Source organism: Vipera berus, assembly GCF_964194415.1.
Source record: "Vipera berus genome assembly, chromosome: 7".
In the NCBI taxonomy this organism is placed as follows: domain Eukaryota; kingdom Metazoa; phylum Chordata; class Lepidosauria; order Squamata; family Viperidae; genus Vipera; species Vipera berus.
In genome coordinates, this window is record NC_138209.1 from 8,407,821 (window position 1) to 8,479,909 (window position 72,089).

The following is a 72,089-nucleotide window of genomic DNA, read 5'->3' on the forward strand; positions in this document are numbered from 1 at the left end:
TGATCCAGCGGTGATGAAAGGCCTGGTTCTGATACTAATGCTTGCCTTAATAGCCAGCCACATCAATCAGATGGATGGTAAGTCTCTTTTCTTTAATTTCAGCTTGACTCCCATTGGGCTTAACTGCAGAACCCATTTCCTGATACGGAGCAGCAGAGTTGGAAGGGACCTTGGAGGTCATCTAGTCCAACCCCCTGCTCAAGCAGGAGACCCTATAATCATTTCAGACAAATGGTTGTCCAGTCTCTTCTTGAAAACTTCCAGGGTTGGAGCATTCACCACTTCTGGAGGCAGGTTGTTCCACTGGTTAATTGTTCTCACTGTGAGGAAATTTCTCCTTAATTCTAGATTGCTTCTCTCCTTGATTAGTTTCCATCCGTTGCTTCTTGAAACCAAGGTCGGAGAGCACCAAGGGCCCCACACTTCAATCCTGAGCTACAAATATTCACTTCTATTCATACTTGGAAATGTGTGCTACAGAATTAACTTAAAAAAAACCCCATAGAATCCCTAAGGATATGTTTATTACTTGAGAACTGAGGCAAGATATTAGGTTGAATTTCTTCCTTGCAGTTAAGGGACTCTAACTACTGTCTACCATTCTCAAAAAAATAATAATAATAAATTAGTATATAATTGGGCAGAGATTGGATTGGCCTCTGCTGTGCGTCAGGCAATTCATTGGCTGCATTCATACAATTACTTTCTGCATTTGTACACTGCCCAGAGTGACAATGTGTGAGTTGGGTGTTATATAAATTGTTTAGTAAATAAACATAATAATTATACTTGGTTTTTTTGGGATGTATGCAATTCAAGGTCCCAAAAGTTCCCAACTTGGTAAGCTAACAGAAAACCTAGGCTCACAGTAAACTTTTGTCTGTTGTGCAAATACAACAGTTTATGCAGTCACAACAGCTAAGGTCATGTATCACGCTAACCCATTGTTTGTTTCATCATTGGCTTGTAAAGAATCCTTAGTGGCTTGTTACATGCTTCAGTCATAAATCATGGGTTCCAAAACCCGTGCTTGGAGCTCATCCATGATGCTAAGCAACGCAACGCAATGAAACAAACACTCCATGACATTGTCTATTCTGTGAGCCCAGCTAATTGTGGTTTACCCATTAAATTGTAATTAAAACAATAACTTACAGCTATTCTTTCAGCCTGCGGTGCTTACAGCGTGATGGCGATTACCCAGAGAGGCAAAATAGTTATATTGTGTGTCGTTGAAAGCACTTTGGAGGAAAACCTAAGATCAAGATTGTTATGTATTGATGTAAATTACCGTTATTAATAGTTAACTGCTGTGTCTGTTTAAATTCCAGACTGCTTGTCTGCAGAATTGTTAGCTTGTGTTTTGGGCGGGAAATACTGCTTTAATTCCATGGGCCGCCGCCTACGGTGGTCCGTATAAGTAGAAGTTAAGCAGCAGTTAGGGCGGCTTCTGGGTTAACCTATTAAACGTGTTTGTTGCTTTCACCATCGCCTCGTCAATGCCTAACCCAGGGGTAGGCAACCCTGGCTCTTTTATGACTTGTGGACTTCAACTCCCAGAATTCCTGAGCCGGCCATGCTGAGGGGAAAAGTAGAGTTTCCAAGCTGAGCCATGCTGGCTCATGAATTCTGGGAGTTGAAGTCCACGAGTCATAAAAGAGCCAAGGTTGCCTACCCCTGGCCTAACCGATCCCAATACTTAACAAAGATGTTAAGAATAAACTAATAATAATTGCAGTATTATAAAATGTGTGCATTTGTTTGCAAACAGGTCTGGCAATGGAAGGGCATGTTGCCCACTTGGGAAGGTGCAAGTGCTTAAGGTACGGTTCGGGTTTTTTTAGTCCTAAACGAGTGAAATACGTCCAAGTCATCCCTGAAGGAATACACTGCCGAAGGACTGAGATTATGTAAGTGGGACTAAATCAGCTTCAGTCTGGATTAGGACAGCCTTAGAGGAAGCTTGTCATCTGGAAAACTAACCGCCTCTTTTCTCTTTCAGATTAACTCTGAGAAACAACGGGAGATATTGCGTCCATCCTGACACTCCTTGGGTGATTCCATTGCTTAAGAAGTTGACCAAGAGGTACAGTCTTGCGTATTTTTATTTATTTGTATTCTGCCTTTGTTTTTACAAATAAATCAAAGCGGCAATCATATGCCACACACCTTCCTCCTCCTGCTTTTCCCACAACAACCCTGTGAGGTGGGTTGGGCTGAGAGAGTGTGACTGGCTGGCTTTCATGGCTAAGGTGGGGCTAGAATTCACCGCTTCCTGGTGATTGGTCCAAAGTCACCCAACTGGTTTTCATGCCTAAGGCGGGACTAGAACTCACCGCCTCCTGGTGATTGGTCCAAAGTCACCCAACTGGCTTTCATGCCTAAGACAGGACTAAAACTCAGAACCTCTGGTGATTGGATCAAGGTCACCCAGCTGGCTTTCATGCCTAAGGCGGGACTAAAACTCAGAAGCTCTGGTGATTGGACCAAGGTCACCCAGCTGGATTTCCTGGCTAAGATGATACTTGAACTCAGTCTCCTGTTTCCTAGCCTGGTGCCTTAACCACTAGACCAAGGTTTCCGAGAGCAGTGACGAAGGAGCTGGCCTAGGGAGCAGGGAGACCCATGTGCCAATCCTCCCTTAGGTTATGGAGTCATCTGGGGGAACGTGGGCCAGTCATTCCCTCTCAACCTTGATCAGGTTCAGGGCATGTGAGAAGTGCACTGTATGGAGTAGGCAATCTTGGCTCTTTTATGACTCATGGACTTCAACTCCCAGAATTCCTGAGCCAGCATAGCATAGCTGGCTCAGGAATTCTGGGAGTTGAAGTCCATGAGTCATAAAAGAGCCAAGGTTGCCTACCCCTGGTATAGACCAAAACTCCTTTTTGCATCATGTATATTGGTGGCTTCATGGTGGGAACTAGACAGATACAGCACAAAACAAGGGGATTCTGAGACAAACACTAAGAAAGGGAACAAATCAGAGGATTTCACATAATCTTCAAGTGCTGTACAGGTAGTCCTTGACTTATAACCGGTTACTTAATTTTTAGGACCTCCCCAGGAATAACCGATGACCCAGGTTCGAAGTTCTGACAGCCTGTAATCACCTGATTGCAACTGGCCCACATTTATACCCTTTGGCAAAATCTGCCAAAAATCAGTCGGGATACTTGTAAGTAGCCGTAAACGCTGGCTGATTGCCAAGCACCCAAAATGGGAATCATGTGATTACAGAGGTGTGTGTGGCCATCATAACTAGGTTGTTGGTTTCTCTGGGGAAGTCCTGTTTTAACTTCAGCTGGTCACAGCGCTACCAGTCACTAAGTCAGGAGTAACTGTACTATTCGGAACTGGGCTGCAGAAGTGGGAAGCACACACACAGCCCCACTTGCCTTAGCAGCAGGCAAACACGTGTGCAAAGTTCCATTGTGTGCCCGCTGCTTGCGCAAATGCGTATTTGAGCAGAACCATCCCTCCCTTTGGTACACAAAGCTGGAATGATTGGGGATCGCTGCTGTACATTATCCTGTACAAATGTATGTCTTATTTTGTGAAACTGCTTAATCCACAGAAGAGTGTCCTCGGTCCAAAAATTCTTTTATCATCTTCATCCACTTGGCTAGCCCCATATAAAATAGGAGAATCACAATATTGGCCTATCCTATTAGTTGCTGGAAGGATTGGCAATATAAAATGTCTGAGGTAGTTTGGAATATTTTCAACAATAAGGAATATTTTCAACAATAAACAGTTATTATTTCTTGGCACTTGGGCAACCATACCAAAAATAGCATAGGCTTCAACTCACATAAAGGAGCAAGTTATGGATTCTAAGATTTCTAAGTTTTGCAATCCTTTCATTTAAGAGACACTTATGACCATTTCTAACATTTAAAATCATCAGGAATTGTAGGTTATGTAATAACAACAAATTTGCTTTGATTCCAGATAATTGCAAATGGATTTTCTTGGGGTGAACACATCATTAAAATATCTTGACAAAACAGCCCATCCTGCAAGCTTTAGATTTATCTTTCTATATGTATAAATTTAATTGAATCCATTCAAGTAGTAATTTCTGCATTCCTTGGAAAAAGCTGGTGGCAGAAGGCAAACACAAGAAAGTACTGACTGTTTGGGAATAAAATTCAAGATATTGTGCATTTGCTTAAAGGAAACTTAACAATTCTAGCAAAGAATATAGTATACTATTATACTATACAGCTACTCCACAACTCTATGATTTCAGAGTTTTGCTTCTAGTTAGTTTCTAATAATTATGACGTACTTAGTGTGATCTTTCCTCCCAGGACTTCATATAATCATAATCCTGTTCTTATCCTAAAGATAAAGGTAAAGGTTCCCCCGCACATGCGTGCTAGTCCTTTCCGACTCTAGGGGCCGGTGCTCATCTCCGTTTCAAAGCCGAAGAGCCAGCGCTTGTCTGAGGACGTCTCCGTGGTCATGTGGCTGGCATGACTAGACGCCAAAGGCGCACGGAGCGCTGTTACCTTCCCACCGTAGTGGTCCCTATTTTTCTACTTGCATTTTTACGTGCTTTCGAACTGCTAGGTTGGCAGAAGCTGGGAAGAGTAACAGGCGCTCACTCTGTTATGCAGCACTTGGGATTCGACCTGCCAAACTGCCGACCTTCTGATCGACAGGCTCAGCATCCTAACCCACTGAGCCACCGCGTCCCTAGATTCTTATCCTAGATTCCCTCAAATGCTTTTTCTGTCTTGTACTTTGCAAGAATGTCTGAGCAGTTTTGCTGAAAAAAGGGGAATTTTTTAAGCCATTCAGAAGCGTGGCAGTTGATAAAAGGTTATTTTTTATATGAAAGGCAGTATTCTGGCTGATGGGTAGCCAAGCCAGGCCTCCACTTTATGACTCAACATTGAACCACTATGCGTTGCTATATTTGTGGCGGGCATCCACAACGTATATGTTTTGCACATTTGCCACAAACTATAACAATGCCTAATGTTGCGCTGGCTATGTGATAAAAATGTATTCCTTTTGCAGAAAGTGCCACTAACCTTTTTCGACATGTAGATAAATGTGAAGTTTCAAAACAAGTCTCGGGATCTGTTGCAAAACAGTTCTCTATAATGGAGCCTGGTGAGAGGATTGCTTAATTTACAAAACAGGAGCCGCTGTGTCCATTAAAAAAATAAAAAAATAAAATTAGGCGCCTAATGGCACCTTTTCCAACTTAACAAATTTTATTAAAAGGCATAAACTTTGTTCAAAAGGCATAAACTATGCAGCCGCAGGCATTTGGAGACTATACAGTTCCTTTTTTTTTTTGTCTTCTTCTAGCACTGCCCGAAAACATCATTTTTGAGCAAACGGGGATTAAGCATTTGTCCATGCAGCTCAGAATTCCATTGGTAGTCTTGAGGCTTCCACCCACTTGCGTTTCTAAACCGTATTTTGCCTTTTGGATGGTTTAAAGGGATTAAAATGAGTTTTGCAGTTAAAAACCCATTTCTGCCCTTACGCTCCTCTCTCCCGAATCCTTGTGTTGGAAAACCTTCCACCCACATGCCATCATAACAACTTTGTTGGCTGTGTTGCCCATGACTGACAGGTGGGGACAATGTAACTACAGGACACTGCCCCAAAATGCCGGATTACAACCACCTACAATTTCTTGTATTACAGACGTGGAGTCTAGAGGCAAGCAGAGTTGCATGTAGATCAACCAGAAATGGATGTGGAATCCATCTGCAATTGTACTTGGACAGGAGACCACAAGGCATTTGCACTCAAGGTAGCTGAGCATTTGAGAAAGATCAGCCAACTGTAGAGGTTGTTTGCAATCTTCTGGGATAATTCTCAATTATGAACTTTTAAAATATGGGATACAATCGTGTTGCAAGATCAAATCTGAGTCGGTCATCGGGACCTCTTCTAAGCTTTCGGACTTGTACTGAGACCTATCCTCAGGGAACTTCTCTCTACTGGAGTATGTGCTTTGGGCTATTCTGTGAGTGTTATCTATGTGGTGCCTTCTTATTGTTGGTGTGTTGATGGCTGGCGATCGGCTATTGTTTCCTTGTGCTGCCATGCCCTCGGCTCCTAATTACCCAATAAATCAGCACTCCTCTTGACTGACAAAGGGGCCATTTCTCAGGCTTCAATCATTCCCCTGGCTATTTTTGTACCTGCTCGGCCAACAATCTTAGTACTTGCAAAATTGAATGTAAGTCCTTATTCATTGCAAAGTGAGGCTACCAATGAGTTCAGGTCCTTTCATCTGACCACTCACTTGTGTTCTTGCAATCTGGTGATTAGCTTCTTCCTTGTCTCTCCTATATAGTCACGGGGCAATCAAGGCAGGTGATCCAGTAGATTATTTTAGAAGTTTTCCAGGTTCCAATCACTTCCCTGGCTATAATCGCCAGAAAATCAACACAGCAATCAACCAGTAGGAAGGCACCACATAAATACAATTCACAGAATAGGCCAAAGCACATATTCCAGGAGAGAGAAGTTCCCTAAGGAAACTTCCGAAAGCTCAAAAGAGTAAACCTCTAGTCCCAGATTCAATCTTGCAACACTATTCTGGGACACGCATATTTGCCTTTATGTAGCAGTGTTTTTTTGTAAATAAAGATGTTATATAAGAGACGCATTGATTTTCAACATGCCAAGTCACTGCTTTGCTTTGTCTTCCATTATTGTAGTGTTATTATTATTACAGGTAGGCCTTGACTTACAACAGTTTTTTTAGTGACCGTTCAAAGTTACAACGGCACTGAAAAAAGTGACATGACCATTTTTCACACATATGACCATTGTAGCATCCCCATGGTCATGTGATCAAAATTTGGATGCTTGGCAACTGACTCATTATTTATGACGGTTGCAGTGTCCTGGGTTCATGTGATCACTTTGTGCCACCTTCTGACAATCAACAGAAGCCAGAGTCACTTAACAACTGTGTTACTATCTTAACTGCAATGATTCACTTAAGCACTGTGGCAAGGAAGGTCGTAAAATGGGGCAAACCTCACGACAAATGCCTCAGCAACAGAAATTTGGGGCTCAATTGCGGTCGTAAGTCAAGGACTATGTGTACTTATTATTCTGCTAATTTTGTATCGTGATCAGCGCTAGCAGGCTTTGTCCTTTAAGATTCAAACCCTATCCCCAAGATTAAGATTGGGAACCTTAAAGGTAAAAATAATAAAAGTTGGAAGGGACCTTGGAGGTCATCTAGTCCAACCCACTGCTCAGGCAGGAAACCCTATACCATTTCAGACAAATGTTCAGGTAATGTTTAATTATTCATGAATTGCCCAATAGTGCGGTTGTGTGTAGTTGGGCTGTCATAAGTTGTTTCATATTTAGGAAATCTAAATTCTTTCTTAGTCCTCAGGATGTTGCATTTAACACCTCAGTAAAAATTCATCCATTGTAGATGTCTACATTTCTGCCATATTTTTTTTTTGGGTGTAAATCTCAAGATTTGTCTTCAACGTTAACGGAATTACTGTAAATTATTTTTACATCAATATAATTACTATTTTATTAGAACAGAATTATAAAATGTTTGCATTAATAAAATTAAAATATGTATATATTCATCATCGTGTTAAAGATTGTACCTAGCAACCGAATCTTTTTTTTTTTACCAACACAGGAATAGTAGGAACCCATCAGGGTATGATGTCCTCAGATTTAAAACTACATTAAATTGACTTCTCAAAGAGGATTTTGTTTTTGACGTTGTAAGGAAAATGGCAGTAAAATGCTTCTGTTAAGCACCTCAATTTCCTGGCCCTTGTGGCTCGTAGATGGAAATAATAATGAGAGAGTATATTAAAAATAGATCTGAACTTTTTGTCCAGACAAAGAGACCAAGGGTGGGCTGCATTTAGTCCACAGGGACCTAGCACTATAATGGACTGAAGAAGGACATTCTCTGTTTCTTGTTCATCAAAGGACAAAAAATACCAAGTAAAAAGCTGAAATTACCTATTTTTCTCAGGAGAAAGCTGATCTTGGATGAGCAATTAAGACAATGGCTCTTTTTTTTAAGTGACTAGCTTTTTCTATAGATGACAATTTTCAATATATTTGGGAGGAAAACAACTGAATAAGCACAGAAGCCCTCCAAGTTTGGGTTTTTTTTGTACTTTTGAACTGGGCAGGAGTTTAAACTAGCCATTTGATTAATGCAATTATTCTCTTTCTGATTAACTATAGTGAAAGGGCAGTTAAAAAAAAGATGGGAGACGTATAAACCTTTGCAAACTCTCTGAGAGCTTACAAATCACTCAAAATGGAAAGTAAAGTGACTTTCCCCCCTAATAATGACCACTATCCTCTTGATTATGCCATTGAAGCAATGGTTTGCATCCAGATTTGGTCATCCTTAAGAGCACATCCAACGAAACCAGTAAGACTCTCAAGAGGCATAGATTTTGATGGGTCCATTCTAATTAAATTTGGATCCAATCCATTAAGTCGCTTTCTGAAAGCTTTAAGAGGTGGCTAGATGGCTTGGGGTAACAATGAGCTGCAAAGAATTTATTCTAATAAACATAGGGGAGAGAATAAATGGCTTATTTCCAGACAATATGACTATTACTGAGATGAATCCTGTTCTTTATTAAGAACTAAGAGCAAAGACAGAAAAGGAAAAAGAAAAAAAAAGAGAACAGGCTTCTAGACTAGAAATGCTCCATTATTACGAACGGTAAAGTTTTCATGATTCATTCTCATTGCAAATGCCCAGGTGCCCATTTGGAGTAGCCCTTCAAAGCCCATAATCCTCAGCTAGTACCTCCAATACCTCTGAAGGAAATGTTGCAAAGGAGGGCATTAGAACTGCTCTGTGATGCTATAAACCCCACTTGGAGCTGACTCTGCCCCATATTAATTTTGACCAATCTAGCTTTCTACTAAAGATATATTATGTCAACACTTAGCAGATATGGATTTTGTTTGCTTGCAAAGGATCCTAGGTCAAGGGTGGCTTGATGTTCATGAAAGGAACGCCTAGTGCAACATCTGGGCACAACTGGGGAGCCTCAGTGTGGTTTTCACAGAAGCAATGGCACCTGAGAGAAGTGTACATCAGCTATAATCTGTCATTTCCGTAACTATTCCAAATGTTCACATACAGAACCATTCTTTGATACGACCGTGCTGAACCAGAACTTCTGAATGAACTGAGGGTTACAAATAAAGTCAGTAACGCTCTATGTTTAAATTAGCTTATATCCAATCATCCTGGCAACTGAGGGTCCAGAAGCATTGTATTGCAAATCCAACAATACATTTCAACGTCCCGACAGCACCATTTACGGTTGCCTCACAGTCATAAATGTAATCCAATACTTTTGCAATCCTTATTTTAGAAAGAAAAGTATGGGCTCAGATACAACATCAGCAGCCTCAATTTGATGATCCTTTTTATTCACATGCGACAAAAGCTCTTTTGTATGTGTTAAATAGCAATGCCTTGGCACCCCGACTTATGATGCGCTTCCCCATCAGCTGTCCCCAAAGCTGCATTTGGTTCTGCTTGGGAAACAAGACGATCCTCCTCGTGTTTTCCTGGACTGAGACTAACGCAACGATTGCTTTGAAAAATACGAAAACCAAAAGCCTTGTGCAATTTCTTAAAAGCCACAAAGAAAACTGCAGAGCTCTTCCCTTCTACCTAAACTAAAACCAAACCCCAAAAGGAATTTAAGAGGTATACAAATGTTCCCAGGTTGTTTTTTGTTGTTTTTTTCCTGTCCCCTGCTTTTTATCCTCCCAACAACATTACAAAACATGTCGTGTTTTTTGTATTATTTAATAAACCGGCTCCTTTTGCAATTCATATACAATCACAGGTGATTTTTTTTTTAAACTCCATTTTATACAAACATCTCCAAAAAATAGTTGGGAGTGAAGTATGGTGGGAACTATTGCTCACTCTGCTAGTTAACATGCACGTATGAGAAGGAGGAAAATTGTTAGTGCATACCTCCAGAGCACAAAAGAAAAGTAAAAAAAAAGGAGGGGGGAAAAAAGCCTCCAAAATGATACAGTAGATGACTCAGGAACACAATCCGACTGGGAACTCTCTTTTTCCAGCCCTAGGGAAGCAAACAGAAGTTGGGACTCTTGTGTTCACTGCATCGAGGGCTGGGGCAAAGACCAATTCTCCAAAGGTTATGCCCTTACAAAAACCAAAACCAAAAGGGTTAATGCCCACAAAATTTAAGTTTTGTCATGCTAGTTGACTTCCCAGTACTGTATCGTAATTGGCTTTGTATGTGGATCTTTGGTCATTCGGGTTTTTTCCCCGCGTAGACTTGAAGGTGTAGGAGCAACGTTTCGACGGAATCCCATCCGTCATCCTCAGGCTGGTGGCTTCAGCGGAAGCTGAAGCCACCAGCCTGAGGATGACGGATGGGATTCCGTCGAAACGTTGCTCCTACACCTTCAAGTCTACGCGGGGAAAAAACCCGAATGACCAAAGATCCATATATAGAGAGACACCCCCCCTTTTTTTTGAGGTATGTAAGAGAAAATACCTGCACCGATGTGATCTCTAAAACGAGAGAAACCTTCTCGTGCTTCGTAATTTGATTTTAGCCTTTGGGTGGGAAATGAGGTTAAAACAGAGCTGCAAATGTCAGCTCTGTATGCAGTGTGTGAGATGCCTTCCCCACCACCAAAGGGAGCCAACTGTGTGTACGTGGGGGAGGGGGGGGGAAGAGGAGGCAGTGATCTGTTAAAAAAAAGAGGGGAAAAAAAGCACATTGAAAGGCCAGATGGATCTATCAAAGTCCTGCTCCAGATTACAGGAAGAGATCTGAAGTGGAACTGTCGTTCTGAGTTTGCTTACACCAGCGTTGCTTAGCTTCAACAAGGCTGAACTAACTGCAAATAAATGAACTGGCCTACACCGCTGGGGATTTGTTTTAACACACTGTGTGAATCTGAAACTCTAGCTTGTTTCTTCGGGAACCAGCCACAAAAAGAAACACAAAAAAACCCCAGCAGAATTCCTGGTTCACGTACCGCGTTAAAACAAACCACAGAGGGAGCAGCCTGAAAGCGTATTAGCTGCACCGACTTGCAAGAACAGCTCACCAAGCAAGCCACAGGGTAATTGGGCCTATAAAGGAATATTGCTCTGCTTAATATTTCTTTTCTTCTACATAATGCGGCGAGTTCCAATTGATGAAGACAAATTCCTTTGGAAAGTGGATTGCATTCTTCAGTAATTCATTCCGCTCCACCTCCACAAGCAGGAGGGAACAATCCGGAGCCCAATTCGATTTTCCCTTTGTTATTTCAGACAGTGAGCCGAACAGAAAGGAGGGGGGGGGAGGCTACCGTTCCTTGGGGTTTAAAATTAACTACTTGACTCTTTTTATTTTCCTTTTTTTGTTTTTTGTTTAAAGCGTATTCATGAGACAAATATAGCTCCTTTAAAAATTTTCATTCACATAATGGAAACCTCATTTATTAAAAAATATCACATTTTTTTTCCAGATTAGAAATAGTAAAGTGCATGAAAAGTTTAAAATATAAGCTCAAGGAATCTCGTATAGCAGCAAGCAGAAATACCCAAAACATAAAAAAAATAATTTGCCTTTGTTGCTGCTGTTGAAAGGTTTTAATTGTGACTCTATCCACTAAGGCAGGGGTAAGCAACCTTGGCTCTTTTATGACTCGTGGACTTCAACTCCCAGAATTCCTGAGCCAGACAAGCTGGCTCAGGAATTCTGGGAGTTGGAAGTCCACGAGTCATAAAAGAGCCAAGGTTGCCTTATTGCTGAGTGTTTTTCTTTCGCTGATTTTGGCTGGGCAGCGGCGACAGGTGCAAGGGATCAAAATAGGCCAGATGAAAAGATGTAGCATCTTCCAAGTCCATGCAGCCACCACTCTGCTTGCTCAGGTCCCTTTCTCTGTACTGGAAAAGACGAGGCATAATATTCTGCACAAGCCCATCACAATAATAGCAGTTGCCCCGAGTGGATAACAGCCTCATCTCTTCCTCTTAAAGAGATGACATTAAAAGAATATTTTTTCCACCCTCCAGAAGAAAGAAAGTTTTTAAAATGGCCACCAAAGCACACGTGCACGCGAGGATGCTTAAGATTTCGTAAAGAAAGAAAATTAACAGCTGGGAACAAATAATCGGGTTCCCTTTTTTAAAAAAACAAAAAAACCAACAAACCCAACTTGACAGGAAAAAAATAAAGGAAACAACAACAAAAAAAGAATTAAAAGCATGACATGGCTATTTGGCGACTAGGGTTCGGGAAAAAAAGGGGGGGGAGGAAAATGCTGAGGGAATGGTTAGGTTAATATTATTCTCACTTTCGTGTTGAAATAAAAAAAAAATTGCGCCGAGGGAAAAAAATTGCTTCTTTTGCCTGAAAGAGGCTGAAACTAAACATCTATCTCCCATTTTTTTAGTTTTATTAACCTTTCTTAACCAAATACTTTAAAAGGGACACGGAAGGCATTTATAATTTACAAGAGATAAAAAGAAGGGTTGTGTTTTGGTTGGAATCTCTTTGTACACGGTGGAGGATCTACTAGCAGGAGAATTCTCGTGGCTGATTTTAAATGTAGCAGGTCAGCATTTAACTGGGATGTCCTCAATTCTTGTTTTTCTCCTCCTGGTCACCTGTCCTGCTACCTGTGTTTCTCTGAAGTGATCCAGTTTGCAATTTGGGGTTTCCTTCAAGTAAAAGACAGATGCTATCTTACTCTTCTGGTAGACAACACGGCTTCAAGCCAGAAGTTCAGACTCATCCTTGCCCCTTTGTGCAACGGAGGCGACTCAAGTGAATTTCAAACCAGAGCATGCAAACCTTTTATAGTTCGGAAATGGAGGTGGTGCACCTGGGGACTTAGTGCCAGATGCAACCAGATGTTTACGAAAAAGCGCTCTCCTGCACAGAGCCACATTTTTTGTGGTTTTTTTTTGTTAATGGCAGGACGGCTAACGTCTCGCAACCTTGTTAGTTCAAATGAGGTGAACAAATTCGCACTCCGAATCAACACTGAAAACAGTTAAGTGCTATTTCCAATGATCTACAATTCCCTACAGCAATGCCTTCTCAACCTTGGGAATTTCTAAGACGCGTGGGCTTCAACTCCCAGCATTGAAAGCTGGCTGGAGAATTCTGGGAGTTGAAGTCCACACATCTTAAAAATCCCAAGCTTGAGAAACACTGAGCTACAGGGGCCATGCACGTTATCTAATCTAGTGCAGAGGGATTTTTTTTTATTTTTTTTAAAAAATGAGTGATTTGGGAGCAGGGGGAAGGATTCATCTGGCTGTGACTGAAAAAAAAAATGGGGAAAAAATACAAGACCTTTAGCTATGGATGTATACATGTAAGCAAACCCCTCCTTTCTGGTTTGACCGTTGATTAAGGCGGCTTTCTGTTAAAAACATGTAAAGCTTGCCGCCTTTTCTCTGTATGCACTCTGTGTCTGTACCTTCAAAACAACCGCCGCCCCCCCCCACCGGAAAAAAAAAAACCTGAAAAAGGGAACAAACAACAACTTTGGTTCCAGCCCTAGTGCCAAGTGGTACCAATATGCACCGAAAATTGTGCAAAATTGTACTGTCAAACGCAGGAAACGGAAAGGAGCATGAAGCAGCAGCTATTAAAAGGTTGGCCATACTTCACTCCTACAGACTTTGATTTACAACTGTACAAGTCCATAAACAAATGAACAGGTCCCTGCTCTCCAAACAGAGTAGCACTACCTCCTGTTTGGCAAATGGATGCCGTTGACCGGAGGCAGGAATGGAGGGTGCAGCTCAAGCTGAGTCAACAGTGAGAAGTGGTCAGAAGGGATGTGAGGGTGGGGGCACCCCGTGATGTTGTTCTCAACCAGCCAGTGAGGATCCAAAGGCCCCAGGACACCAAGCACATTCATGTGAGTGTTGGAATAAAAAATATAGTCAATTACACCCTAGAGGAGGAGAGAGAGAAAGGGGGGGGGGGAGAGAGAGAGAGAGAGAAGTATAAATACAGACAGAAAACACAAAGCTGTTAATAGATTTAGGTCAGTGATGGCGAACCTTTTAGAGACCGAGTGCCCAAACTACAACTCAAAACCCACTTATGTATCGTTGGGTGCCGGGGGGGGGGGGGGCGTGGCCCGCTGGGGGGGGGCATGGCTGCAGTGGTAATGGCAGACTGGGTGGGACTAAAAAGTTCAATCAATTCAATTCCAAATTTGCGAGATCTTTTTTTTCCCACGAGAAATTGATTGATTGAACCTTTTTTTTTTGCACATGGCGGCAGAAGCCCAAAGCGAAAAGGTTTTATAAAACCCAGCTGAAGGCCTAGGACTGGGGCGATGGTGCGCGTGCCCACAGAGAGGCCTCTGCGTGCCATCTGTGGCACGCGTGCCATAGGTTCGCCACCACGGATTAGGTTATGTTCCCCTTTAAAAAAAAAGGAAGAAATGTTCTTTTTTCGCCCTTAAATATTTAGGCATGTAAAATGGGTGGTTTCAAATTGAAAATCTGCCCTTTGATCAACTGATCAGGGAGGGATACAAAGCCTCCTCTGGCTTGATTTCATTTCCAGGGGCAAAAGGAGGATGCTTTGTTGGTACAGGCATGAAACACAAAGGTCACATTGACGTCTGCACAATTACTCCTCAATTTAGGATTGTAACTGAGCTCGGAATTACGGTTCTATGTCATGGCGGCTAAGTGGGTCACCATGTGAACGTACCCAATGCTATGACCTTTTTCGCAACAGTTGTTAAGTGAACCTGTTTTCTTCAGTGAGCATTTTTGTTAGAAACTGGAAGTAGATGTTGGAAACTGGCAGAAAACACACACACACACAAAATCAGTCATATGTTTTCCAGGGGCTGCAAATAGTTTGTCAATGCAAGCCGGTTGCCAAGCACCCAAAACGTGATCAAAACATGACCACGGTGTGTTTGTACGGCCATTGGAATTCTGGAACCTCGTTTTAAGTAGCTCTGGGTAGATCTGTTGTTATTTTTGAATGGTTGTTAAGCAACCGTTCATTAAGCAAAGAAACATGCGGAGGACTCCTCCAGTTAAATTAGACCAGGGGTCTTCAAACTTGGCAATTTTAAGACTTGTGGACTTCAACTCCCAGAATTCCTCAGCCAATCATGCTGGTGGGGAATTTTGGGAGTTGAAGTAGACAAGTCTTAAAGTTGCCAAGTTTGGAGATCCCTCAGTTAGACTGTAAGCTAATCAGAATCCTGTAAGCCAGGGGTCTTCAAACATGGCAACTTTAAGACTTGTGGACTTCAACTCCCAGAATTCCTCAGCCAATCATGCTGGTGGGGAATTTTGGGAGTTGAAGTAGACAAGTCTTAAAGTTGCCAAGTTTGGAGATCCCTCAGTTAGACTGTAAGCTAATCAGAATCCTGTAAGCCAGGGGTCTTCAAACATGGCAACTTTAAGACTTGTGGACTTCAACTCCCAGAATTCCTCAGCCAGCCAGGGCTGGCTGAGGAATTCTGGAAGTTGAAGTCCACAAGTCTTAAAGTTACCACATTTGAAGAACCCTGCTGTAAGCTAATCAGCGTTTGGGCACTAGAAATTTAGAAGCCCAGCTCTACTCATTATGAGCTTAACATGAAAAGAGAACTTGCAATAATGAACTGTTAAAATGGGTGAATTCCGGTGTACAGCACTAACTTACAAAACATCAGACTGAAGGTTCCAATCCAGAATTTGCATCTCCTTTTAAATATCATGGCAAATGGGGACTACCTCTACAGATTTATGGATAGTTATCCTTTTTCCACATGGGAGTTCACAAACCACCATGAATGGTGCAGTTTTTAGAGTTCTCTGGGGACTATGTTTTATCAAACTGTACTTACCTTGAAATCAAAAGTGTAATTAGTATAAGGCATCAAGTTGTTTTCATAGGCGCTCTTGAGTTGGAAAGCATGGGTGATTCTTCCTTCAGAAGCCCCATTCTTTCCACTGCCACTGAAGTTCATGAGACACTCATTATAACGCAGCTCCTTGAAGTCTTTGTGGTTGTCGGCCACTATTCCATTGCTTAAGTATTCCACAACACCTGGTTTGAATAACCAACAGTTGAAAGACTGAATTCACCATAACTCAACTCTTCAACATTTATTGCGCAATAGCAAGAGAACAACTTTTTTGTTAAGACAGTTATGAATATTTACAAAAACCAAAGAAAATCTATACAAAATGTTTTACAGATGGCACCTAACACCGGTGACGTTAGCAAAAATGTTTAAAAACATGTCTAAAAATTGTTGGAAATGTAGACAAAAAACAGGCACTTACTACCACTTTGGTAGACATACCTCAAAGCCAAAAGATTTTGGTCAAGAATTCACATATGGTTAGAGAAAATTACTAAAAAAAAATATAGATTTTAAGCCAGAATTATTTTTGTTAGACATAATTGCAGGAAACTATTTTAGATTGTGCAGAAATGGATAGACTGACATTGAAAATAAAAGAGAAAGAAGATTCAGTATACTTTAGAACACGGGATACCTTTTATCAATGGCTAGAAAAACAAGGTAGAGAGAAAGGAATTTAACACGTTTTAGTAAATTAAATGTTGGAACCAGACAATATGTTGCTGATAAAATACTAAGCATTTGTGACTATAAAAAATTAATAAAAATGTATACGAAAAAAAGTATTATTCAATAGTTACAGCCACAATTGTTATTGAAGACCCACTAACTGGGTTTACCGCACTGGAATTAGAAAGTTGCTTAATGTCCTAACGCATTCTGGTTTATGGCTAAAAATAACTTGTACCAACATTTTCTCCACAGCTGACCTGGTTCAGTTATAGGCTGCCTTTTTCCAATTACTTTTTTTATTATTTATTCAATTTAAACCTCATTTTTCTACTTCGGCAAAAGCCAGAGTGGCTAATAATCATGCAATCATTCTACAATTATTTTGGCAGAAATGCCTTTCCCTATTCTAAGCATTTTCTTAATAAAAATATCATAACAACCTTAATAATTTGTTATCAGATATTCTCTAGATATTAATTTTAATCTCAAAACCAATGCTTAAATTCATTTCTTCTATTCAAAATAACTGCATTCACTAATAAAACCCCTTTTTTCAAATTTAATCAACTTTAATCAGGTAGGAACACCTTTGTAAAAACTCTTGAGATAAGTAAAGGAAAGTAGATGCCATTATTGATCTGTTCTGTTCTTTATTACCTAAAGAACAGCTTCTAGCAGGAAAAAACAGAGTAGACGTATAATATATCTGATCTTCTAATTCCCTCTCACTCAAGTAATTAAAAAACGATCATAATTAAACATACTGTCTTGAACACTGAAAGTAGTCCTTCTAACGATATTTTAAGTTTTGCACAAAGATTAAAATTATTCTTAACAAATAAAAAGACATGGGTCAAACTCCCAAGTCAAAATCAGCTGGTGCCAAATACCTGAATCAGGCAGTGAATTGAGATCTGCACACAGCACCAGAGGAATGGAATTTGTGTCTGCTGTTGGGCTTCTAGGCCGATCAGAGGCTTTCTCAAGAATATTTTTGAGTTCGGAGACAAACATCATCGTCTGGACAAGCTTTACATCCGAATATTCAGGGTCCCAATGCATATGGGCATTTGCTATTATAAGCAGCTGGCTGTCCACTGTGTGAAGTGGCTTCATACCTAGGATCAAGGCATCGTTGACAAAATTAAACCAATTCATCCTGAGACATGGAATTGCATTTGGACATCTTTTGGGTGTCGTAACCTTTAGGGATGCCAGATTTGCAGTGAGCGTTGCCTTCCCAGCCAGTGAAGGGATGGGATGAGGCCCTTACAAATGGGAAGGAGTTTGTAACATAACGTTATTTCTCCCCTGCTGCCTATTTTGACACCACACACCCACCTCCATGAACGCAACCTGGTTACAAAGACGATGCAATGCACAGAGGCGTCAACTGGACCTGCTTTCCCCACTTGGTGCTCTGCAGGTGTAGGACCTGAGTTGGATGTAGCCCACCACCCAACATCATCGGGTCCCCAAAAGAAATGTATCCACCTGGCCTGAAGCAGAGAGGGGCCATCCATTTTGTGATAGCTCACCTGCCCCTCTCAGTGGCCATTTTAGCAACAGATTCAACAGGTGTCTTGGCATGAGCAGAGCAACTAGTCCTTTGCCTAGTGCTGGTGAGAATGAGACCAGGTCCATTATATAGCTAGCTTAGGAATTAAGAACTGTGTTAGAGCATTTAGCACTTAAAGGGTTAAAAGCTGTATCCTTAAAAGGACTGTATGTTAGAACATTTAGCATTTAAAGGGTTAAACGCTGTTTCCTTAAGAGATGGCCTCTGGGAAATGTAGTCTAGTTGTTAGTCAGTCCTCTATCTTTATCTAGTCAGTGGGAGGAGCTTCAAGGTTTATTACAGGATATCCTGCCTACATGCCAAAGTTGTAAAAGCCTTTGTTTTATCAAGCATCATGCACGCATCGATTGGCATCCGTAACCATGCCTACCTGAGAAGGGGAAATTATTCCTTTTTACTCTGCGAGAATGGACAGATATGATATTGACCAGATGTATCTACTGCAAGTAAGTCTCTGCTTAGAATTCCTGGATAATAAATATTTGTTTAAAACCGTTTTCGTGGAGTTTATGCTATCTGGACTGTGACTGTAGGGTAGACTTTGAATCCGGTGCAAAAGGTTGCCAAGTCCTGCTCTATTTCTCCCCTGCATTGCCTGCCCTATGACTCCAATTAACCATAATCATGGGCCCACCTAGATTATCAAGAAGGTAAATACCAAACTGATTCCCCATCGGAATTCTCCTGTCATTCATGTCACAGGAGATACCACCCCTCTTCTTCCAGGCCTTATTTAACCCACTCAAAGAATTCTGAAAAGATGCGGACGGATAATGATTTTTTCCTTCCCGGTTGTGATGAGCAGATCTCCTTCTCCGGAAGCTGCCTTAGCAAAGCCCTGTGTAAAGTCAATCTCACGCTTTGTCACCTTCACTGAAGCGAAGTAGTGCTGTTGCTACAAAAAGCGAGCCAGTCTGGTGTAGTACTTAAGGCACCAGGTTAGAAAACAAGAGACCACGATGCCCAGTCCTCCCTTAGCTGTGAAGTTATCGGTCCCTCTCTCTCAGCCCTAGGAGGAGGCGGCAACCGCAAAACACGCTTCTAAAATCTTGCAATGGAAACTGCAGGAACCTGTCCAGGCAGTCACCATGGGTTAAGACTGACTCACAGGTCCAGCAAACCCCCCCCCCCGCCCCGTCTCCAAAATTGCAAAGCTGGTTGTGTAATTTCCAGATTCTGGACTAGCCTTAAGACGTAGAAAGCCTAGAATGACTTTAGACCAGAGGTTCCCAACCTATGGGGCACCAGGGACCGGTTCCGTGGAGAGAGGTTTTTCCGTGTACCGGAGAGGGCGTGGTTTTGTGTGCTGCCTGCCTACCGCGAATGGGGCTTTGCTTGTTTGTGCAGCCCGGTTACTGGCATGCTGCGGCCCGGTACTGGTCCATGGACCAGGGGGTTGGAGACCCCTGATTTAAGCCAGTCACTCCCAGTCCAACCAATTCACAGGTTTGCTGTTCTAGTGATGTCAGGGATGGTGGGGGAGGAGGGGGAGGAATGGAGACCCACATGAAGCCAACTCAAAACTCTTGGAGAAAAGCTAAGCTATAAATAGAACAAATAAAACCCAGCCTGCAACCGTCCTCATTTGGGGGATGAAAACTCAAAAAACACCAACCTGCCCCAAACAGTTCCTTGTGCACCTCTAACAGAACTGCAACTCCGATGTTGTCCTTTGTCATAACTCGATTCAGCATCGCTTCGGACCCTTCTGAGTTGGCCATCGCCACTTGGTTGAACTCGACTGTGTGCTTCTGCACCAGTGTGAACCTGGAACCAAAACCAACATCCACACATAAATCACCAATTAAGAAGAGAAAGAAACAACTCTATTAAGGACGGTTCTTTGTAGGGAAAAGCACTGACTTGACTCTTTTTTGGTGCAGTAGAATAAGGTAATAATATACAACCTCAACTTTGTACTTTTATATTATAATTATAATAATAATATTATATATATTATATTATATTATATTATATTATATTATATTATATTATATTATATTATATTATATTATATTATATTATATTATATTATTATATTATATTATATTATATTATATTATTATATTATATTATTATATTATATACAGGGCTGTTTCCAAAGGAGGCAGAGGACGAGAGGTCCTGGAGCTTATGGAGTGAAGGAACTGGATGACGCTGTCGGCAGGCCCAGAGGAAGAGAGAGAGGCCTTTGGAGGAGTTGGTGGCAGCGTGCTCCAGGGGCGAAAAGAAGCAAGGCCTCTTTAAGGAAAAGGTGGAAGAGTCGGGATCAGAAAAAGGAAAGGAGGCGAGGTTTTCGTGCAGGAATACAAGCAAATTTGAGGGCTAATCCACATGGAGGCCCATTTCCATCTCTCCTGTTTGCCATCGTTCGCTCCCTAGAGACTAAAATGGACGATCTGAAACTTGAGCTGGCCACGAACAAGGAGTGTATATCGGAGGCGGTGAGCCTTTGAGAGCTGTATGCAACAAAATTTCATTTTGATATATGCAGATTGGTGTACATTCAAAGTGACAATAAAGTTGCTGTTGTTGTTATTATACCAGCCATTTCTGTAACAGCAAACCTAACAACAAACCAAATCCTCTTCTGTTTTCCCACTGCGGCTGCCACGCATGGCTAGAACAGATGCTGATTTGGGAACAAACAGGGCGGTCTGCCCACTTGAGCCCCAAGACGGAGGGGGGGGGGGTCGCTTACTTTTCTGTCTTGAAGAATATTGCACAACCGTCCACATGTTTTCGCTCCTGCTCAGACATGATTTTGGCACGTGACTTTGGAGAAAAAAATCCGTCGTATCCACGCTCTTTTAACGCTGGCAGAAAGAGGGTGAAGTATTGCTCGGTTTCCACTTCCTGGAAGTGAACGCGACATGGTTACTGGTGCGCAAGAGAAAAGCATTGCAAAAAAAACCACAAAAAAACAACAGCGACGTTGGCTTCTATTTGTTTCCCAAAGCCCTATGTTGGGAGCGCAGAGGATCCAGAAGGACTCCCTCGTGTCACTCACAGCAAGAAAGCAAGGAACCTTTCAAGGCGGATTCACTTAATGGATGCATGATAAAAACAGCCATAAAATCAAGTCTGGTCAGGGGTCAGTTAAGTTCTGCTTCCCTCTGTAGTTGAGGATTACCTGTAACACGGGGGTCTTCCAACTTGGCCCTTTTATGACCTGTGGGCTTCAACTCCCAGAATTCCTCAGCCAGGTAGGGCGGAACATTGCGTGGACAGCAGGGGGCAGACAAAAGCTGTATCTAGGGAGGGGGGAGGGATTTATACCCAACCACCAGGATGCTGGCTTGTTGGGAAGGGGAGGGTGGAGCTGGGTGGAGCTGCAGGGGTAGGATATTTAGAGCACTGGGAGCAAACCATTCCCAGTGCTAACTTGGTGGAGCAGTGGGCTAATGCCTCCTTAAGTAACACCAGCTGCCTGCAATTAGTGCAGGTTCGAGTCCCACCAGGCTCAAGGTTGACTCAGCCTTCCATCCTTCCCAGGTAGGTAAAATGAGGACCCAGACTGTTGGGGGCAATAAGCTGACTTTGTAATAATGCCGCTTAGGGGGGTGTGTGAAAGCCCTAATAAGCAGGCATATACATAGAATGAAGGCTACTGCTAAGCTTGTAAGCCGCCCTGAGTCTTCGGAGAAGGGCGGGATATAAATGGAATTAAAATAAAAAATAAATAAATAAAACTTTGTTCGCTTTTTCAGCTTCTGTTAAAACTTTGTTCCTGTTTCTCGGCTTCCTGAGTGTTTCTTTCCTGCGTTAGGTGTGGGGAGAGACCAGGACCGTTACGGACTTAACAGTTAAAGTTAGCCCTTTAAAAAATAACTGAGATACCTTGGGGCGAGATACCTTTCCTCCAAGAAATCATTTTGTAAAACAATTTTGTATTTGTAAACAGCTCTTAAGTTGTTCCCCGAGTCAGACCCCAGGGCTTTTTTTTCTCATAGAACGCTCAGAACGGAGTTCCGGCACCTTTTTGGGATGGAACCTTGTAGGGTAGGCAAGGCGGGTTGTATGACATGTGTGAGTTCCGGCACCTTTTTCTTTTACAAAAAAAGCACTGTCAGACCCTATTATTAAAATAGACTTAATTTAATTATAATTACCTGAAGACTAATGATATCTGCATCCCAGTTCACAATTTCTTCCATGATTCCCTTTTTTCTATATTCCCAGTTTAGCGCCCAGGAGGGACAGTAGCCATAGAGCTGTCGGGTAGCGTATTTATCACACAGTACGTTGTAGCACATGACAGTAAACGAAGCTGGAGAAAAAAAAGCCAACAATGAGAACAACGATGAACAATGACGTGTGAAGGATTATTATTTTTTTTGACAGAAGGCCCATCTTACTCAGCACTGCGGATAACATCAACCAAGTGGCAGGGAGCTGCCAATTTTCAAAGAAAGCAAGAGTACAAAATTCTTTAAAATAAAAACACATTTAAGTTTATTGAATTTATATACCGCCCTTTTCCCGTAGGACTCAGGGCGGTTTACAAAGTATTTAAAAACGTCAATACAACACAAAAGTTAAAAACAGTTAAAAATAATTAAATTTGATCCCTGAAAAATATAAAACCCCAATTAAAAACTCTCAGCCTGGGCCGGAAAGCTGGTGTGGTGGTGAAGGCGCCAGGCTAGAAACCAGCATATGGCGAGTTCCAGTCCCACCTTAGGCATGAAAGCCAGCTGAGTTAATTTTAGCCAGTCATACTCTCGGTCAGCCCAACTCAGCACACAGGGTGGTGGTTGTGGGGAAAATAAAAAGGAGAAAGGCCCATTAGGTATGTTAGCCTGACTTATTTATAAAAATAAATAAAGGGGAAATAAACAATAAAATGCAAATTTATTTAAGCATGGCAAATCCTCTTTTGTTTTTCTATTGCGGTGCTTTCTGGAGAATTTATTAAAGGCTGTACTAGGATGCAAAGTTTGATTGCTAAGGGCATTATAGCCTGGGGCCAACAGATAGTCTCTAATTTCTTCATGCACAGCCATTGCGCACTCTTCAGCAGCCTCGCCACACATCATGTCACTTTTGGTTTCTTAAATAAGCCATAAATCAAGCAGATCACATTATGGCTGCTTAGTGCCGTGGTGGCGAACCTATGGCACGCGTGCCAGAGGCGGCACTCAGAGACCTCTCTGTGGGCACATGCGCTGTTGCCCCATCCTAGACCTTTAGCTGGGTTTTATAAAACCCTTTTGCTTTAGGTCGCTGCCGCTATGTTGGGGAAAAAAAGGTTCAATCTATCAATCAATTTTAACTTCTCGTAGGAAAAAAAAAGATCTCGCAAAGTTGGAATTGATTGAACTTTTTAATCCCACCCAGTTTGCCGTTACCACCGCAGCGACGCCCACCCACACCCACCCAATGGGCCACGCCCACCCGGCACTCGACGATACAGAAGTGGGTTTTGGGTTGCAGTTTGGGCACTCGGTCTCTAAAAGGTTCGCCATCACTAGCTTAGTGTAATGCACAAAACCAAGCAGAGACATTAAACCTGATGCATAGAGACTTCCCCAAGTTACAACGGGCAGGGAGTCGCTGCTTAACGACTCTAAGTGGGAATGGAACTTCCATTGCTGAGTGATGCAGTTGTCGGGGGGAAACAACATGCGACACCACTTATCGACGTCAGCTTAGGTAGTCCTGGCTGCGGTCGTTAGGCAAGGACCTCATGCTTTTCCTGTCCTGCTGTGCTTGCTTCTGCTTCAAACCCACCCACCCATCTGATCCTCATCTCTGCTCTTTGGCCATCCTGTGCTCAGCCGCTGTCCTGCATTCAGGTCCACAGCCATGTTGGGTGCCATCTGGTCAGCAGTGGGAGGAAGATGGCAATGATCAGCTGGGGACATCAAGAGTGACAGAGCACCGGGCATTAGATAGATGTCTGATGTCTGAAATGGTATAGGGTTTCCTGCCTGAGCAGGGGGTTGGACTAGATGACCTCCAAGGTCCCTTCCAATTTTATTATTATTGATCATCGCACAGTCAGCCAGATGTTCAGACTGGATTTGGCATTTTTGTCTACCTATCAAGTGCTTACCAAGGACCTGGGATAGGCAGATGTGGATGTTTTATGGTATTGCAGATATCGTTGCAGGATGGAAGCAAGTCCTAGTAAGGCCGCCTTTTGCAATTGACTAATGGCGAATTTGTCAGTGCCGATGATGGTGTCCACGTGGTGCTCCAGTTGTTTTGGGATTGCACCCAAGGTGCCTATTACTATTGGCGCCACCCTTGCTTGCCTTTGCCCCAGTCTTTGTTATAATTTATAAGACTTTTATTCATAAAACACGAAACTCAGTCAACTGAACACTCAAATTGACTGGCACTAATGGCTGACACAGGTTGCTGCCAGCATCCTAGGTATCAACCAGGTATCTCCTTACAAATGTAAGATGTTCCGAGTAGCGCAGGTTTTTTTTGTAGCTTTGCTGGAGTTATTGCAGGAAGCTGCAGATTCTTGATGTATTTTGCAAAGTTTTTGGACATAGTTCCCAGTGCCCCGATGACAATAGGTATCACTGTTACACGTTTCATCCATAATCGCACAGTTTCGATTGCCAGGTTGCAGTATTATTATTTATTATTATTGATTGATTGATTGATTGATTGCAATCAAAAGGGCAGAGATGGGGAGAAAAGGCAAGTGGAGAGAACCAAAGTACACACTGCAATCATAAATGTGGGCAGGCTTATAAGCATCCGAACGTTTCACTGTGGAGATGCTGCAACGGCTGTAACTTTGAGGCGTAAGTACCCATTGTTCAGCACCCTTACAACTTCAAGCGGTTGCTGAACGATTGGTCATTCGCTCAGGACTACCTTAGCTTGCTCTGGAGAACGCTTCTCTCCACCTTCCCCTTTAGCTTTTTGTGCTGCTACAGCATAAACTCGAGATGCATCATTTGGCTTTCCTGGCGTCCCATTAAGCTCAAGCTCGCCCTGATTGGTGCTATCATCGTTTCAATACCAATCCTCTATTTAGCTTTTGACATAAAGCTTAAATGGAGGGCGGTCTGAGAATGTTCTTATTTTCACACCCTGATTCTTATTTCAGATGTTCAGTGACTTTCTGCAACCTAAGATACATTAAAAAAAGAAAAAAGCACAAGGGCCCTTCCGTAAACACAATGATGCCTCAAGTTAATTGGGATCAGAGAGAATAAAAAAGGTAAAGGTTCCCCTGCACATGCGTGCTAGTCGTTTCCGACTCTAGGGGCCGGTGCTCATCTCCGATTCAAAGCCGAAGAGCCAGCGTTTGTCCGAGGACGTCTCCGTGGTCATGTGGCCGGCATGACTAGACGCCAAAGGCACACAGAACGCTGTTACCTTCCCACCGCAGTGGTCCCTATTTTTCCACTTGCATTTTTACGTGCTTTCGAACTGCTAGGTTGGCAGAAGCTGGGACGAGTAACAGGCGCTCACTCTGTTACGCAGCACTCAGGATTCGACCCGCCAAACTGCCGACCTTCTGATCGACAAGCTCAGCGTCCTAACCCACTGAGCCACCGCGTCCCCCTTCAGAGAGAATACACCTTGCCAATCAAAGCAATACCTGAGGGCAGAATTTGGTCTCGCTCTTTTAATGTAATCCATGGCCTTGGAGGCAGCTGCTCTGGATGAACTGAAAGAAGGAAGAGACTGAATGTTAATGAGGGTTACAGTCTTAATTCAGGGGTGTCGAACTGCTGGCCCACGGGCCAGATGCGTCATGCCAAAACCGCGCCCACCCCAGCTCCGGCAATGGGAAAAAAGTCACGATGCATCCTGACACGTCACGTGATGAGTTTGACACCCCTGGTCTAATTCCTTGAAGTCCCTGGAATTTAGTGTCATAATCATGCATGATATAAACAGGGTAGCCACATGGCACCAAGTAGCCAGTTCTTCTTAGCAAGTGCATTCAGTATAAAATATAGCATGTGCAGAGAGCACACGCATCCTTTTAGGAGGACTCTTTTGAGTGTAAAATTCTTCCCCTAGCAAAGCTTACCGTATCATAAGTAGGACAGATTGCTAGGCTCATCATTTTTTAAAAAATAAAATAAAAAAAAATCTTACCTGCTAGATTGTCAAGCATGTAGTTCAACAATTTACGTGTCCCATCTGGGTCCTGGTACAGGCTGAGAATATCTTGTGATAAAGGATTGCCTGGAATCAAAGCGAGATTTTTTTTAAAAAAAGAAATGGCTTCCACAATAGTCTCAATTTGAATGAATTAGTATTTACTGAAACAATCCTTAATTATCCTTAATCCTTTATTTATCTTGGAAGGCAGGTTAACTTAGTAGCCTATCTTTCAGTTCTAGAACAAACCAGAAAACCTCGCAGCATTGTACTGCTAAGCTTGTAAGCCGCCCTGAGTCTTCAGAGAAGGGCGGGATACAAATGGAATTAAAATAAAAAAATACAAAAATTTTCATTCCTAGGGAAGATACTTCATAAAGACATCAGTGAACCAATAGAATAACAGATTTGGAAGGGACCTTAGAGGTCTTACAGTCCAGCCACTTGCTCAGGCAGGAAATCCTATACCATTTCAGACAAATTGTTATCCAATCTCTTCTTAAAAACCTGCAGTGTTGGAGCACCCACAAGTCTAGAGGCAGGTTGTTCCACTGGTTAATTGTTCTAACTGTCAGGAAATTTGTCCTTAGTTCCAGGTTGCTTCTCTGTTTGGTGAGTTTCCATCCGTTGCTTCTTGTCCTGCCTTCAGGGGCTTTGGAGAATAGGCTTGACTCCCTCTTCTTTGGGGCAGCCCGAGATATTGGAACACTGCTATCATGTCACCCCTCGTCCTTCTCTTCATTAAACTAGACACACCCAATTCCTGCAACCGTTCCTCATATGTTTTAGCCCCCAATCCCGTAATCATTTCTGTTGTTCTTCTCTGCACTCTTTCTGGAGTCTCAACGTCTTTTTAATATCGTGGTGACTAAAACTGGATGCAGTATTCCAAGTGTGGCCTTAGCAAGGCATTGTGAAGTGACACTAACAGGAAAGTGTGGAGTTATTGTGAAACCCATTTTGGTACACAATCAGGACAGTAGGAAACGATTTCGCCATCACCCCATCATACGAAGAGGCTTATCTCAAACTCTATTTATCTGGCTCTGTGTTCCAAAACAGAGCCTCTCTGCTTTATTTTCTTAATGTTTGGGACTTTTTTTTTTAATTGATGGGGCTGAAACTAAAACAATTTGGGCAGAAGTCATCTTTACTCGATAAATGAAAAGGGCAGGTTTCAACGTTCTCCTATCTTTATCTGCAACTGGAGTTTTCAAAGTATTATTCAAAGGCAATTATGTCCCTGAAGACGTTCCTCTTGGTTTAGATTCTTTTTTAGGGGCTGATAACAGGTCAAAAACTTTGTCAGCACAATAAAATACGTAACTAGGAAACATAAGCAAACTGTGTTTGTGGGCTTCAAAGAGGCATTCCATTTGCCAACAGAACTTGCTCTTTTAAGGAAAATCTACCTGGCTGATCTTGCTTGTAATAGGAGAACAAATTTCCCTGCCTGCTCTGCTACTCTATAACTGAGACTTAACTAAGTGTTTCTCCAGTTACACCTGGTTCCTGGAAACTATAGGGACACATGTTGAGGTTTTGGCAAGAATATAGATTTGTAGTGGTTAGTGCTACTCTATAGACTCATGGTGGTAAACCTATGGCACGCGTGCCAGAAGCGGCATTCAAGAGACCTCTCTGTGGGCACATGCGCTGTCGCCCCAGTCCTAGGCCTTTAGCTAGGTTTTATAAAACCCTTTTGCTTTAGGTCTCCGCTGCTGTATGGAAAAAAAAAGATTCAATCAATCAATTTCAACTTCTCACGGAAAAAAAAAGACCTCGCAAAGTTGGAATTGATTGAACTTTTTAGCCCCACCCAGTCTGCCATTACCACAGCAGCCATGTCCGCCCAATTGGCCACACCCATCCAATGGGCCACACCCACCCAGCACCCGACGATACATAAGTGGGTTTTGGGTTGCAGTTTGGGCACTCAGTCTCTGAAAGGTTTGCCATCACTGCTATAGACAGAGTAGCAAATTATTTTATAATTTATTTGTTTGGGGCTAAATTTAATTTAATCTATTTTAACTTTTGCATACTGTACTTTAATTGCCCTGTTACACCACCCTGAGTCCTTCGGGAGAAGGGCGGTATATAAATCTAATAAATAAATAAATAAATGAATTGGGTGTGCCCAATTGGGCGGGCATGGCTGCTGTGGTAATGGCAGACTGGGTAGGACTAAAAAGTTCAATCAATTCCAACTTTGCGAGGTCTTTTTTTTCCCCGTGAGAAGTTGAAATTGATTGATTGAACCTTTTTTTCCCCATACAGTGGCGGTGACCTAAAGCAAAAGGGTTTTATAAAACCTAGCTAAAGGCCTAGGACTGGGGCGACGGCGCATGTGCCCACAGAGAGGTCTCTGAGTGCCGCCTCTAGCACGTGTGCCATAGTTTCGCCAACACGGGAATATAATATATAAGTACCGGTATATATTACTGGTAGTCCTCGACTTACAACATATAAAGATAGTCCCAAGCAACCATTTGTTTAGCAACCAAAGTTACAAGGGCACCAGCAGGTATATATGATGATCACCTTTTGCAACCTTCTGTCCAGCAAAGCCAGATTCATTTGGCAACTCTGTTGCTAATTTAACAACTGCAGCGACTCACTTAACAACTGTGATGATAAAGGTCGTAAAATGGGACAAAAATCACTTAACAACTCTCTTGCTTAGCAATGGAAATTTTGGGCTCCATTGTGGTTGTAAGTCGAGGACAAGAGGTATTGCCTCCAAGAGGTTAACAGAGGAAAAGTCAGACAAAAGGGGAATCGGAGCGACTTAAGCACCCAAAAATATATTTCTTACTACCCTTTTACCTTTCAGTCCTAGGGTTTGTAGCTGGAAGAGCCGTCCAAGTTCATAAGGCAAAACTCGTAGCAAATTGTTGTTTAAAAGCAATTCCCTAAAACCAGAGTAAATTATTTAATAAAGGCAGTTTAAAAGAGGTTTACACATCTGCACTCATTGTGATACTTTTTCAAGTGGTGAGTTGGAAAACATGAAGAAAACATCAGAGCGTCTGCATTAGTATAATCGGCCCACTTCCAGATCAACCATTTCTGAGGATAACGGTATATCGCTGGTGCCGGATCATAATGTGTAGAGGCAAATTTACAATTTGTTTACAATTTGCTACCACAATGGGTCAACCAAAAACTGAAGGAAGTCCACAAACGTGGCCAAGACTGTGGGCTTCAGACTAACCTTTATTTCAGATTGAAATAAAGGATCAGATAAAGAAGGATAAAATATTAGAAGAATTCTTGTCTGGTTTTTAGAAGATTTTTTTTAAAAAATACCTTTGCCTCTGGAACAGTAGCAGAGCTTGTTTTTCAAGATCATAAACATCCTGACTTGGACGTTCAGAAATTATTAAAGCTTTTGAAAAAGTACTTTTACAGATATTAGGCTCATTCCAGAAGTACATAAAAATGCCAGAATGGCAGAGGAAAAACTATTATCCAAAATAAGAGTCCCAAGTTGAGTTTTCTACCATATGTGGTGACATTTATCCATAGCTTGAATCAACTTATTCCTCCTTCCCCAATGCTCTTGATCATATTATGCCAAGGAGCATAAATTTCAAAATATTACTACTCCACCCAAAAATTATGTAAAAAGAAAAGTGCAAAAATTCTTGCATCAATACAGTAGCCAAGACAACAGAAGCAAAAACTCTTTTTGAGATTACTGCTGAAGAGAATTCAACTCACCTGAGAGAAACCATGTTTCCTAGTTCTGCTGGTAAACTTCGGAGTTTGTTGGATGAGAGATCCAGGTAAAGTAGATTATGAAGCTTGGCAATATCAGGTGGAATGCGAGTCAAATAGTTGTCATTGAGGTGGAGAGCAGTCAAGTGGGTTAATGACCAAAGTGATGTACTTAAATTGCGCACTCTACCTAAAATCAGAAACAGGTAGAGAGAGTTAAGAGGTTTTTTCCTACAAGCTCAACAAATATACTTAATTTTGCAATTGCAACAAAACATACCAATCATGTACCAAATAATGATTTCAAGCTCCTATTCAGTATGAAAATAACATATATCTCTATCTCTATCTCTATCTGTCTGTCTGTCTGTCTGTCTGTCTGTCTGTCTGTCTATCTATCTATCTATCTATCTATCTATCTATCTATCTATCTATCTATCTATCTATCTATCTATAATCATAAGTTGGTGCAGGTATGTAGGTCTTGGTGTATTCGGGTCTTTTCCCGTGTAGGATTGAAGGTGTCTTGGTGACGTTTCGGCAAGGTCACACTCGTCATCTTCAGGCTGGTGTCTTCGGCTTTGTGCCAAAGCCGAAGACACCAGCCTGAAGATGACGAGTGTGACCTCGCCGAAACGTCGCCAAGACACCTTCAATCCTACACGGGAAAAGACCCGAATACACACACACACACACACACCCCTTTGTGAAAGAGTGTCAAACTAGCTAAACAAAGAATTATCTTGAATCAAAAAATTTTATTGGTTAGCTGAAGAGGCAAAATTTGTATTTCTTCCAGGCGGAGATGTCAAGACCAAAGAATTAAATATTAACAATTGCCTTTTTTACAAAAACACGTAATTTTTTAAAAAAAATATTCTCTGCGCATTTGGATTAAAATTAAGTATTTAAGAAGGATGCATTTAAAGTTACGCATCTGAGTAGGAAAAATGAAAGTTACAAATGCAGGATAAGCGAAACCCAGCTTGGCAATACAGGAAGACTTTGACTTACAACTAGTTGCTTTGAAATTGTGATGGACCAAAGAAAAGGTACTTACAACCTGGAATCGAAGTTCTGGCGGCCACCACCATCACCCCAGTCACATGACTGCATTTTGAATGCTTGGCTACCATCCCACATTAACGGCCATCTGTAGTATCCCATAGTCACATGACTGTTTACTTCGCTTCAAACAAAACAATGTGCATTGTGGACAATGGGTTCGCTTAACAACCGCAGCATTTGCTTAATGACTGTGGCAAGTCACTTAATGACCACCACCAAAAAAATAAAAATCCAGTCAATCACAAGGCCACCTGCATGTCTTTTGACATAACTCCCAATTCAATTATGGTTGTAAGTTGCGGACTACCTGTATAAAAAGGATCTGCTAAAAACACACATGATCCCTCAAAAAGCTTTTTAATAAAAGCATAGAGTGCAGATCACAGGGAGTTAATTGTTCTACTTTCCTTTGATCCGGTCGTTTATCGGATTCCTTACCCGAGATTTCCAACTCTGCCCAGTGGGACTTCTTCCCATTGGCTACCTCTTCTGCTGACATGATGGTATATATTCTGCGAGGATCTGGAGGGTCATATTTTTCCTTTGGCATCCCTGTTAGTCTGAAAGAGGTGGCAGGACATTATTACAGTGTGCAAGCAATAATAAACAATTTTTTCATTGTTAAATGACTCATAAGCATGACAGTTAACTGGAGTACAATATGGAATAAAAAGTTTGTTTGCTACAAAATGCTGCCCTGAAAATTAAGCTAGACATAATGGGAGCCACTCCCTCGTCTTAAAAAGTTGTACTTATTACTACAGGTAGTCCTCGACCGTTCATTTAATGACCAAAGTTGTAGCAGCACTGAAAAAAGTGACTTATGATCGTTTTTTAAACATTTATGACCGTTACAGCAACAGGCCACGTGATCAAAATTCAGACATTTGGCAACCGACTCATATTTATCACGGTTGCAGTGTTATGAAGTCACCTTTTGCCACCTTCAATAGAGAAGCCAGATTCATTTAACCACTGTGTTACTGACTTAACAGCTGCCGTGATTCACTTAACCATGGGGCAAGAAATGCCCCGCATAGCAAAATGTGGCAAAACTCACTTAACATCTGTCTCACTTAGCGACAGAAATTTTGGGCTCAACTGTGGTCGTAAGAGGAGGATTACCTTTACTACGCTATCCATTCTGGACAGGCTTGGAAAAGCTTACAAAACAGAGACTGCATGAAAAACAGTTATGCTGTAGTAAAAGAATCGGTCCAGCTCAACCTAACAAAACCCTGAAGGTCTTATCAATTACCCAGGTTTTTAATGGCTCTTTTGAAACCCAACAGGCATGAAGAAATCTTTTATGTGAAAGCAAACCGATCCATTAAAGCAGGGGTCCCCCACCCGCCAGTCCGTGGACCAGTACTGGGCCGTGGAATGCCAGCAACTGGTCCGCACAAACAAGCAAAGCCCCGTCCGCGGGATGCAGGCAGCACACAAAACCACGCCCACTCCGGTCCATGGAAAAACCTCTCTCCACGTAACCGGTCCCTGGTGCCCAAACGGTTGGGGACCTCTGCATTAAAGAGAGGGCTGCCACTGAGAAAGTCCTATTCTGGGTACCAGCAGACAAAACTCCCTTTGGTAGCAAGACCGTCAACAAGCTGTAATCTCGACGTTTCGTTGTCAGACAGATTTTTATTCATTTACCAAATTCATTTGCCGCCCATCTTGCAGTTCAAGGCAAGGTTCATTTTGGAGCGGATAGGTCTGAAGATATGGAGAAATACCCCAATGGTAAAGAATATACCTAGACGGATGGTGGGCCTATCAACAAAAAGGGGACATTGGTGACCAGTTCAAAACAGTATTTTGGAAAAGAGACCATTGCAATCGGATGGCCTATCTGGATTGTTTTGTTTAAAATATTTTCCCTTAATTTCGTTATGATATCACCGTGTGCGATCTTCTGTGGGATATTGCTGTTATTGCATTTTAAAAACAGTATATCACTTTGAAGCTTAAGTGCACGGAAAAAATGATACAGAAACAATTTTAATAAATAATGCATGGGTATAATTTTATACTCTTTAGCTATCCAATGGATTTGATTTTTAAGGCCATCTTCACATGGAAATACTACTATCATATCTAACTAAGTAAATACTTCTGAAGTAAAAATAGAACAAGCAAAAGTTTGGTCAATACCTTCCTCTAAGTCTAAGTATATATTATGGTACTGTATATCTAACCATCCACCTACAAACAAATTAAAAGGCTTGATAGTATTATCTCATGCCTAAAAGATGAGTAACATGAAGCAAAAATGATAAATCTATTGCAAGTAACTTTTATGGGTAATTTACTTTTTCAAAAATCTGCTATCTCTATAGAAATGCTATTCTGTGGCAATTTAATTAGAGTCATTAAGGTTTTTTTCCCTCAAAATAGAAGCATTAATTTCCTAAAAATACTAACCGCTTTTTCCTTAGAGATTTTTATTTTTATTTTGCCACCCAGAAGTGTTCTAAATTAATACTTAGGGTAAATTAAGGCTTTCAATTATGAAATATAGCACATAATTAATTACACATAACAATGACAAAAGCTGGTATGAAGTATTTATGTTTAGAACAGCAATGTGGACTTTTAGAAGAGGAGAAGTCTATTTTTCTGCATTTAAGTTGGAAAAGAAATAAAGTAGGAACATGAAATAAACTTGAAATGAGGAATTTCAAAATCAGGAATCCTTTGCTTGGTTTTACAAATCCAGATAATCCTCAATTTATGACCACAACTGAGCCCAAAATGTCAGTTGCTAAGTGAGACATTTGTTAAGTGAATGTTACCTCATTCTACGACCTTTTTTGCCACAGCTGTTAAGTGAATCACTGCAATTGTTCAGTTAGTAACACAGTTGTTAAGTGAATCTGGTTTCCCCATTGACTTTGCTTGTCAGAAGGTTGCAAAAGGTGATTGCATGTTCCTGGGATATCTGACAAGCAACCGTCATAAAAATGAGTCAGTTGCCAAGCATCTGAATTTTGATCATGTGACTATGGGGATGCTGTAATGGTTGTAAGTGTGAAAAATAGTCATAAGTCACTATTTTCAATGCTGCTGTAACTTCTAATGGTCACTAAAGGAACTGTTGTAAATCGAGGACTACCTTTATAGTCATGTGAGACCAGACTGTGGCCACAGATTCCCTTAAGCAAATTAAATAGGAGAAATTAAATATAATTTCTATAACTGAAGAGCTGGGTTAAGTTGATGTAAATTCTTCTGTTCCAAACAGCTGTACATTGTGAGGCTAGATTCAGAATTAGGATATGCTGCTATGTTTGTTTTTTTTAAAAAAATATTTCTAAGGGTTAATGCTCTTTGCCCTAGTCAACAATACATGCTTACTACATTCCAACACAAACTTTTCAAAGAATTTTATGCACAGTGGCCCTATTTAGCTGACACACAAAACTACATGAGCACAATATATACCTTAGCAACTGGCATTTGTACACAGTGAAGACAAAGCTACACCCCAGGCTATAGATTTACAAGCGCATCCTTCAAAACACAAGCTGCCAAAAGAGTTGCATTTCAGTATGAAGCAAATTGTATCAAGGACAAAAGGAGTGGGTGGATTGTTTTCTTAAAATAGCCAAACCTTCTGGATCTAACCATTACCGCTACAGTCAAATCCTCTTTTCCATACCACTTCAGAGGAACAACAATTCCACCCAAATGCGAACTTTACAAAAGGTTTAAGAAATGGAACACATAAAAATCCAGTCCTGTAACCAAACTTAGCATTATTACCTTATGCAATCCACCCTTTAATGCTTGGCACAAGTAACACTGGGTGTGTGTGCTTTAATCCATGAGCTGGTAACATTTTACAGGTAGTCCTTGGCTTATGACTACAATTGAGCCTACAATTGAATGACCCTGATTGCATGACCCTGGGACACTGCAACTGTCACAAATATGAGCCAGTTGCCAAGCATCCAAATTTTGATCACCTGAACATGGAGATGCTGCAACGGTCGTAAATGTGAAAAATGTCATAAGTCACTTTTTTCAGCGCTGTTGTAATTTTGAACAGTCACTGAATGAACTGTTGTTAAGTAGAAGACTACCTATACCAGACATGTCAAAACAAGGCCCGGGGGCCAGATCCGGCCCGCGAAGTGGTTTCATGCGGCCCGCGAAGCCATCCTGGAAACAGTGAAGGAACGGCCCCCACTGCCTTGGCCCTGGCCCAGAGACCCTCAGATCTGTCCCACTCCTACCCAGGCCCCCATAGGCACCCTTGATGCGAATGATGTAGAGCTGGCCACGCCCACCCAGTAGGCCATACACACTCTAGCCACGCCCACCCAGTAGGCCACGCCCACCCAGGCCATATCCACCCAGCCCCCTGAGGGCAACCGCAATGCTGATGCGGCCCTCAATGAAATTGAGTTTGACACCCCTGACCTATACTATTTATTATATTATATACAAGTAATCCTCCATTTACAATCAGTTGCTTACCAACCATATGACAGATCTCCAAAAAGGTGGTCACAGCCTGGATTTGAAGTTCCGATGGCCACGCCCCCTCCATGGTCATGTGTCCACATTTTGGGCACTTGGCAACCAATCTGCATTTTATGACCATTTATAGCAGTCACATGACCATGATTTGCAACTTTCCCCCCCCCCAGGAAACCAGCATTTACCCACTGTGGATGATAGTTACGCTTAATGACTATGGCACTTAACAACTGCCACAAAAAAAAAAGATGTACAATTGAATGTGGTCATGTCTGAACAACTTAATGACTAGCACAACTTAGATAACTGAGTTCTGAATTATGGTCATAAATCGAGGACTACCTGTACCATTCTAATTTGATTTTTGATGGCTTAGAGCAGAGGTCCCCAACCTTTTGGGCACCAGGGACCAGTTACGTGGAGAGATGTTTTTCCACGGACCGGAGGGGGCGTGGTTTTGTGTGCTGCCTGCATCCCGTGGATGGGGCTTTGTGTGTGGACCGGTTGCTGGCATGCCACGGACCGGTACTGGTCCATGGACCGGGGGTTGGGGACCCCGGGCTTAAAGAAAACAAACACCATCTCAATGTGAAATGCATCTATTCTGCATGAAAAAAAATGTTTAAGTCAATCCAAATCTTTCAACTTAAATGACGTTAGGTAGAAGGTCAAAGAAAGCTTTCCACCTCACACAGCCTGGAGAACTGTCATCTCTGAAACGATATTTCTATTAAATTCAGATGCACAAGCATTTGGATCTCACGTTTTACCATCTTAAGAGCTCCACCTGATAATTCAATCTATTTTTTCATCTTGCTCTCAACGAGTTATTGCAAGGCACAAAGACATCTTGCCTTTCAAGACAGCTTGGAAATTTCCAACTGCTATAGCATGCAACCATTGGAACTATTGCAGTCTTAGATCCCCAGTTGTTATTAGACTACAACTTTCCTCACCCTAAGAACTGGGGTGAAGGGGGTTGATGTCTAAAGTGACATGGAGACCTGAAGCTACAAAGATTTAAGCCGGACAGTAAATACGTATTTCATTAGCTTTATATAGGCCAAGCTCAAAATTGCATATTTCCAGGGACATAATCTTCTAAAGAGTAGCTCCAATGCTTGCTTATCAGAAATCTGGATCCTCTGGGAAAAGCTTTTTCCACAAGGCACGGGGCAGTTATGAAAAGAAGCTGCCAAAAAAACCTGAATTATTTTCTTAAGGACTTTAAAGAATTTCTTCCTAAGGTTTCCTCTTGCAAGTTTCAAACAAGCTCTGACTACTGTAATACCTTTTTTAGTAATTTTATGCTAGGCCAAGTATTAATTTTTATTTTCTACTCTTGATGCACACTTTTAAAATTGTTATGGCACAGTGGTATCTCTTCCAAATAAAACAGTGGTGCAGGAGCTTCTATTTGTAGATTTCAAATTGAATGTATAAATGGAGATGTCCTAGGCTGTGCTTAGCAGCCATACATTTGACATTGACCTAAAGGATTGAATTTGTAATGTAAGCAGACTTTGCCACTTCATTTTACATTAGAAAATTAAAGTGGTGCAAAACCTTGTAACTGAAATATTAATAAAATATGTGGGAAACTGGCTTGGTAGCCAGTTTGTTCCTACATTATAAGGTAAAGGTAAAGGTTCCCCTGCACATGCGTGCTAGTCGTTTCCAACTCTAGGGGCCGGTGCTCATCTCCGTTTCAAAGCCGAAGAGCTAGCGCTTGTCCGAGGACATCTCCGTGGTCATGTGGCCGGCATGACTAGACACCAAAGGCGCACGGAACGCTGTTACCTTCCCACTGTAGTGGTCCCTATTTTTCTACTTGCATTTTTACGTGCTTTTGAACTGCTAGGTTGGCAGAAGCTGGGACGAGTAACAGGCGCTCACTCTGTTACGCAGCACTCAGGATTCGACCCACCAAACTGCCAACCTTCTGATTGACAAGCTCAGCGTCCTAACCCACTGAGCCACATTATACATAGCCATAAATACATTGCAATGACTAAAACTCTTTCTCCCTCCTTCTTTGATACTGTTCCCATCGATGTTTTTTTTTAAATTGGATTTATATACCGCCCTTTCCCAAAGGACTCAGGGCGATGTTTGTGAAAAGCCCACCTTGAACAATTTATAGCAAATATAATAAACAATAAATAGTTCTTTGGGGGGGGGGGGGAAGCCCTTGTAGCCTGTTGGATCAGAGTTATATTACCTTCCAGTAAACAGTCAGAAGTGGATATGAGCTATTCTGGGACATAACTTCTTAATTGACAGGACTCAATGGAAGAGAAGAAATATACGATAATTACTTCTCAGCGAAGAATAAATTTCATCAAAAAGCAACTTGAAAACTGAAAGACCAAATTTATTAGATAGCTAACCTTAGTTTTGCCAGTTTGGAGACCAACCTGAGTTTTAGAGCTAGCTTTAATTATTTATCTTAAAGAAATATGCTGTGTATTGTACTGGCCTTGAGATGCCTCTAGCACAACTCTTAGGTCAGTAAGATAGAGAGAATATGAACTTCAGCCCACAATCCTGTTTATGTTTTATGCAATCTTCAGCCAGAGGTATTATCAGCATGTGTGGGGTCCTTGATGCTCTCAGCTTGGTTATCTTGCAGATGTTCTGCTGAGAGCACCAAGGATACAATATCGGTACAATATCAGCATGTGGTTTGCATTCACTGAAAAATTCTGGAGAGCACTGTTTTCAATCTACAAACTGTAATTAATCGTGCTTATGCTATAATGACAGAATATGAAAAAAAAAATCTCAATAACGATGCCTAGTTACTGAGATGCCTAGGACTAGTCAACTTGTAGCATTTTTATATCAGTTGGTATTTTCCTTAAAAGCTTTTGGTACTTCCTTGGAGAAAACAATGTACCTAGAAGCTTGATTATAATTATAATAAAACTTTATTGTCAAAGTACAACATGTGTACATTGAGATTAGCTGAGCCTCCCCCCCCCCCCGGTGCTCTCTCCCCCCAACACACAGTGACAACAAACCCTCCATCCTACCACACCATGTGAACCAACTACACCACACACCGGCCTCCCAGGTCAATTCTGCATAAGATTATGTCCCATTTAAAAGCCTAACAGCCCACGGATAAAAGCTATTTATCAGCCTGTTGGTACGGCTGGATACATTCCTATATCTCCTACCAGATGATTATGATAGAATCAGGCTTATTCTCCATTTATTCTTTATTATCTATATGGGACTGCCCTTGAAGGCCACACAGAAGCTTCAACTGATCCAGAATGAAGCAGTGCATGCACTGATGGACATACCCTCCAAATGCCTATGTAACATCTCTGCTTCGCAAGCTGCATTGGTTGCCAGGTAGAATCAAGGTGCTGGTTGTTACCTATAATATTCTACGTGGCATTGGTCCTGGCTATTTGCAGGAACTCTCATTTCCTTTAGTATCTGCCTGGCCAATTTGATCAAACATCAAACCTATAAGGAATGCAGTGTAGTAACTGCATAGTTGCATATATATTTTTGCAAGAAATATGTATAATTATGTATGGTAATATATGTGCCTGTGTAAGAAGAGGAATTTGTGACTATCTACTTGCTTTGGAGCTAGAATCCCAAGCAATCCTAAACAGCATAGTACATGACAAAGAATAGCAGAAAATACAGTTCAACGACATCCAAAAAGCCAGAGTGAACTTAACTAATCTAAGCAAACAGACTACAGAAAAGATTTTTCTTGTCATGTACTTCTATACGGAGCTATTCCAATTAATAAATCTGGTATGCATTAATTCTATGTTGTGGCCATTTAGTTCTATCCTGTTTATTTTGGTCTGTGAGAGGAAAAAGGCATTCATAAACCCCCGGGACTTTTCACAGACATCAAATTTCCCCACTTTTTTTTTTTTTTACTCTCAGTACTTTGAAAGGACTGCTGCAACTTTAAGTGAGAGCTTCAATGATCTGATTTTTCATAACATAAAATCTGGATGGGATTACAAAAAAGATCATAAAGTGATTTGTATATCCGCATTATCAGACTGAGAGAGCCAAAGCAATAGGGGTGATTAGCTGGCAGTTAGTTGGCTGGTCTATAAATCAAGGTTTTGTGCCCATAAAAGCTTGCATGTGAAATGACTTCTGTTCCAAAGACATTAAATATTTCTGTAAATTCAGTGTCAGGTCACCAAGTTATTGCAAGGCTGTTCCTGGGGTCAAAACAAGCTCCTCAGCTACAAACTGTTCTTTAAAAGCACAGATTAGATAACTATTTTAATATATTATAGAATAGACTGTTTCTACAATATATCTATGGGACGCGGTGTGGCTCAGTGGGTTAGGATGTTGAGCTTGTCGATCAGAAGGTCGGCAGTTTGACGGGTCGAATCCCGAGTGCCGCGTAACAGAGTGAGCGCCTGTTACTCGTCCCGGCTTCTGCCAACCTAGCAGTTCGAAAGCACGTAAAAATGCAAGTAGACAAATAGGGGCCACTACGGTGGGAAGGTAACAGCGTTCCGTGCGCCTTTGGCGTCTAGTTATGCCGGCCACATGACCACGGAGACGTCCTCGGACAAGTGCTGGCTCTTCGGCTTTGAAACGGAGATGAGCACCGGCCCCTAGAGTCGGAAACGACTAGCACGCATGTGCGGGGGAACCTTTACCTTTACCTTACAATATATCTGTCATGTTGACTTTATTAAATATAGACAGATTTAGGCTGCTACATGAATTGATGCCTATAATACAGTCTTACACACAATTGCTCAACAACCTATTCATCAGATACCTTCATAAGCTACTGAATCTGCGTATCAACAAAACTGAATGGCTCTTTCATTTGTTTTTCATTTGCTCAGATTTCTTGGAATGAACAGGACTTTGAAACCGGAGCAGCTTATTGCAAGAAACAAAACGATGTGCACACAAACAAGTCTTCATTCAGTTATTTGCCATAGTGAAAATCTGTAAAATACACCATTTCAATTTTCCTTCCTCTTTAAAAAGATTATAGGACAAAAAAAATTCAAGAAATGTAATTTTATTACACTCTAAAGCAGATGGCAAAGGAACTTATGGCAGGATCATATGATACTTTCACACAAGTGTGTAATAATAATTCATTCTACACTGTCATAGATCCACACAGAATTTGGAACAGATCCAAGGAGCCTTCATATAAACAGGTTTTGACTTGCCTTGCAAACTCTTTCTCCAACATTCCCAAATCTCACACTGCCAAACATTTCAGCTATGTTGAGAAAAGCAATACGTAAGTATATTCAAGCAAGCTTTTAAAGCTATTTCTGAACAAGGAAAGAGCCCTCTATTTTATACCTGCAGTCACAAGACAGAAAGCTCTCATCGTAACAAACTCTTAATACATTTCCTTAATCAAAATTTCTTTAAAATATTGCCAATTAACAACTATTGCCATTGCTAATCAGGCTACTGGAAGGTATTCTGTCACCTGTGAATAATGCTGTCTCTGAGAAAATGTTTTTCATCCCAAGTTCTGCCAGGCCTCAGAAACTCAGTTTTAGAATTATACATAACAGCAATGATCAGACACAAATTTATAATTCAAAACTCCTTTTGACATCCAGTCAGAATAAGAAATTTCTATTGCATTATAGAATAAATAACCTCTAGCTTAAAAACAACAGATACTAAGAAATTCATCTGATGAGCTGAAAACGTTTAAAAGTGTACATACATGACAAAGAAAAATGCCTCGAAATGAGATGGGCAGCAAACAAATGTAATACACAAAGGATCTCTTTAACAAGACTCAAGCATTCTGAAATGTGTGTCTAAATTAAAAAACTTCATACGTATGGCATAATCAATTCTGGCTCCTAAAATTAATCTAGTTTTCCTTTACAAAACTCTAATCTTCTGTAAGTATTTTATAAAGATGAGAGAATAAATACAAAACCCACAAAAGGATTTCAAATAGCCATATTGTGCCGCCTATAATTTTCATCATCTTGAAGCTCCTACACAGCAAAGGATAATTGTCCAAACTAACCTCTGTGCCATACCAACTCAGTTGAAAAGTACCGGTCACTTGAAGATGAAGCCAACAGGAAAGGGTTGCTTCTACTAGAAAAAAGTAGAATCAAAAGTAGAAAAGGCAGGACTTAAAAGCTTCTTCTTGTCCTATCAAACAAAACTCCTCCCTTTAGCCCAATGTGCTTTAATTCCTACTAATCTGCATTGTAGTACACCTATCAAAACTTGCAACTTGTAGAACTGATGGGAGGAGCTAACACGCTTCTATGAAATTGTCTCCCATCTCAAATTTTGGGCATCTTGGATCTTCTCTTTAGTCTACATTAAGGTGTTGTTGTTGAATCCATCTTCTAGTGATACTTCATAATAAATCCAACCATCTTTCTCGGTCACGATAGAGCTGGGATGTCAAACTGCCGGCCCGTGGGCCAGATGCATCACGCCAAAACCACGCCCACCCCATTGTCGGCAATGGGAAAAAAGTTGCGATACATCGTGACACGTCACGTGATGTCACGAGTTTGACACCCGTGCAATAGAGGAAGTCAAGAAGAAAGGGATATACTAACTAATGCATTATTGCCATGGTAGGTCAACATAAAGAGTTAATAGCACCCAATATAATTTTTTACAGCTCTACTCTTGAAGATCCCCAGATGCTGCAAATGGCTATAAATGCAGGACGGTTGCAAAGCATCAAAAAATGCAGTCATGTGTGTGACAATCAGAACTGGTTCGTAAGTACCCTTCGGACAGTCCATTATAACGTCAAACGGTAGCTAAGTGACCAGTCACAAGTTGAGGACTACCTGTATTACTTACAGAAAAAATAGTTTCTGAAAAATTTGTATTGATTGTCTATGGAGATTCTCATTCATCCAGGTCATGGTTTTCCCAAAGGTGCTTTTTCAAATGTCAACTGGACTTTGTTTTTCCTTGAAGACGTTTCGCTTCTCATCCAAGAAAGTTCAGAACTGAGAAGCTTCTTGGATGTGAAGTGAGACATCTTCAAGGAAAAACAAAGTCCAGTTGCCTTTTGAAAAAGTATCTTTGGACTTTTTATTGATTCTTCTATTGCATATTAGATCTAGCTTAAAGTAATTATCTCAAAACAATCTAACTCACATGAGCTCAAAATGAAATGTGCTTCAATAAAACACAAATACTGATCTAAAATCAATGAGGAATGACATGGACTATAAAAACCTAGATTTCAAATATACAACAGAATACATTTATTCTGCCCATTAGAAATACAATTTTAAGTAAGATTTTAATGTTTTTCCCGATAAAAGTTTTTATTTTACAAAGTTGCACACTTCTGTCCTTGTGTTCTTTGCTATATAGATTAAAATAAAATCACTTTTATCTAAATTTAAATAAATTATTAATTTTATTCCAGGGGTTTGAGAATCACATAAATTCATTATCAAAAAATTGGCTTTTGTTAACTCCAAATAGCATTTGTGCCAATCTGCATCCTTTAAAAAAAAAGTCATGCAATTGATTACAGTATACAGAAATAAAAACCTTACACATTTAACATTTCTTATCTCTTATAAAAAGCATTTCTAATAATCCTGATGTTGCAACGCAACTATGCTATATCTGAAGTGGGAAGTGATGTGATACCTTTATTTATAGTAAGACTGTTCCATTAAAGATATTTCCTGCTAAGAACATAAGAACAGCTCTTCTAGATCTGGCAAAAACCCATCCTAGAGTAGGATTTGTGTCTTATGGTGGAAAATCAGATATAGGTAGTCCTCAACTTACAACAGATTCCTTAGTGACTGTTATTTATTTATTTATTTATTTTAATCCCATTTATATCCCGCCCTTCTCCGAAGACTCAGGGCGGCTTACAATTTAAAGCACAAACCAATGTGCTTAGCAATAGCCTTCATTCTATGTATATGCCTGCTTATTAGGGCTTTCGCACCCCCCCAAGCGGCATTATTAGAAAGTCAGCTTATTGCCCCCAACAATCTGGGTCCTGTTAGAAGTTACAACAGCATTGAAAAAAGTGGTTTATGACCATTTTTCTGTTCTGTCCATTGCAGCAACCCCATGGTCATGTGATTTACATCTGGATGTTTGACAACTGACTCACATTTATGACAGTTGCAGTGTCCAGGGATCATGCGATCACCTTTTGCGACCTTCTGACAAGCAAAGTCAACGGGGAAAACCAGATTCACTTAACCGTGTTACGAATTTAACAACTGCAACAAATGTGGCCAGAAGTCGTAAAGTGGGACAAAACTCAACAATTTTCTCAAATTAGCAAGATAAATTTTGGGCTTAATTGTAGTCCTAAATTGAGGACTACCTGCAGTTATGGTGTGTACACAATCACTAGAAGGATGCAGATTCTTTTCTGCTAACTAAGTTTCCTGCATGGGATATTCGGTAGCTGTCTGCACAACCCAGTGGAAACACTGAATTCTGAAGGCTAATATTCCTTGATGGATATCCTCTCCATAATGTAAATCATCCACAGCAGTTGCCATTACCATGTCCTGGGATAACAAATTCCACATCTCTGTAAAGAGATGCTTTACATCAAGGGTGTGCAACTTTGAAGACTTGTGGTCTTCACATCTCAGAATACCACAGCCAACCATGTTGTTGGTTTTTTAAAACTTCTTCCAATCACTTTCATTATGTTACTTCCGATCCTAGTATTTTCACAATAAGAAAAACTACTGTTTGACCACTTTCTCTATACGGTACATGATTTTATACACTTTGATCATTTCTTCCCCTTTTTTTCAACCTAGATACTCTTAAATATTCTAACCTTTTCTCAGATGGAAAGTGTTTGAGCCCCATGATTACTTAAGTTGAACTTTTTGGTACTTTTCCAGCACAAATGTTTTTCAAATGTTGCTACCACAACTAGATGAACAATATTCCAGATGAAGACATGGCAATCAATTGGTACAAAGGGATAACTGTTGGTAGTTTTCAGTCCTTTTCCTAGTGATTAAATCAAATCATTTTTTACGTTAAATCTTTACTATTACCTTTGACCAGCCTTTGCAGTAAGAAAGAGAAATAGTTTCACAATAATTTGTTTATTAGGAAAGGAAAAAACAGGGCAATAGCAACAATTGAAGTTGTGTGCAAGTATATGACTTGGTGAAGGCGGCACAGGTGATATTTTGACAATGTCCCCGATTCTCTTTGTACTATTGATTTGGCATTCTCCAGTATTAACTAGACTAAATATCCAAGATTGCAAAATTATATAGACATGATGCCAGTGGTTAGAGGCATTTCAGACCCCAATCAGCGTATTTTTTTTTATTGATTGTCTTTTGTTCAGGAGCTCAAGGTAGAACACACAGCATCCTTCTTCCTACTTTTCCTCACAATAGCAATCCTGTGAGATACAATACATTGAATTGACAAGCAGCAATTGGCCCAAAGCCACCTAATGATTTCTCATGGCTAAAAACAGATTGAACCTGAATTTCTCCAATGCCAGTGCAATGTTTTAACTGTTATGTGTAAAGTTAATGGGTTTTCTCCCCTGAAAGTGCACAATATTATATTTAAACTGAACTGCATTTGGCTCAGTGGGTTAGGATGCTGAGCTTGTCGATCAGAAGGTCGGCAGTTTGGCGGGTCGAATCCCGAGTGCCGCGTAACAGTCAGCGCCTGTTACTCGTCCCAGCTTCTGCCCACCTAGCAGTTCGAAAGCACGTAAAAATGCAAGTAGAAAAATATGGACCATTATGGTGGGAAGGTAACAGCGTTCCATGCGCCTTTGGCGTCTAGTCATGCCGGCCACATGACCACGGAGACGTCCTCGGACAAGCGCTGGCTCTTCGGCTTTGAAACGGAGATGAGCACCGGCCCCTAGAGTCGGAAACGACTAGCACGCATGTGCGGGGGAACCTTTACCTTTACCTAATATTCATCCAGTTGCAAGAAACTTTTACTAGAGTTCTTTAACATCGTTTCTGGTTTTCATCCCAAACTCACTGCTTATTCCAAATCAAGACAGTTTATGAACAAGTTGAAAGTCCCTGGTTTCAATATTGAAATTTGAGAGATTCCAGCTTTTTCTTCCCAGTCTGGGGCAACTACCAACTTATTCCCTTCTAGTTATTAAACAGTTAGCAATCCATATAATTCTGTATAAAGTATTTGTGCCCTTTTGGAATTTCTATTTTTTTAAAATCTTTGCCATTGAATGTAGGCTCCACTAAATACATAAAGAAAGTCTGGGGAAATAAAGTTCCAGGTTGCATATTTTACAGCGACACTAACAAAGTGGACTGGGTTCAAAGGAAAACAATCAAGATAGTAAGGGGTCAAAAGAAAAAAAAATATGAATGCTAATGGATGGGTTAGGTATATTTAACCTGTAGGAAGACATGATAGTTGTCTGAAAAGGTGTGATGTGGAAGGTGGGACAAAACACCTCAGGATTGTTCCAGAAGACAAGATAAGAAATCCAGATTTCAAATTTATCTTGGAGGAACATAAAGGAGATTTCCTAACAATAAAAACTATTTTTTTAAAAAATGAAAGAGTTTGCCTCAGGAGATATTAGCATTTCCATCAATGGAGTGTTTCCATCAATTCAACACAGGCTAAATCTGTTGACAACACTGTACTATGGTCACTATAGGATTGAGCTAGATAATCTATGCACTTGGTACTTGCTGCATACATTATATAAACATAACTAAAAATATACTGTGAGATATGCTAATGTGAAAAATTTACCGTCCCCCCTAGCTCGATCAATTTTATTAAACGAAAAACTTATTTTAGCCTAACAATCAAACTCCATGAATTTCACAAACGTTTACTCTCCTCTTGTAAATTTCTTAAGATTGTAGTAGAGCACTATTTCCCCACTTCAGCCATTTCTAGGTATAGGAACTTCAAACTCCAAAATTCCATGCACAAGTTCATACACAAAGAGAAATTGCCAAGGTTGGGGAATACAGTTCCAAAGGTACCGTTTTGAAAGCCTCTGTTAGAAAGTAAATTCATGCTTTTGAGCCTGAATTATAAGATCATTTGTGAAGCTCTGAGTCTTCACTGATTTACATTTAGAGATCCAGCCATGAAATGGAGATTTGGGACAACATTGAAACATGAGTGCTGCCCTGTCAAAATCACTTAAGGGCGCAGCATGAAATTATTCAGTAAGTCACGAAGAATTCCAGAACATCAGCAAGAGCTCTGCAGGGCATTTTTACCTCAACCAGTCAGCATTCGTGACCCCGTCATCAGAAAAGCACTGGGTAAAAATGGTATTCACGAGAGAACAGCAAGAGGGAAGCCACGTTCATCTAGAAGAGTGATGATTAGTGTCTCATGTTTGCCAAAAAGCCCCTGGATGAACTTTCCAGACTTCTGGCAAAAAGAACAGAAGATCAAGTAATTGGATTTTCCAGATCAAATGTGTGTCTTTTAAGTGTGACAAAAAAAAATCAAACACTGCATTTCATAGTAATGACCTCATATCAGGTATGAAGAATGGAGGTGATTTACTCAGTGTTTGATGAGAAATTTTGTCAAAGGCTTTTTTTGAAAACCCAAACATCTGATAATCAACTTCATCCCTCTGCCTGGTAACACCTTTTAAAAAAGTGTAGAACAGGGGTAGGCAATCTTGGCCCTTTTGTGGACTTCAACTCCCAGAATTCCTGAGCCAGCATGGCTCAGCTTGGAAACTCTCCCTTTCCCCTCAGCATGGCTGGCTCAGGAATTCTGGGAGTTGAAGTCCATGAATCACAAAAGAGCCAAGGTTGTCTATCCCTGGTCTAGAAGATTGGTGAAGCAAGATTGCAGGATCCATGCTGACTGTCCTTCATCCAGGCTAGCTAGCAACTCTGTCCTTATTTTTATTATGACTGCTGCTACCAATCTGACTTAAACAGACGTTAAGCAAACTAACCATAACTTCTTGGATCTCTTTTAAAATAATTTAGAGAAGCATTTTAAGGGAGGTAAACTTGACGAAGTCAATTAGTTTAAACCAGGTTTATCTAAAGAACCTATGCAAGATCAGGCTTCTTTTCATCAAGTTGGGTATTGTGGAGTATTCACCACCTGAATGCTTCAAATAATTTATTGGCTACTATTGGCTACAAGCATCCAAATTTGATCATGTGACCATAGTGATGCTGCAATAGTCATAAGCATGAAAAGTGGTCATAAATACCTTTTCAGTGCCGCTGTCACTAAACAAACTGTTGTAAGTTGAGGACTACTTGTAATGAATATTGCAGGATTGCTTTGAAATACTAATACATAATTTTAACAAAGAAGTCTTCAAGTTGCACTTAAAAACTGAGCATTATTATGCAATACTGATGCAACAAACTAGTGACTCAGAAGCGTTTTTTTTAATAACAGATTTACTTTGGAAGGATGTGTTAGAAAATGAATGAAGTAATAACAAACTAAATAATTTCACAGATTTTACATCACCCTCTATTCCACGCCAATTTGGTTGAGAAGCTGACTACTGTCCACTTTTCTTGCTCCAGTAACCAAAGATAGCATTCAGTCATTATTTAATTTTGAGAGAGAGATAATAATGTACTAAAGCTACAAGGTAAGCACAGCAAGTCAGCTAGGCCGTTAAATCAAATATAAAAGATCAGGTTTGTAAATTTAGATTGGGGGGGTCTTCATACTTGGCCCTTTTATGATTTGTGGACTTCAACTTCCAGAATTCCTCAGCCAGCGTGCCTGGCTGAGGAATTCTGGGAGTCAAAGTCCACGAGTCATAAAGGGCCAAGTTTGAAGACCCCTGCTTTAGATGGATAATTCATCTTCAAAAGCCATTAAAAATTATAAATAAGATGCTAATTCAGACCTAAAATGGAGTATGGGCCAACGAAGCTTGTCATGGAAATCTATGTATAAACAAGCTCTAGTTGTCACCTAAATAGGTTTATCATATATATAGTACATTGCAAGGACACAGGACTCTCTATCTCTGACTTCTCCCTAAGTTGAAAAGTACAAAACAGATTATCTACAACACAGGGTTAGTTATGACGTACTGTGAGACACCAGGCCATTATCTTTAAAACATAAAGTTAAACATATTTTCCCTAAGAGAAGAAAAACTCACAAAGAGTACAAAACAAAAGAGGTGAAATCTATGATTACTCTTTTGATGCATGTACTGCAGTGATTGGAGCAACCTTGAATGATGATGCTAAAAAGGAGAAATGAGTAATCTGAACATAAGATGTAATTTTGAAACTCACAAATAAGCTGTGGTGATTTAGTAAATGCTAATTTATTCCCAAATCAAATCAAAGAATTGAGAAAAAATTTAGTTAACGTAAGAAATGCAGTTAATGTGCAGCTTGAATGTGTGTAACCCTTGTTCTATGAAAAACACCAATTGCTCAAAAACATCTGTTGTATATGAATATTCTTAGTACGGTATGTCAAAGGATTCAACTGAGAGCAGAAAATCTTGTACAGTGTATACCAAGATCCCACCATCATTGGCAGAGACTATTTTAGTGTTTTGCAGTTACTGTAATAAAACTAATCAACCAAAAGTCTCTCACAATTAAACAACCTACCGGTATATAGAAATATTAGAGTGAATTGTTATGTATAGGTACTCCTTGACTTACAATCACCATTGAGCCCAAAATTTCTGTTGCTAAGTGAGGATTTGCCCCATTTTATGACCTTTCTTGCCACAGCTGTTAAGAGAACCACTGCAGTTTTTATGTTAGTAACACGGTTGTTAAGTGAATCTGGCTTCCCCATTGACTTTGCTTGTCAGAAGGTGGCAAAAAATGATCACATAACCCTGGGACATTGCAACTCTTAAAAATATGAGTCGGTTGCCAAGTGTCTGAATTTTTATCACATGACCACAGAAATGCTGCAGTGGTCGCTAAGTGTGAAAAACAGTCATAAATCACTTTTTTCACTGCCTTTGTAACTTCGAACGATCACCAAACTGTTGTGTCAAGGACTACCTGTATTTTGGACACATAATTAAAAGTCAGCCATTATTATTCTACTTTTTTTTTTAAAAAAAAGGTCAGATTAATACTTTGTTAATTTTACAAAGATTCCCCCAAAAAGGGCTTTTACAAATCAGTACTTAATGACTTCAGAAAAACAAATTGCTCTTCATTTATCTGACAGTTAGATTCCTATTGGAGGACCAGTTACTTTTCTCCAATATTGTTTTTAATAAAACTTTTCCTAAATCCACTCCAAATAGCAATCTTTTATAAAGTATGATTGACACAAGCCCATTATGTAAGGTTCATATTATTTGTGTGGCTGAGTAAATGGAGGTAAACGGGAACAAGTGTTGAAATCAAATCATTTTCACTTGAATTTGTCAAGATCTAGAGACTCTAGACATAACGCTGACTAAAATGATTAGTCCTTAAAAACTATTTAAGGAAAACATGGCTACTTTTTATGAGCCACATGTGCATTTAGTTGTGTCTGCTATATTATTAGTTCTTTCTTGTTTACACAAGAAATTTCACTGGGGTGATGGAAAATTTAAAAACCAGAACTGAAGCTGACTAACAGTCAAGACTAATAAGTCAAAACCCACTTGGAGTTCAGAATGTATACTGATTTTTCTCTCTTGAAAGATCAAGCTAACTCAGTGCTATTTCAAATAATTAACTCTATGGAAAAATCAGATAAAGGGGGGAATTCAGGATATTTACACAAACCATCATCTCAAGTCAGCTATAGATATAACAGTTCCTTTTAGACAATATAATGTTTGACTTACAACCGTTCGTTTAGTGACTGTTCAAAGTTACAACAGCACTGAAAAAAGTGATTTATGATTGGTTTTCACAATTATGACCAGTCACGTGATCAAAATTGGACGCTAGGCAACTGGCTCATATTTACGATGGCTGCAGTGCCCCAGGGTCATGTGATCACCTTTTGCAACCTTCTGACAAAGTCAATGGGAAAGCCAGATTGACTTAACAACCGTTACTAATTTAATAACTGCAGTGATTCACTTAATGACTGTGGCAAGGTCATAAAATGAGGCAAAATTCACTTAACTATCTCACTTAACAACATAAATTTTGGGCTCAATTGTCGTAGGTTGAGGACTACCTGTATGCAAAAGTAGATTAGGCAAACACAATGCTTAGTAAAATTAAAGCCTTTCAAAAGAATTCTTTTTGAAAAATGTGTCATTATTTTGAAAAATGTATCTTATTATTAGATAATTTTGCAATGATTAATGCAGAATTATGAAAGATATGAAGTTTATATATTTCCTTGTTTAAAAATAGGAATAAATTGATTTCCCTCTAAGAATTTAAAACAATATTTAACAAGAACAAACCTGTTGCTTCCATGACACCTAAGTCTGCTGGGCATTTTTTATCTGAAACAAACAGAAATGAAATGTGGAATGTCCTTTTCACTTAAAGAACACTAAAAACAGGACAGAGATACCTGAAAAATAATACAGCAGCATGGAATATGCCTGATAAGATAATTTTAGCTAATTTGGACATTTTAACTACAAAATCCTCTACTGCAGACACGTCAAACTCACGACGTCACGTGACGTCGCGCAACGTATCGGAGCTTTTTCTCCATTGCCGGCAATGGGGTGGCCGCAGTTTTGGGATAACACATCCAGCCCGCGGGCCGGCAGTTTGACACCCCTGCTCTACTGAGCATGAATGTTCTGGAATTCGGATCATAGCCTGAGAAAAAGCAGGATCAATGTAGGTTTTCATGTTATTTTCCACCTCATTTCTAATTTAGGGCTACAGAAAGCCAGTTTGGTCTAGTGGTTAAGGCACCAGGTAGAAAGAGGGAAAACCCAAGTTCTAATCCTGCCTTAGGCATGAGAGCCGGCTGCATGATTTTGGCCCAGTCACTCTCTCTCTCTCAGCCTGTCTCAGCTGATAGGCTTGTTGTGGAGAAAACAGAAGGAGAAAGAAGTATTATATATGTTCTTTGCCTTGAATTGTTATTAAATAAATATTGTATTAAAGTTGAAATTTAAGCAGTTGAATTGCCATTCATCAACAAAGCCTAAAGAATACTATTGTAATTTCCCACTAGGCCGGTTCTGAAAATATCACAGAACATACCGTATATACTTGAGTATAAGCCGAATTTTTCAGCCCACTTTTTGGGCTGAAAAATTCCACTTCGGCTTATACTCCAGTCAACAAAAAAAACTTACCGAGGACTTGTGCGCGGCCGAGGCTTTGGTGCTTCCGGGATCGCCCGCACCTCTCCCAAGCCACCGCCGTCCGAGACCTGCCGAAGTTTGGGGAGGTTTGGGGAGGTGCGCGCGCACCTCCCCAAACTCTGCGCCTTGCCTGCCTGCTTCTTTCCGCAGCGGAAAGAAGCAGGCAGGCAGGGCGCGGAGGAACGGAGACTTGCCGACGTTTGGGGAGGTTTGGGCGCCTCCCCAAACCTCGGCAGGTCTCCGTTCCTCCGCGCAGACCTGCCGACGTTTGGGGAGGTTTGGGCGCCTCCCCAAACCTCCCCAAACCTCGGCAGGTCTCCGTTCCTCCTGCCGACCTTTGGGGAGGTTTGGGCGCCTCCCCAAACCTCCCCAAACCTCGGCAGGTCTCCGTTCCTCCTGCCGACCTTTGGGGAGGTTTGGGCGCCTCCCCAAACCTCGGCAGGTCTCCGTTCCTCCTGCCGACCTTTGGGGAGGTTTGGGCGCCTCCCCAAACCTCCCCAGGTCTCCGTTCCTCCTGCCGACCTTTGGGGAGGTTTGGGCGCCTCCCCAAACCTCGGCAGGTCTCCGTTCCTCCTGCCGACCTTTGGGGAGGTTTGGGCGCCTCCCCAAACCTCGGCAGGTCTCCGTTCCTCCTGCCGACCTTTGGGGAGGTTTGGGCGCCTCCCCAAACCTCCCCAAACCTCGGCAGGTCTCCGTTCCTGTTTGGGGAGGTTTGGGCGCCTCCCCAAACCTCCCCAAACCTCGGCAGGTCTCCGTTCCTCCGCGCAGACCTGCCGACCTTTGGGGAGGTTTGGGCGCCTCCCCAAACGTCCCCAAACCTCGGCAGGTCTCCGTTCCTGTTTGGGGAGGTTTGGGCGCCTCCCCAAACCTCCCCAAACCTCGGCAGGTCTCCGTTCCTCCGCGCAGACCTGCCGACCTTTGGGGAGGTTTGGGCGCCTCCCCAAACGTCCCCAAACCTCGGCAGGTCTCCGTTCCTGTTTGGGGAGGTTTGGGCGCCTCCCCAAACCTCCCCAAACCTCGGCAGGTCTCCGTTCCTCCGCGCAGACCTGCCGACCTTTGGGGAGGTTTGGGCGCCTCCCCAAACCTCGGCAGGTCTCCGTTCCTGTTTGGGGAGGTTTGGGCGCCTCCCCAAACCTCGGCAGGTCTCCGTTCCTCCGCGCAGACCTGCCGACCTTTGGGGAGGTTTGGGCGCCTCCCCAAACCTCCCCAAACCTCGGCAGGTCTCCGTTCCTGTTTGGGGAGGTTTGGGCGCCTCCCCAAACCTCCCCAAACCTCGGCAGGTCTCCGTTCCTCCGCGCAGACCTGCCGACCTTTGGGGAGGTTTGGGCGCCTCCCCAAACGTCCCCAAACCTCGGCAGGTCTCCGTTCCTGTTTGGGGAGGTTTGGGCGCCTCCCCAAACGTCCCCAAACCTCGGCAGGTCTCCGTTCCTCCGCGCAGACCTGCCGACGTTTGGGGAGGTTTGGGCGCCTCCCCAAACCTCCCCAAACCTCGGCAGGTCTCCGTTCCTGTTTGGGGAGGTTTGGGCGCCTCCCCAAACCTCCCCAAACCTCGGCAGATCTCCGTTCCTCCGCGCAGACCTGCCGACCTTTGGGGAGGTTTGGGCGCCTCCCCAAACCTCCCCAAACCTCGGCAGGTCTCCGTTCTTCCTGCCGACCTTTGGGGAGGTTTGGGCGCCTCCCCAAACCTCCCCAAACGTCGGCAGGTCTGCGCGGAGGAACGGAGACCTGCCGAGGTTTGGGGAGGTTTGGGGAGGCGCCCAAACCTCCCCAAACAGGAACGGAGACCTGCCGAGGTTTGGGGACGTTTGGGGAGGCGCCCAAACCTCCCCAAAGGTCGGCAGGTCTGCGCGGAGGAACGGAGACCTGCCGAGGTTTGGGGAGGTTTGGGGAGGCGCCCAAACCTCCCCAAACAGGAACGGAGACCTGCCGAGGTTTGGGGACGTTTGGGGAGGCGCCCAAACCTCCCCAAAGGTCGGCAGGTCTGCGCGGAGGAACGGAGACCTGCCGAGGTTTGGGGAGGTTTGGGGAGGCGCCCAAACCTCCCCAAAGGTCGGCAGGAGGAACGGAGACCTGCCGAGGTTTGGGGAGGCGCCCAAACCTCCCCAAAGGTCGGCAGGTCTGCGCGGAGGAACGGAGACCTGCAGAGGTTTGGGGAGGCGCCCAAACCTCCCCAAAGGTCGGCAGGAGGAACGGAGACCTGCCGAGGTTTGGGGAGGCGCCCAAACCTCCCCAAAGGTCGGCAGGAGGAACGGAGACCTGCCGAGGTTTGGGGAGGTTTGGGGAGGCGCCCAAACCTCCCCAAAGGTCGGCAGGAGGAACGGAGACCTGCCGAGGTTTGGGGAGGTTTGGGGAGGCGCCCAAACCTCCCCAAAGGTCGGCAGGAGGAACGGAGACCTGCCGAGGTTTGGGGAGGTTTGGGGAGGCGCCCAAACCTCCCCAAAGGTCGGCAGGAGGAACGGAGACCTGCCGACGAGCCGCGGCCACACAGGGTATTCCTGTGTATTCAGGCTTGCAGAACGGCGGATCGGCTTATACTCGAGTCAATAACTTTTTCCAGTTTTTGGGGGTGAAATTGGGGGTCTCGGCTTATACTCGAGTCGGCTTATACTCAAGTATATACGGTACCTTAGATTGTTTTGAAATTCTAACTGGACAGTTGACAATACAATAATGAACAATAGAAAGAAAACCATTTAGTGCAAGCAAGTGCAAAAGGTTACAATTCATTTTACTTGCTGCTATTAAAAATGTGTAACAGTAGACATTTAAGAAGGCAAAAGACCAGGGTTTTGGCAAACACATCAAAAAAATCACATTCTTATTCAATAGTCTATCCTCCCATCTGCTTAAATACAGGTAGTCCTCGACTTACAACCAGGTTGAGCCCAAAATTTCTATTGCTAAGCAGGACAGTTGTTAAGTGGATATTGCTCCATTTTGTTGCCTTTCTTACCACAGTTGTTAAGTGAATCACTGCAGCTGTTATTAATATGGTTGTTAAATAAATCTGGCTTTCCCACTGACTTTACTTGTCAGGTTGCAAAAGGTGATCATGTAACCTGGGATTCTGTAACCGTCATAAATATTTGTCAGTTGTCAAGTGTCTGAATTTTGTTCCCATGACCATAGGAATTCTGCAGTGGTCGTTAAGTGTGAAAAATGGTCATAAGCCACTATTTTCAGTGCCATTGTAACTCTGAATAACCCCTAAATCAGGGGCATCAAAGGCTGGCCAGATGCATCATGGCGAAACCACACCCACCCCATTGCCAGCAATAGAAAAAAGTCACAATATGTCGCAACACGTCACGTGACATTGTGAGTTCGACAGCCCTGCCCTAAATGAATGGTTGTAAGTCAAGGACCTGTATTTGCATGCTAGCTTATTCAAATTGTTTATTATTTATAAATTTATTATTAGATTTATTTGCCACCATCTTGCCACCGGAATGCAACTGTACACAAAATTTAAAAATGACTAGTTGAAATGCTGTTCTTATAAAGGCAAGGAAATAACACATACACACATTATGTACACCTAGTCAAAGAGAAGGGCAGCCAAAATTGACTCTGAATATGTAGAACTGGTTTACCCTGGACAGATAAGCAATGGTTCGCATATATGCACAATGCAGCCGCCCCATCACCCAGGATTTCTACATCTGGATTAACATTTTAAGATAACCGTTTGCACACGGTCACCCTTTACACGGCTTGTTACAGTTCAGAGGGATTTCGAAGAAAATAAAGGCACCCAAACGGAATTCTTCCTCTGGAGTTAACAGGATATTTCCACACTATTCACAGCTGTGTTTTTCCACTGAACCCAAACCCTCTAAACATTAGCTATTAATCTTTAAAGAAGCCTTTTGCAAGGGCCAAAAGGCAGGATATCAAGTGTATATAAATAAAAACCTGGAAACACCACACACTGTAATGGCTATATTACATGTCACGCTTATAACAAAGTCTTTAAAAGAGGTGGGCATTGTTTCCTTCTAAAGCTTTGGTTGAAAACATGTCCCGGGTGACAAATGTCACACAATGTGAAGCAAACGTCCAGAGACCTTAGATCCCTTGTAAGGAAACATCCTTTTAACAACATCCTCACAACGTTCGCAACCCCGGCCGTTTCCCCCAAGAGCTGTATTCTAAAGTTTCCCCCAGGCATCTTCTTTGAAATTAAGTTACGTCCTGTTTTTCCATCCAGTTACGCTGGAGGCTCGCAACTGGCAATCGGGGGGGGGGGGGAAACACACACACACACACACACACACACACACCACATTGCACAGCAAAAGTAAAAATTTTAGTGCGACCGGGAGCTTTGCAAGCAACTTCTGGGGCGCATGTGGAACTCCCGAGTTAACTTTTACGGGTGAGTAAGACGTAGTAAAAAATAAATAAATAACAACCCCACCCCAAAAAAAAAACCCAACCCAAAAGCGTCTCTTCTTTTCTCCTCTCCCGGGCGAAGCGCGCCTCTTCCAGACGTCCACCCGAAACACGGAAAAAGGGGAGAGAGTTACGGAACAAAACCACAAACGCAACCACGAAAAGGCACGACGCAGGAAGTTGTAAAGATGATACACGCCAACACACACACAGAGACATACACACACGCGGGCGGGCGGGCGTAGACACAAACGCCTGCGTAAGACCTCCGCTGACACGCAAGCTCCCCGCGTGTTCAGCCCGCGCGTTCCCACCCGCCCGCGGGCAAAACGCGCGCAACTCCCCGCCGCTGCCCTCCCGGCTTCCCCTCCAGCCGCCGCCGACGACGAGGCGACCTGGATTTAGCAGGGCCGCCCGGCCAGCCCTCACTCGGCCTCTCCTCCGAGCAGGCCCGGCGCCCGCCTGGCGCTCACCTGCATCCAGCCCGCGGGGCGTCTGTCGACAGGGCTGAGGCGGCTGCTCAGGCGGCGGCGGCGGGGCTGAGGGCGAGCAAGACATGCAGGAGGCAGCGGCCGGGCCGAGGCGAGCGCAGGGCGGGCTCGAGGAAGCCACGGGCCTGACGCGGCGGGGGCCAAGCGGGCAGGCGGACACCCTCCCGGGCCGTCTTTCCCTCCTCCTCTTCCTCCTCCTCAGGCCTGGCCAGCAGCGGCGGCAGCGCGGGGATTACTGCCGGAGGAGGGGCCTGGCCTGCCTCGACGCCGCGGCGTGAAGAAGAGGGAGGAGGTCTCCAGCCGCCGCCGTCTCCTCCTCCTCCTCCTCCTCCTCCTCCTCCTCCTGCGGCGGCTGCGGCGGTGGCGGCGCCTCGCCTTCCCGCCTCGCGCCTCTCGCCTCGCCTCGCGCAGCCGCCCCCCCCCCACCTCCAGGCGGGAGGGAGGAAGGGAGGGTCCTACCCAGAGGGGAGGCGAGGACGCGCGGGCAACTGGGAGGGGAGGGGGCGCGCGCACACACGCGCTTCCTTCTTGGAACTCGCGCGCGCTCGCGGGCACTTGTCCGGCCCGGGCCGTTCTACCCGGGGTGGGGGTGGGGTTGGGGGGGATTTGTCTATGACAATTCGACATGGCCAACTGGCCAAGGCCAACTCGCCACGCACGGCCCGCTTGCCATGGGCTACTGGCTGCGCCAACTCACTATGGCCAACTTGCCACGGCCCACTTGCCACGGTCCACTGGCTGCGCCAACTCATTATGGCCAGCTCAACCCGGCCCACTTGCCATGGCCCACTGGCCGCACCAACTCACTATGGCCAACTCGCTACGGCCATCTCACCACGGCCCACTTGCCATGGCCTGCTGGCCGCACCAACTCGCTATGGCCAACTCGCCACAGCCCACTTGCCATGATCCACTTGCGACAGCCCACTTGCCACGCCAACTCACTATGGCCAACTCGCCACGGCCCACTTGCCATGGCCCACTGGCCGCACCAACTCGTTATGGCCATCTCACCACGGCCCACTTGCCATGGCCCGCTGGCCGCACCAACTCACTATGGCCAACTCGCCACAGCCCACTTGCCATGATCCACTTGCGACAGCCCACTTGCCACGCCAACTCACTATGGCCAACTCGCCACGGCCCACTTGCCATGGCCTGCTGGCCACACCAACTCACTATGGCCAACCCGCCATAGCCCACTTGCCACGCCAACTCACTATGACCAACTCGCCATGGCCCACTGGCCGCACCAACTCACTATGGCCAACTTGCCATAGCCCACTTGCCACGCCAACTCACTATGACCAACTCGCCACGGCCACTCACCACGGCCCACTTGCCATGGCCCACTGGCCGCACCAACCCACTATGGCCAACTCACCATGGCCCACTTGCCATGGCTCACTTGCCGCGCCAACACACTATGGCCAACTTGCCACAGCCCACTTGCAATGGCCCATTGGCCGTGGCCAACTCGGCATGGGACAACTTGCCATGGTCAACTCGTCACAGGACAGTTATGGGACAAGATCCCAAAAATGCTTTTTTTCAGCAGGCAACTGGACTTCCTTGTTTTTCTTTGAAGACATTTTGCTTCTCACCCAAGAAGCTTCTTCAGCTCTGGATGGTGGGGAATGGAAGGATTTATATTCCTGGCAGACTGGAGAGCCATTGGTCTGGAATGGGAGAGGGTCGCCTGCTTGAGCAGGGGGGTTGGACTAGATGACCTCCAAGGTCCCTTCCAACTCTGTAATTCTGTACAGATGGTCCTCGGCTTACAACAGTCCGTATAGTGACTGTCCAAAGTTACAAGGACACTGAAAAGTGTGACTTGTGACCCTTTTTCACAGTTAACGACCTTTGCCCATGACTTTGCTTGTCAGAAGGTCTCAAAAGGTGATCACATGACCCTGGGACGCTGCAACCCTCATAAATATATGCCAGTTGCCAAGCATATGAATTTTCATCATGTGTCCATGGGGATGCTGCAACGGTCGTAAGCGTGAAAAATGGTCATAACTCATTTTTCCAGCACCTTTGTAATTCTGAACAGTCACTAAACAAATTGTTGTAAGTCAAGGATTACCTTTATTGGGGTATATTTGCTTTTGCCTTAGGGTGCTGGGTGAATTGCAGTTTATAAATCAGGCCGCCATTGTTTATTCTACAAACCACAGCTTAGCATGGTATGTGAACTCAACCAGGGGGGCCTAGGATGATAATCCAGCAGCAAATGAGATCTCAATTCTCAAATGAAATGCCAATTCTCCATGTTTTTTGAGACAGTTTCTGACTGTAACCAAGTCAAGCAGAAATTCAAATTAAATCCCAGGAATAGAAGGGAGAAATCACCAAGGCTGATGTGGAAGCATGGTTATCCACATCTGGCATGCAGGCGTGAAGATCCCCTCCGAAGCTTCATTCACAGTGCTTTTTTCCCTTGCACCTTATTATAGTTTCCCGACTGTGGGAATTTCCAAGAGTGTGGACCTCAACTCCCAGAATTCCACAACGGGCATGACCATTGATGAGAATTCTGGGAGTTGAAACCTTACTCTTCCTTCATCCACAAGCATTTTCTTTAAGGCCTTGACTTTTACATGGCTTTTCACATTTCCTACCAAATTGTTCCTCCTCTCCATGACACCAGAAGTGGAGAATCTTTGCTGAGATGTTGAGAACCAGAGATAAGCTTGGAGTGTGACCTGGAATGTATGCAAGAGCCAAAAGTAATTGGGGAAGACTGTTTTTGATACTCCCTTTTCTCTCTATTAAGGGACGCGGTGGCTCAGTGGGTTAGGACGCTGAGCTTGTCGATCAGAAGGTCGGCAGTTTGGCGGGTCGAATCCCAAGCGCCGCATAACAGAGTGAGCGCCTGTTACTCGTCCCAGCTTCTGCCAACCTAGCAGTTTGAAAGCACGTAAAAATGCAAGTAGAAAAATAGGGACCACTACGGTGGGAAGGTAACAGCGTTCCGTGCGCCTTTGGCGTCTAGTCATGCCAGCCACATGACCACGGAGACATCCTCGGACAAGCGCTGGCTCTTCGGCTTTGAAACGGAGATGAGCACCGGCCCCTAGAGTTGGAAACGACTAGCACGCATGTGCGGGGGAACCTTTACCTTTACCTTTCTCTCTCTTAAGTAGTGCAATACAGGAAAGAGGCAGACATACGGCTCTTGATAAAGAGACCTTACTTGTTACACTGGGGTTTTGAAGGAATTTGAGCAAGGGCCACAGGTAGCCAATTCCTATTTTAGGGGGAAAAAACAAACAAGCCCAAACTTACAGAAACATAGAAAACTGATAGCAGAAAAGGAATGAGTAGTCCATCAAGCCTGCACTTTTGAAGAGAGGTGGTTTGTCTTTTTTTTGTTCTCTTTTTAATTAATTATTTTTTAATTATTATTTTACCATTATTTCTCGCTTTATTTATTTTGGTCAGATGATAGGCGTGTTTATCCTAAGCATGTATAAATTGTTTCAGTCAGTATCCCTATTGTGGGAAGAAAAGTCTCCATCATGGTTCCTCCGAGCGGGGAATAAACATGGCAACTGCTTTGGGAAGAAGGTTGTAGTTTATTGCAGAGGAAAGGCAGAGAGAAAGATGGATCCAACAGGAAAAGAAGGGCTGAGCACATGTGGGTAGTGGGTTTTTATACCCCCTGGACTCTATTGTCTGGAGCAGGGGTCTTCAAACTAGGCCCTTTTGTGACTTGTGGACTTCAACTCCCAGAATTCCTCAGCCAGCATGGCTGGCTGAGGAATTCTGGGAGTTGAAGTCCACAAGTCACAAAAGGGCCAAGTTTGAAGACCCCTGGTCTGGAGTTATTTCCTGTTTCAAGCTTTGTATTTCCTTTGTCATGTATTCTGTCCTGAGCCTAGGTGTGCCACTCTAGGATTCTTGCTGGTTGTCTGTCCCAGCCCACCTCCCTGGAGCAGGGGTATGTCGATTTTAGAAGTCTTCTTAGCTTCAACCTTCCTGAATGGTTTACATCTGCATTTCTATAGAGTTGGTTTCTGCTTGGGGGAGGGAGACTTGGGGCTATTAAGAAAACCTGGGCATGCTTTTCTGCCTTTTAACTTCTTTTTTTGGAAATGTATTTTCCTGCCCTTTTTAATATTTCCTTCTCTGGGGAGATGACTTGCCGCACTATACAGGTAGCCAGCCGTACCAACAGGCTGAAAAATAGCTTTTATCCGTGGGCTGTTAGGCTTTTAAATGGGACATAATCTTATGCAGAATTGACTTGGGAGGCCGGTGTGTGGTGTGGTTGGTTCACATAGTGTGGTGGGATGGAGGGTTTGTTGTCACTGTGTGTTGGGGGGAGAGAGCACCGGGGGGGGGGGGGGAGGCTCAGCTAATCTCAATGTACACATGTACTTTGACAATAAAGGTTTATTATTTATTATTTATAGGATGAACCTATACAGCTCATTTAGGGACCTTTCAACAGCGTTGAAAAAAAGGGACGTGACCATTTTTCACACTTTCGACCCTTGCGGCATCCCCATGGTCACATGATCAAAATGGCAGACGCTCGGCAATTGACTCATATTTATGACGTTTGCAGTATCCTGGGGCCAAGTGATCCCCTTTTGTGGGCCTTCTGACAGCAAAGTCAGTGGGGAAGCCAGATTCGTTTAACAACGGCGTCACTAACTACTGCAGTGATTCACATTTGTCTCATGCAAAGCTGTAAAATGGGGCAACATTCACTTAACCAATGTCTTAGCAACCAAACACAATTGGACTCAACTGTGATCATAAGTCAAGGGCTACCTGTAGTCTCTTTATTTCCACTCATATTTCTCTAATGGCTTCTTCTATCTGGAATCTTAACAATTGTCAAAGCATTGGTGTTTCCCCGTCTTCCCTTTTATGCCCACAATCGTAACCTTGTTGGCTTTGATTCTTAGACTTCATCCCTCAAGAAAGGAAGCAGAATAATTTAACTACATCTGTGTGAGTTAAATGCCCCCCCCTTTTTTTTACCCCTACTGTTGAAATATAGATGGCCAGCTCTTTAAGACATGCCTTTTTTAAATTGGCTGAATAAAATATAATTAGAACAATTAACCAATGAAACAGCTTGTCTTAAGAAGTTGTGGATGCTCCAACACTGGAAGCTTTTAGAAAAGATTGGGGAGCCACTTGTCTGAAATGGGGTAGGGTCTCCTGTTTGTGTAAGGGGTTGGACTAGGAGACCTCCAAGGTCCCTTCCAACTCTTATAGTTCATGTTGCACAGACAGCTTTCCATGAATAATATTCATAGATTGTAACAAATGGTAATAACGTGCTGTCAAAATATACCTGAGAACCTGAAAAAACCATTCCAAAGTCATCTTGAACCTGATCTGAAACGGGGGCAGATAATTTATTCAAAACCAAGTATAGTTTGACAATTGCATTTTGATATCATTGCAACTGTCCTAAATAATTGTAACCTGTGAAATCTGAACGGTTATTAAAAGAATTATTAAAGCAGAAAATGACTCACACTAGGCTGGGGTTTTGTTTTGTTTCGACCTTCAACGTTCTGCAGGCATATTTTGAGGGAATCTTGGCTTACATGAAACCTGATTAAATCCACACTGTAATTTGTTCCTTCCAAGTAATATATTGCTAGCCTTAGATCATCCTTCTTCTCCAAAATGAATCTAAACCTTTTCTTGCATTAGTTTTTCAATCTTGGCTCATATTTATAGTCTGACTATTTTTGTACACAACTTTTGCAGCCCACAGTGATACTGTAGGTGACAAATGAAGGCAATAAGTTGCATCAGATCTGAAATCTCGGGCAAGATTATATGTCAAAGAAAGGAAGTAGGTGTGCTAATGAATTGAGAAACTCTTGGGTCACCAAGTTCTTCTATCCAGACCAGAAAAAAAATTGTGTTTTGTCCCATACACAGAAAGGGCGTAATAATCATTGTAAATAATAATTTAAAAAACCCTAATGTTGTGGTTATTGTAATACTTGTCAAACAATGATATCTGCAATGACTACTTTAAGGTTGTCTAATGTGATCCTTTTGGACAAAGGATAGATTGAAAGAATCCCAGTAAGCCACTCCAGTAAAGTGATAGGTGTTTTCTACTTAGTCTGACTCTGCAATTCTCAGATTGGTGACCTTTCCGTCCAAGCCAACATTCTAGTATTAAGGGGCCTGGGATCTGTAGTGGAAACAATGCAATAGTAGTTTCATAGCTCCCTAAGGCAGACTGAGGTTTATCACACCTCAAGGTAATTCAAGTGTTCTCACCTCCTTACATCCTCCACAGAGTAATTAATGAGAAAAAAAACCCTTTGTATAATGCACAATCAGGGGAGTGGTAACATTTATTTAATCTAGGCATAAAAATCTGGTTCAGTAAATAATATTTGTAGCTCTGGATTTAATTGTGGTGTACTTGGTGCTCTCTGAGCTTGGTTGTTTGCTTGCAGATGTCTCATTACCCAGCTAGGTAATAACATCAGTGTGAGTGAGGCTGGGATTTGCTCCCTGTTTTTATACACATAAAGTCCTCGAGTTACAACCGTTTGTTTAGTGATGATACAAAGTTATAATGACATTGAAAAAAGTGACTTATGACCGTTTTTCTCACTTAGGACTGTTGCGGCATCCTTATCAAAATTCGGGTGCTTGGCAACTGGTTCCTATTTATGACGGTTGCAGTGTCCAGGACTTGTGATCACCTGTTGTGACCTTCTGACAAACAAAGTCATTGAGGAAGCCAGATTCACTTTACAAACGTATTACTAACTTAACCACTGCAGTAATTAACTTAACAACTGTGGCAAGAAAGCTCATAAAGTGGGCCAAAACCCAGTTAACAACTGTCTTGCTTAGCAACAGAAATTTTGGACTCAATTGTGGTTGTAAGTCGATGATTATCTGTACGGTAGTTTGCCTGCTACGTTGGTGGAAGTGTGGATATGGTTTCTTGGTATTTCACAAAAAGACTTGAAGTCATCCCCTCTGGCAGCCAACGCTCAGATAAGCAAGGATCAATGCCAGACAAACCATCAGGCAGAAAAGTATCATCAATGAACTACCAGAGAGGAAACCACAAATAGCAAAAGCCCACACTCGCTTGGACTTACGATGTTACTGTAAGGACCCACCTCAGCTAACCACCCAAGAAAGCAGAACTTTTGAAGCAGCCATCGTCTCAAAAGGAACTTTTATTAGGGGCTAGTAACAGCAGGGAAATTAAGGAGAGATCTGGGGAAAATCCCGCTTAAACGGTATAGTTAAACCAGCAATATTCCTCTTCCCACCATTGGAAATCAGCCAATCCACAGGTGGCACGATGTTTGGGTAAGTTGGCGCACATCTCAAGGTCTTCTCCATTTTCGTTTCTCTATAACTGTCTCCCTGGTAAGGGAGACACATTCCTTTCTCAAGTGGATAGAGGCGGGAGAGGAAAAGTAGAAAGCGAAAGTTATCCCAAGCCAGGGGTAGGCAACCTCGGTTCTTTTCTGACTCGTGGACTTCAACTCCCAGAATTCCTGAGCCAGCATGGCTCAGCTTGGAAACCTCTCCCTTTCCCCTCAGCATGGCTGGCTCAGGAATTCTGGGAGTTGAAGTCCACAAGTCATAAAGCAGCATAGGCCTAGGCCAGGGGTAGGCAACTTTGGCTCTTTTATGACTCGTGGACTTCAACTCCCAGAATTCCTGAGCCAGCATGGCTCAGCTTGGAAACCTCTCCCTTTCCCCTCAGCATGGCTGGCTCAGGAATTCTGGGAGTTGAAGTCCACAAGTCATAAAGCAGCATAGGCCTAGGCCAGGGGTAGGCAACTTTGGCTCTTTTATGACTCGTGGACTTCAACTCCCAGAATTCCTGAGCCAGCATGGCTCAGCTTGGAAACCTTTCCCTTTCCCCTCAGCATAGCTGACTCAGGAATTCTGGGAGTTGAAGTCCATGAGTCATAAAAGAGCCGAGGTTGCCTACCCCTGTTCCAAGGAAAAGCAATTATTCCCCCTCCACCCAGTAGAATGGCAGGCCCCAAAACAAGAGCACAAGAGTATATATATGCAAGGAAGACAGTAAGGATTTGGGGACCTGACAGGTACCTGCTTGGGCAATGAAACATCTATAAACAAATGCACAAGCTCAGAGAACCCCATAAAAACCTGCTACTGTACCAAGAGAGACGGAGGACTGGCTTGGTGCCCCAGATGGTCAATTATATATTACATTTATATAATTGAGACTCCCTTATTCTAGATTGAAAGATGTTTTTTAAAGTGTGGTCCAAGGATTCCTGGAGGTCCCTGCAAACCCTCTCGGGGGTCCCTGAAATCAAAATTCTGACAAAGCAGAATCAGGGGGGAAACCAACAGGAAATTGCAAGTGGCAGGATTCAGTTTGGTCTAGTGATTAAGTAAGTAAGCCCGCACCTAGAATACTGCAACCAGTTTTGGTCATCACACTACAAAAAAGATGTTGAGACTCTAGAAAAAGTGCAGAAAAGAGCAGCAAAGGTGATTAGGGGACTGGAGGCTAAAACATATGAAGAATGGTTATAGGAACTGGGCATGGCTAGCCTAGTGAAGAAAAGGACCAGGGGTGACATGATAGCAGTCTTCCAATATTTGAGGGGTTCCCACAGAGAGGAGGGGGTCAACCTATTTTCCAAAGCACCTGAAGGCCAGACAAGGAATGTCAAGCACCTTCCATCCAGACAAACAGATGGAAACTGATCAAGCAGAAGATTCAACCTAAGCTCCCACAACTTCAGAAGGAAATCTGTTCCATTGGTTGATGGTTTTCAGTGTCAGAAAATTTCTCAAATAAGGAGAAATTTTCTGGCAGTGAGAACCATCAGCCAATGGAACAGATTGCCTTCAGAAGTTGTGGGAGCTTCATCACTGGAAACTTTAAAGAAGAGACTGGACTGCTATCTGTTAGAAATGGTGTATGGCAGGGGTCTTCAAACTCGGCCCTTTTATGACTCATGGACTTCAACTCCCAGAATTCCTCAGCCAGCGTACCTGGCTGAGGAATTCTGGGAGTTGAAGTCCATGAGTCATAAAAGGGCCGAGTTTGAAGACCCCTGGTGTATGGTCTCCTGCTTGGGCGTAGGGGCTGGACTAGATGACCCACAAGTTTCATTCCAACTCTGTTATTCTATTCTCTTAAGCACCAGGCTAAAAATCAAAAGACTTGGTGAGCTTGGACCAGTTACTCTGTCTCATCCAACTCAACCCACAGGGTTGTTGTTGTATGAACAATAGGAGGAGGAAGGTGCATTGGATATGTTTGCCACCTTGAATTATTTGTAAAAGTAACAAAGGCAAGATTAAAAAAAAATCTTTCAAAAAATGGCAGGATTTGCCTAACGACGGCAACTAGAATTGTCAGAACTGCTTTCGTCCATCAGCCCCGGTTTCCCAGTACCAATTACACTGGTAAGCAAGGACTAGTGTAATAGTTGAATAGTTGTAATAACCTTGAAAACAATGTGAAATGTGATTTCTAGAAAGTAAGTAATATTTTCATATTGTAATGTCCTTTACAATCATTTACAGATGGAAAAGCATATTAGCATTAGTGAACGCATGGATTATAAAACAATACCCACTGCAAACACTGGTGGGTTTACACATCAGGCTAAATCATGATTTAACTGACCATAATTTATTAAATACCGGGTAAGCTGCTGTTAGGGACGCGGTGGCTCAGTGGGTTAGGACGCTGAGCTTGTCGATCAGAAGGTCGGCAGTTTGGCGGGTCGAATCCCGAGTGCCGCGTAACAGAGTGAGCGCCTGTTACTCGTCCCAGCTTCTGCCAACCTAGCAGTTCGAAAGCACGTAAAAATGCAAGTAGAAAAATAGGGACCACTGCAGTGGGAAGGTAACAGCGTTCCGTGCGCCTTTGGCGTCTAGTCATGCCGGCCACATGACCACGGAGATGTCCTCGGACAAGCGCTGGCTCTTCGGCTTTGAAACGGAGATGAGCACCGGCCCCTAGAGTCGGAAACGACTAGCACGCATGTGCGGGGGAACCTTTACCTTTACCTTAAGCTGCTGTTGGTTCATAAATCATGGTCTATAAACCACAGGGAGCAGAAACTGGCAGGACTGCAAGGTGTGTTCCTAATAAGCCATGCTTCAAATAAGACTTTAGTGTCAAGCAAACAAGCACCAGAGCACCCTTTGCTTGCACAACCCTGTTAAATGCAACAGTTCGCTGTCCACCTCGCTGTTCCGCTTTTTCTTTCCCCTGAAGCGGAACCTTTCTTTCCGAGTCCCCGTGGCCGGCCGGACCGCTTTGGCAAACGCACCTCTGCGCTTTTTTTTCTTCTTCCCCCGGCGAAGATGGCGCTCCCCGTAGTACGATGCTGCTTCCAGAGAGGTGAGCGTCTTGATCCGGCGTGGAAAACTGGGTGACCAACTCCTTGGAAGCCCCCTTTCCCCCCCCCCTCCCTTCCCACCTTAATTTCTCTCCAAAATGGAGGCCTTGGGCTTTGACATTAATAATAATAATGTATTATATGGCTACGCTCCGCGCGACTCCCAGCGGGACGGTGGGTTTAGAATGCGGCTATTGCTGCAGAGTAGCCCCAAAGGTGCTTAATCACGAGGCAACTGGACTTTCTTGTTTTTCTTTGAAGAAAGTCCAGTTGCCTCGTGAAAAAGCGCCTTTGGGGTAACTATGACCTGGATGACTTGAGAATCCCCATGGACATTTGGATGTAGAGGAGCGTTTCTTAATCACTTGCCAAATATTAAAGATGTTTGCAAAAATCATAGTCTTTTCATTGTTTAAATTTGCTGAAAATAGGGTTTTTCTTGCAAAATATTTATGCTAATATCTAATAGGGCTAATATGGTTAGGTTTACATGATAAATATTCTGTGAACATGTCATCCCCCTGGAAGCTTTCATCAGCCAGCAAAGCCATGGATCTAATTATTTATTTTATTTATTTATTTATTTTTATTACATTTATATCCCGCCCTTCTCCGAAGACTCAGGGCGGCTTACAAGCTTAGCAGTAGCCTTCATTCTATGTATATGCCTGCTTATTAGGGCTTTCACACACCCCCAAGCGGCATTATTACAAAGTCAGCTTATTGCCCCCAACAATCTGGGTCCTCATTTTACCTACCTTGGAAGGATGGAAGGCTGAGTCAACAGCAGTGGTTGAACTCACCATCACAATTTGTATGATTATATGTTATATATTGTAATATACAATATAGAATTTTATGTATTTATTAATTTTTTACTTCCCTATAAGGTGACTTTGGGCAGCTTACAAGTAATTGGATTTTTCTTCCACTGAATGAGAAGCTACTTAATTGTTTTATGATTAATTATTAATTGTAAATCAGGCGTATAAGCTGTTCATACAATCTCTTTTTAGGGATATTGGCTGGTATTGCTAAAAAAGCAGTGGAGGATTTAGACAATAATGGCCAAAAGCAAAGAAGCTGATGAAATGCTTTTGAAGTAAGGCAAATTTCCCCAAATCCAGGTTTTAAAAAAAGAATTCCAGATATTTATTTATTTATTTATTTATTTTTGGGACTTATATGCTGCCCTATCTCCCGAAGGACTCAGGGCGGATATACCTTCAGCTGACTGGCTTTTGCTCTTCCTTCACCACCCCCCTCCCCCGGCCATCAAAAGTTATACACTCTGACTATGAGTGAATGATTCTAAAGAAAACATCTACAAGTACCTCTGAAGAAATAAACTTTTTAGATTATGCTGTTATATAAAATACAGCCAGTTCTGAGAGCAATTCTAAATTGAAATCTGATTTCTCCAGTGCCCCATTTGGCTGCAGATGAAAAAAAGGTAATTACAGTTGTAATTTTACTTTTTTTAAAAAAAAATCCCGTAGTTATCCAAAATATATTTTTAAATTTGAGAATGGGAAAGTCTAGTTAGTTCTGCCACCACCATGTTGCAGTACTTCCAAATATGTGTTGTGTAGAGATCTTTTTCTGTTACAAAGGTCTAGAAAAGTCACACCAACTTATGCCATGAAGTGACATGACTAGCAGTGTATAACAACTTTGGATTGTTATTGCAAGAATGCACCCTCTGTTTTTGTCTTTCTACAGTTTTTGCTCAGAATCCTAGCCATATTCTCTCTAGAATTGTTCGGGATCCTGCAGTGGTTCCTTGTTATACCAACTTACTGGTTCCCAGTAGACAGTATGCTGCAAAGTAAGTAAATAAGGAAATTAATTTTGAACAGTTAACAGAAAAACATTCTCTCTCTCTCTCTCTCTCTCTCTCTCTCTCTCTCTCTCTCTCTCTCACACACACACACACACAAATGCATATCCATAGGTATGTACAAGTAATCCTTGATTTATGACCATTTGTTTAGTGATTGTTTGAAGTCCTAATGACACTGAAAACAGTGACTTATGACCGGTCCTCACACCTATAACCATTGCAGCATACCAACAATCGTATGATCAAAATTCAGGCACTTGGCAACTGGCATGTAATTATGACAGTCGCAGTGTCCTGTGGTTGTAGGATCGCCATTTGTGACTTTCCCATTGACAAGCAAAGACATTGGGAGAAATCAGATTCATTTAACAACTGTGTTAACAGTCATGGTGGTTTGCTTAATGATCGCAGCTAAAAGATCATAATTGGGTGCAACTCATTTAACTGCCTTGCTTAGCAACGGATGTTCCAATTTCAATTGTGGTTGTTAAGTTGAGGACTACCTGTACATAGTAGCATAAATAGAAATATTCAGCGGGGCCAGACAAACTTCAAACTCAGTAGTATCTCAGATATGCAATCTATTCTTACATAAAGGACACTATCCACTGTAAAATATACTATCTAACATTTTGTAAAATTCAAACTGTCTCTACAGGCAATTGTGAAATGCATTGGCTTCTTAGGGATGCATTTATAAATATAATGTTTTGTACTTTGAAAATATATATAGTAGATGTGTTTTAATTATGTTCAAAAGCTGGCTCCATGCAGTATTAGTTATACGGTAGTTAAAAATATGAAGTCAGATTTTGTTCATCCTGACAATCATTCACAGAGACAAATAGTCAACATTTAAAATTGAATAATTTAAAATATTTTCTACTCACATTAATGGCATAATCTTTATTTGTTGGGGAACAATTAAATTATTAATTTTAATTAAATTTCTAGTTCCAGAAGTTTGTCATGAAGCAGAGCTGAACTTATTAAAACAGAAAGGAAAGCAGTTCATCTGGAACCTTGTTTAATGTTTTCTAGTTTTGGACCTAATCCACAAATGTGAAAAGGCTTTTAATTTATATTTAATTTCTTGTCTCTGCTTCTCTTTTTCCTGCATGTGTCATAATTGAAAATAATGATAGCTAGTTACCAGTGTCCTTTGGGTATAGCAAATACTTTTCTTAAAATTAAGCAGATTTCTAGTACACTATAAGCTGTGTTTTCTTCTTAGTTTTGGTATGGATTAAGACGCGGTGGCTCAGTGGGTTAGGATGCTGAGCTTGTCGATCAGAAGGTCGGCAGTTTGGCAGGTCGAATCCCGAGTGCTGCGTAACAGAGTGAGCGCCTGTTACTCATCCCAGCTTCTGCCAACCTAGCAGTTCGAAAGCACGTAAAAAATGCAAGTAGAAAAATAGGGACCACGACGGTGGGAAGGTAACAGCGTTCCGTGCGCCTTTGGCGTCTAGTCATGCCGGCCACATGACCACGGAGACGTCCTCGGACAAGCGCTGGCTCTTCGGCTTTGAAACGGAGATGAGTACCGGCCCCTAGAGTCAGAAACGACTAGCACGCATGTGCGGGGGAACCTTTACCTTTAGCTTTAAGACAACTCTCATCTTTAAGGCGGTCTATGCTAGTTTTTTAAAATTGTTGTTTTATTTTATTTATTTATTTAATTAGTTTTCTATACCGCCCTATTCCCGAAGGACTCAGGGCGGTTTACAGGGCAATATTTAAAAGACAATATAAATTAAGATAAAAATAGAATTAAAAAGAATTAAATTAATATTAGCCCAACAATAAAACAATGTTAAAACTTAAAACTAAAAAACCCCTCAGTCCAGGCCAGATAGATCGAAAAGCCAAGTTTTCAGGTGAGTATTTATTCTGCACAGCTGCATAAAACAGTCTGTTTCTCTTTCCTTAAAGATTACCTAGGAAATATAGAAGAGCCACCCAGGAAAAAAAAGTAGCCTCAGAGCTGAAGGAAAAAGAGGAACGTTATAAATTGCCTTTACCGCTGGAGCCAAAGGATGATGTTTATTTGACTTGGTGTTATCAAAAACCGGTTTATGATACAGAAGCAGCTTTAGAGCTTTTGAAGAAATTTCAACCACTGGATTTTACACCCCCCACCCAGGAATTATATGCACATTTCACCTTGAATATGGCATCGGAAAAGAAGGTATTGGGTCCTTTTTTACAGCCTTAGTTGGTAGCTGGAATTATTTTTTTAAAATTTATATATATATATATTATTCAAGACAAAGTTAAAATACAAAATATAAAACTCCTCCCCCCAAAAATCCAAAGAGAGAAAAAAGAAGCAAAACCCCCAAAACATTAAAAAGAAAAAGAAAAAGGTGCATTTTAAAAAAAAGACCAACACATATACACATATTATCCCCTCCTAGCTGAATACTGATTAATACATTACTACATCATTAGTAGCTGGCATTATTTTGGAGATGTTGTTAAGAATGAAGTTTTTTTTTTCTTTTAAACCAAACAAAAAATGCGAGCACTTATCAGTACGAGAATTAACAGAGACTGAGCTGCCTTATCAGCTTGTCGGTCAGGGTACTTTTGACAAACTTAACACGTTTTGGCAGTTGTAAGCACGGTTGGATAAAATTAGTCTGGAGAAAAAACAGGGTTCGCTTTGTGTTGTACGAGGAGAGCTTTGAACAATTGAGCTCTCTCTACATACTGTTTATAATCGTCAACAGTGTTAAAGCCCTAAAAGTAAATAATCAAGATATCAAGGGTGGAATTAAGAGCATTACTGATTCAGAGACTTTTCTAAATTCCGTTGTATTTTTTTTACTCTTTTGAGTTGTCCTATGTTTTTTAACCATGACTATGGGTGAACGACGGGTTGTTTAATGACCTTTTGAAATTTTGATGGACTCAGAAAAAGTTACTTACAACCCATTCTTGAAGTTACAATTGGCATATAGATTTAGATTTAGATTTTATTAGATTTATATACCGCCCTTTCCCGAAGGACTCAGGGCGGTTTACAGGGCATTTTAAAATCATTCCAATACAAAATACAAAGTTAAAAGACAAATAAAAGATTAAATTATCCCTGAAAATAAAACCCAGTTAAAATTCTCAGCCTGGGTCAGAGAGCTCAAAGAGCCAAGTCTTCAGGTCCCGGCGGAATGAACGCAGGTCAGGGGCAGTCCTGAGCTCCACGGGCAGCTGGTTCCAGAGGGCAGGCGCACCCACAGAAAAGGCCCTT

At 42.3% G+C, this 72,089-nt stretch overlaps 2 protein-coding genes across 2 annotated transcripts in view; one reads left to right on the forward strand and one right to left on the reverse strand.

Moving 5' to 3' along the window:
• Window positions 1-11,782: 11,782 nt before the first annotated feature.
• Window positions 11,783-56,934, reverse strand: CNOT6L (CCR4-NOT transcription complex subunit 6 like). Its single transcript, XM_081333043.1, has 14 exons — window positions 56,612-56,934; window positions 50,877-50,918; window positions 31,466-31,587; window positions 29,963-30,149; window positions 29,066-29,151; window positions 26,231-26,320; window positions 25,725-25,793; window positions 22,264-22,421; window positions 20,853-21,007; window positions 19,767-19,918; window positions 17,463-17,690; window positions 15,877-16,079; window positions 13,757-13,965; window positions 11,783-12,715 (listed from the first exon to the last, which is right to left on the reverse strand). Exons 2-14 carry the CDS (start codon window positions 50,909-50,911, stop codon window positions 12,670-12,672), a joined length of 1,740 nt encoding a protein of 579 aa, XP_081189169.1. The 5' UTR covers window positions 50,912-50,918; window positions 56,612-56,934; the 3' UTR covers window positions 11,783-12,669.
• Window positions 56,935-66,944: 10,010 nt separating this feature from the next.
• Window positions 66,945-72,089, forward strand: part of MRPL1 (mitochondrial ribosomal protein L1) — a 19,442-nt gene continuing 14,297 nt past the window's right edge. The window contains exons 1-3 of the mRNA XM_081333022.1: window positions 66,945-66,998; window positions 68,719-68,824; window positions 70,772-71,027. Coding sequence (XP_081189148.1) covers window positions 66,962-66,998; window positions 68,719-68,824; window positions 70,772-71,027 — 399 coding nt within the window. The 5' untranslated portion in view covers window positions 66,945-66,961. The remainder of the gene's footprint in view (window positions 66,999-68,718; window positions 68,825-70,771; window positions 71,028-72,089) is intronic.

What these genes read in the sequence shown, in the direction of transcription:
- CNOT6L (XM_081333043.1), bottom strand. Translation starts at nt 50,911, where the DNA reads ATGCCCAGCAGACTTAGGTGTCATGGAAGCAACAG. An exon ending in AGGTGTCATGGAAGCAACAG is followed by an intron (nt 31,588 to 50,876) that starts GTTTGTTCTTGT and finishes CACCTCTTTCAG; the next exon opens with ACTAACAGGGATGCCAAAGG. An exon ending in AGACCAAATTCTGCCCTCAG is followed by an intron (nt 22,422 to 25,724) that starts GTATTGCTTTGA and finishes TTTTTTCTCCAG; the next exon opens with CTTCGTTTACTGTCATGTGC.